Below are 71,313 nucleotides of genomic sequence, written 5' to 3'. Positions count from 1 at the left end.
GAGGCAGATAATTTTATGGTATAATTGGACGAGCAGCGTGGGCTGTGAGGCATTTGCTTTAGCCGGAGTTGCTTTCAATCGTTGCCAGTAGTCGATACGTTTGTCGACCCGGAGACTCTGCTAAACAGCACTAGAGAAGAGATAAGACTGAAATCGTAGGATACCTCCGTGTTTGCAATGGAATTGTGAAATTAATTACAAATGTCCATTAATTTTATCGCTTTCAGCAGTATGGCAATCTACGATTTTGATTGATTTTTTTCTGTCGTGCTTCTGATTTTCTTTGTCTATACATTAAGCGATATCTTTTTTTTTTTTCTCAGTATATTAGGGTTTGTATTCAGTTTGTGCACATGGTGGTGACTGTCTGTCAGCTATAAGAGTTCCGAAACCATAAACCCAAGGCTATAGTAGTCCAATCCAATTCTTAATTTTGATTTTAATTTCATTGTTTGATTTCCCATCGTTGCTATGTAGGTTTTGTTAGGATGGTTGACTATTGAGAAGAAGATAATAACGGGAAACAACACATATGGATTCCGGCAGCAATTCTTTACCATCTGCTCCTGATGGGGTTAAGAGGAAGGTTTGCTATTTCTATGATCCAGAGGTTGGGAATTACTATTACGGGCAAGGTCACCCTATGAAGCCACATCGTATACGGATGACACATGCTCTTCTTGCTCATTATGGATTGCTTCAGCACATGCAGGTCCATAAGCCATTTCCTGCTAGAGACCGGGACCTTTGTCGTTTTCATGCCGATGATTATGTTGCATTCCTTCGAAGCATAACTCCTGAAACACAACAAGATCATCTTAGGCAACTCAAACGCTTTAATGTTGGTGAAGATTGTCCTGTTTTTGATGGCCTCTACTCTTTCTGTCAAACTTATGCAGGGGGGTCGGTTGGGGGTGCAGTGAAGTTAAATCATGACCAATGTGATATCGCTGTCAATTGGGCTGGTGGGTTGCATCATGCCAAGAAGTGTGAGGCTTCTGGATTTTGCTATGTTAATGATATAGTCCTTGCAATCTTAGAACTTCTTAAACAGCATGAGGTTTGTGTAACCATGAATTTTCTCTTGGTTTCCTTTTATTGTCATGCTTTAGACTTATATTGATTTTGTGGACATGTCTGAATGTTTTATACTTGAGATATTCTTTAGGATTTTTGTAGGGAATTAGTACTACTGAATAATGAAGGGCATAGGTCAAATTTGTAGGCTATAGGAGCTTTTACATAGGATTCTTTTCTTTTGGATCCTTATAGAATTCTTCCAACAGTAAATTTAGTCAAACATGATCCTTTTAAACGTTCTATAATAAAAGGCTACTACTCATGTGAGAAGCTTTGGGTGTAAACACCCAACATCAGGTGTTGATGGGAAACATGACTTTGTTTGCTTGGAGGAGGATAAGTTTCTGAATCCAAGTCCAAGAAATCGAGCCATATAGAAGGTTTACTCTGGAAAGAACAAAATGACTTTAGGAACTGCCATTTGGATCTTGGGATTTCTGTTAGCACGAATCATTCATTGACAAGTGCACCGGTTGCACAATAGTAAGTAATAAATATTTATCATTCTCTCAAAGGACTTGAGCAATACACGACAAAATTTGCAATCAATAACTAGTTTAAACAAAGAATATTTCCATGGTTTGTACTGATGTTAGATGATTAAAACTTTGCCAACACAAACAAAACACTTTTGGAAGTTTGTCAAACACTTAGGATGTAGAAAATATTAGAAATGATATGGAAGGATTTTGTTAGGCTTAGACTTCACTGAACCCCAGTTTCATGCATATAATCACTCAACTTCTCTTCATTTTCATGTTAAAGTCAACCCACAAGTTTACTCAAATCCTAATTCCTTAGTAGAATGAGCCTATATTTCTTTATTAAGATTCAATTCCTTGAACTTATAACAAACAAACTTGCATTAACAACAAGGTTTAAGATAACTAATAACTCAAGCTCTATTCCTAAATACAAGCTTCATTAGGTATTTTGTACGATTTCTAAATCACAAAAGATATTATCTAATACCTAATGAATCAAATATTAATCTATGGATGATCAAACCACAACAAACATTAAGTTAAGAAACAAAATACTAATATTGAATGGAAATGTATACACACACACACACCCATATATATATATATATATATATATATATATATATATATATATATATATATATATATATATAATCAATATCAATTACACGAGAGTTCAGTTGGTTACATCGAACAACAAAATGGGTTTAGCTTCTCATTGTCATGGTAAAATATTACTATTTTGAAGTTACTCTAATATCTCATCACAAACTTGTGTCTCTTTCTGATTTCAAATGCCTATATCACATTTTTGGCAGCGTGTTCTATATGTGGACATTGATATCCACCATGGAGATGGTGTGGAGGAAGCATTCTATACTACTGATAGAGTCATGACTGTTTCTTTCCATAAATTCGGAGACTATTTTCCTGGTACTGGGGATGTACGCGATATTGGATATGGAAAGGGAAAATACTATTCTCTTAATGTTCCACTTGATGATGGCATTGATGATGAGAGTTATCATTTCTTGTTCAAACCAATAATTGGCAAAGTAATGGAAGTGTTCAGGCCTGGTGCAGTAGTTCTTCAGTGTGGTGCTGATTCTCTATCTGGAGACCGATTGGGATGTTTCAATCTTTCAATTAGGGGACATGCAGAGTGTGTTAGATACATGAGATCATTCAACGTGCCCCTCTTGCTACTAGGTGGTGGTGGCTACACCATTCGGAATGTTGCTCGCTGTTGGTGCTATGAGGTAGAATGTTGTTTAAATTAACAAAATTTATGGCATTTATTTATTGTATCTAAGCTGGGTGCCATAATCCAAAAGTGGCATTATTGTCATGAAATTCCAATATTTTCTCCATCTTTCATATTTAAATATTAAAAAATACTGGACTTGAAGTAACTTGTTCAGTAACCGTAAGTAATGATGTTGGAGGGATCAAAGTAGTTGAGTATTGTTTCATTTTGCTTGTCTTGAACTATAAAATATAAATTAAGATATCCTGTCTTAGTATTCAATAAGACACACCTTGTTGTTGTGTTTCTCACCTCTTTGTTTATCTTGATTTAGTAGTTATATGCTACTTGATTAATTCTTTTGTATAGAAATTCATCCAAATACATTAAATGATTCATGATATATGTTAAGGCAGACAGGAGTTGCTCTTGGAATAGAAGTTGATGACAAAATGCCACAACACGAGTATTATGAATATTTTGGTCCAGATTATACCCTACATGTTGCCCCAAGTAACATGGAAAACAAGAATTCCCGTCATTTACTTGAAGAAATTCAATCAAAGCTACTTGAGAATCTTTCCAGGCTGCAACATGCTCCTAGTGTCCAATTTCAGGAAAGGCCTCCGGATTCTGATCTTGGAGAGGTAAACTTCTCTCACTTATTTTACTGCATTTTCCCTAATTGGCTCTTTTTTAAGTATTTCTTTTAATTGTGTTACATAAATGTATGTATTTTATATTATTATGTGTCTTGTGGGTCCATCTATCTGTTTCTTTTTCTGCTGTAGCTGCTTGGGCAAGTGCAAACCTTTTTTGACTGTTATATGTGTGTATGTTTGATTTTCAGCTTAGTGAAGATGATAGGTTCTTTAATCAAGAACCTATAGAAAACACAGTTTACACACGCCGAACACACAACTCAGAATTGTATAACCTCTTTGTATTACCAAACAATCAAGAATACAGGATACAATTGGATACAGAGAGCTTAACCTCCCCCCTACAGGACAAAAGAGTTCTTGTCAACTAATAAGACTCCAAAACTAACTCTCCCCAAACACCCCAATCCCTTTTATACAGACTTCTAGCCACCTTTCCTAACTGCCTTGGCAGTTAGGCTGTGTAACGTTTCTCCTTCTTCTATATACAAGTAGTTTCCTATCATTACTCCCCTCCTCTCCAACAACCTTGTCCCCAAGGTTGAATTCAGGATACTGTTCCTGAATAGTCGCCACATCTTCCCAAGTCGCGCCCTCTTGTCCCCCCTTCTTGCCACTCGATCAAAACCTGAGGTATTCCTTCTGCCCCCAATTGTCTTTGCCTTCTGTCCATAATTCTTACATGCCAAAACATGGGTCCTTCTGCCTGCAACTCAACTGGAAGTTCCTTCTCAACCCTCTTCTCTCCCACCGCCTTCTTCAGTTGGGATACGTGAAAGATTGGGTGTATCTGGGCTGCCTCGGGTAACTGTAAACGAAAAGCTACTTTTCCCACCTGCTGTAACACCTGGAAAGGTCAGTAGTAGCGTGCTGAGAGTTTTGGATGTAATCAGACTGGCATGGACGACTGTCTGTGGGGTCTAATCTTTAAATAGACCCAATCCCCCACCTTAACATCCGCTTCCCTCCTTTTATTCGCCTGAGTAATCATTGCCTCTTGTGACTGCCTAAATGTAGCTTTAGTTGTTTTAGAGCCTCATCCCTTGTCATCAAATCTTGGGCCACGGTCTCCACCGACGTCTCTCTTGGAATAAATCGACTCAAGGCCGGTGGGGCTCGCCCATATACGATTTCGAAGGAGGAGCACCTTGCTACACTTTGGTAACTGGTATTATACCAGTATTCGGCCCACGATAGCATCTTCTTCCAACTCCTAGGCTGCTTTGAGCAAAAACATCTCAAATACCCTTCCAGGATTCTATTCAAAACTTCTGTTTGGCCATCTGTTTCTGGATGGTAGGTTGTGCTCATTTTGAGCTGGGTACCCTGCATTTTTAAAAGCTCCCTCCAAAACACACTTAGAAATAGGGGATCCCTATCACTGACAATCGACACAGGGATCCCGTGCAATCTCACTATTTCCTGGATGAACGCCTCTGCTACAGTGCGAGCTGAATACGGATGTTTCAGCGCTATGAAGTGGCCATATTTGCTCAGCCTGTCAACCACCACCAGTATTGCATCAAAACCGTGGGATTTGGGTAACTTTACAATAAAATCAAGGCTTACCTCCTCCCAAACGGCCTGAGGAATTGGCAGAGGTTGTAGGAGACCCTGGGAAAAGCAGCCAAGTACTTATGCTGCTGACAAATCACACACCCCGCCACAAACTTCGTAATCGTTTTCTTCATTCCCAACCAGTACAATGATTGAGCTATTCTTCATTCCCAACTCGCCACGTGAAACTTCGCTAACAACTTGGGAATCCAACATGATTTAGCCGACAAAACCAACCTTCCCTTGTAGTGTAGTCGGTCATTCTCCAACGTGTAGGCTGCATGGTTGTTTGGGTCCCCTTTGATATCCTCAATTATCTTTCTAAGTGTGTCATCCTCTTCCACTTTTATCAAACGGCGCGGGACAGCGGCAAACGGCGTGGGACAGCGGCAAACAATGGCTGGACAACGGCAAACAGTGCCTGTACAGCGGAAAACGGTGCCTGTACAGCGGAAAACGGTGCCTGGACAATCAACGGCGGAGACGAAGACAGACAAAGATGGCAGCAATGGCTGCTCTGGAAGGTCTGAACAGAGAGAGGGAGGTCCGGCGAGAGCTATGGAGGTGTCGCGGTGAAACTCCGACATCGGGAAGGCGGCGCGTGCAGAACACGCGCCCGAGATCTGACGAGAAGAAGGCGGCGTGTGGAGGCGCGTTGAGCGGAGTCTGTGCTTGTCTCTGTCGTTGATTGTCCAGGCACTGTTTTCCGCTGTACAGGCACTGTTTGCCGTTGTCAAGCCATAGGATCACAGATAAGAGGAATATCAACAGTAACAGGGAGAGGTACAGAACTAAAAGATAAATGTGTAAAGTAAAAAGAAGATTCATCAAAAGTGACATCAGCAGAGATAAAATGACGATTGAGGGAAGGGGAAAAACACTTATAGCCCTTTTGTGACCGTGGAAATCCTAAGAAGACACATTTGTGAGACCTAGGAGATAACTTATCAAGACCAGGACTAAAATCATGAACAAAACATGTAGACCCAAAAACTCTAAGAGGTAATGGATGTAGAGGGTCTTGAGGAAATAAGATAGAATGAGGGATTTTGTTCGCTAGGACGGAAGATGGCATGCGGTTGATAAGATAACATGCCGTGAGAACAGCATCACCCCAAAAACGTGAGGGTACTTGACCATGAATGAGAAGGGTACGAGTTGTTTCAATAAGGTGTCTATTCTTGCGCTCAGCCACCCCATTTTGTTGAGGGGTATAAGCACATCAAGTTTGGTGAAGAATGCCATGAGAAGCCATAAAATGTTTAAACCGTTGAGAAAGGTATTCACGGCCATTATCACTACGTAAAGTGCGAATAGAAACCCCAAACTGAGTTTTTATTTCATTGAAAAAAGTTTGAAAAATAGAAAACAACTCAGAACGATTCTTCATGAGAAACAACCAAGTACATCTGGAATAGTCATCAATAAAGGTAACAAAATACTGAAATCCTAAAGTTGACTTAACACGACTAGGTCCCCAAATATCAGAATGAACCAACGAAAAGGGGGATGACGCTCGTTGTGAAGCACTACGAGGAAAGGAACTACGAGTATGTTTACCTAACTGACAAGACTCACACGACAAACTTGATAATTTGGACAGACTCGGAACAAGTTGTTGCAGTTTGGCAAGACTGGGATGACCTAACTGAGCATGAAGAAGGGATGGTGACTCCATGATTACGCCAGCATGTGGAGAAGGGCTGAGATGATATAGGCCATGAGACTCACATCCTGTGCCAATCATGTGTTTCGAACTCCGGTCCTGCAACCAAACAAAATCTTTGGTAAATGAAATAACACAATTAAGGGAACGAGTTAGACGACTTACGGACAATAAGTTAAAAGGAGACCCAGGGACATAAAGTACATTATCAATGGATATGGACGGAAAAATATGAACAGTACCAATACCATGAGATGAGACTCTAGACCCATCAGCCATCGTTACCGAGGGTAAATTAACCGGACATGACAAGGAAGAAAACAAGGACTTGTTACCAGTGATATGATCGGTGGCACCTGAGTCAAGGACCCAAGATCCGAGAGAGTGAGTCAGACCAATAAAAGGAGTACCTGTGCGTATAACAGAAGCAGATGTAGTGGAACTAGAGTGCTGACGGTCCTCATACCATCTGAGAAATTCCTGAAAGAGTAAAGGGTTATTTATGGTATTTGATGAAGTAGGATGGTCTGCAGACGGTGATCGGGGAGGTGGATCAGAATTAGCCATTACTATAGGTCGAGGAGGACGTCCATGAAGTGCATAACATCTATCAATTTTGTGGCCTAGCTTGCCACAGTGGTCACATTTTGGACGTCCTTTACCTGGTTGGCAAGACCGACTCCGATCATCAAGTTGGGCAGCCATGGAGAGGGAGAAACCCTAAAAATTCAAAGTACTCCGATTGACGCAACGACCACAGATCAAGAAAGAGAGCGAGGAGGCGATCACGGCGGTGCTGATCGGCGGCGGAAAGCTCCGGCGACGCGCCGGCACGCGCGGCGGCAGCGATGACTCTTGCGGCGGCGCGTGGGTGGTCCGTTCGCCGCGATTTTCATACCACGGTGGTCGCCCGGTCGAGATGATTCCGATGGTGTGGTCGCCGGTCGATTCTGGAACTCCGGCGACGACGGCGACGACGGCGGCGACGACGACGACGGCGAAGACGACGACAACGGCGACGACGGCGGCGGCGGCGGCGACTACAACGACAGCGGCAGTGATGAGTGCCGGAGACCGTGGAGTTGACTGGAACTATTCCTGTGCTCTAGATACCATATTGAATATAGTGAAGAAGATTAAGAGAAATCTCCCTTATGTTAAATACACACATAGGGTTCTCTATTTATAATAGAAGAAATATGGACTAAGCCCAAAATACAAATGAGAAATAATAACAAACTAACTAAAAGATAAAAGATATAATATATCTAAGAGGTTCCAATCCCACTCTGCTATTTCAGTCACTCTTTGTCTCTGCTGCGGGTGACCACAACCATTTGCTGTTGGTCGCCACCCTTTGTTGTCAACTACCATCATCTACTATTGGCTACTACTGCATGTGTTTGTGACTAATAGTGACAAACAAATTTTAGCTCAGTCTTATTGTTAATTAGATTGACAAGAGATTCAGAATTGAGATCTTAAATAATCATAAATTGGTCTTGTTCAAAGATTGGATTGGATCACCAATGAAATTCAATGAAACAGCCAAAATAAATTCTCGATTGACCTGTCACCTTTCGTCGTAGTCCTAAGCTCAATTCGTAGTTAAATGGCCTGGCACTGGTTTGCAAATTGAAGTGTGTGAATCTTATCCCTTAGTTGAATCAAGTGCTTGCAAACAATTTCTCTAAGACTGAAGCAAGCCAGAATTGCAACATAGAAGGTAGTAGTTGAATTCAGGGTTTAGATTTTAATAGTTGATCTTGAAGTTCCTATTCGTGTTAAGTTAAATTCTTAATCCATCCATGTCTGAACGAGAGAGAAATTGCACAGGTATCCAAGACCAATCACAAATTAGTGGAGATAGTGTACTTTAATGATTTGACATCTTGTTTTCAGACAAGAAAGTTCTTGTTGGAAAGATTTTCTAATATCACATAGATGATTAGTAGTGCCAGCATGGGAATAGAGTTTTTCATTCACAGTGAATGAAATGGAGATGGAAATGATGGAGTTGGTCCTCTATTGGTTTTAGGTTGCAGAAATAGGGAAAAAAGATCTGGTCAGTGAAGTTGGAATTTCATATTTTCTAGCGTAGGTTGTTATATAGTATTGAGAGCCATAAAAGTAGCATATCAAGCTCTAGATATCATAATTGACTTTTGTTGGTGTAGCAGGCCCTAGAAAGAGGGTTGTATAGAGCCTCAAACTCTTTTCGCACAGTATAAACTAACACACTTTAAAGCAAACAGATCAAGCATTGAGAATATAGTATTGAGAGCCATAAAAATATCATCTCAAGCTCTAGGTAACATAATATAAACTAAAACACTTTAAAGCATAGGTTGTTATAAAGTATTGGGAGCCATAAAAATAGCATCTCAAGCTATAGATAACATAATAGAATTTTGTTGGTGCAACAGGTTCTAGAAGGGGGGTTGAATAGCTCAGACTCTTTTTGCTCAATATAAACTAAAACACTTTAAAGCAAACAGATCAATCATTGAAAGAATTTTACACCGGTTCACCAAAAATGATGGGCTATTACTAGTTTTCCCTTAAGCACACAAACTTCTTTAGGTTATCCTAAGTACACAAACCTCTACAGATTACATGCGTACATAATCCTCTCCTAGTTATACTTTCTTAATTTCCCTCTAAGGTTAAGAACTCTCAATAATGTAAAGAGAAACTCTTAAAATAAGAGAGCACAACTAAAGCTCACAAGGATAAATTTCACAAAGTGAAGAATATTACAATGGTTTTTCACAGACTCACTATTTTCACAGACTAAATGATTGTTGCAGATATTGTAAGCTCAGTCCTTTGTATCTGTTTCATTCTTTTGAAATCGTTGTATTTCTCTAGTATGTTGTACTGTTTTTGTCCTTTCATTGTATCTGTGTCTTCAACGTCAATCCCCTTTTGTAGTGTTAGAAATGATGCCCATTGAAGCCTTTCAAAATGAATCATTTGATTTTGCATCAATGTGTATCAACATCTTCACGCTCAACACTTCATGAGGAAAGTTTTGATGGAGTCTTCAACTTAATCTTCAAATAATCTTCCTTGAAATTCTTTTATCACGAGATATTCTTTTTTTAAGCTTTTTATCTATAACTTCCATCTTGAGATCAGAGAGAACTTGTTATAGAAAGATTTGATGTTATTCTCTCCAACTTTCAAAAAAATTCGCTGCTAAAAGAAACTTTTCAATAGATTATGTGAATATCACATTAGCAGCATAATCATATATAATTAGATATCACATATATATAAGATCAAGACAAATCAAATAATGTTAGTCTCATATCAGAGCAAATAGAATATTTTTATATATAGAGCAAAAGTGACCGTTGACACTTAAAGCATTTTCAATTTCAAGATATATGATTTTGTTTGTGAAATCCTTTGATTTAGATTTAATTATCTAGGAACATTTTGATTGTTGCAACTTGTTAGTTTCATTTAACTCATAAGCTAAGCAAATCATAAATAATTAGACCAATAAAACAATTAAGATGTTGACTGCAAAACTCGCCAGATGAAGCTAATAGTCGTCTAGTAAGATCTACTGATGAGAGGTCTGATTAGTTCAAATGTTGAGTCATCTGATCATTACATGTTGAATCATCTGATCAGTACAAATGCAAACTTGACAAAGACACTTTAACTGCATAAGCACACCCTAAATATTCAAAGAATATATACTCACTTAGAGTATTTGTTATCATCAAAACCATTGGGTGATTTTACACGTAATAGACTTTATGATACAGGTCATCTTATCCTTGACAGAGTTGTGTCGTCTAATTAGTACAAATTTGATCGTTTGATCTAACAATTTTAAGGGTGTGTTCTTTTGTGAAGATGAATTTGAGGGAGAATGAGTGAATGAATTTGAGAGTAAAGTTTTTGTTTCTTTTAAGGGATTTGGAGGTGAAAGTAACTGAATTTGAGAGTAAAGTTTGTAAATGATTTGATTAATATAAAATAAAGTTTTAATAAATAGAAAAGAAAGATTACAAAATTACCTTTAATGTGTTAAAAGTAATATGAAATGTTTTTTGAATGAGTTAAAAATATTTATTTAAAAAACTGTTATTCAATATTGAAAAATAAATAATACAATTAATTTGTATAAAAAATATTTACAATTAATTATTATTGTGGTTAAAAATATGTTGACATGTTGTATTTTAATAATAATTCAAAAAGTAAATATTTTTATTTTAAAATTTTTAATTATTATTAAACATAATTATTATTAGACATAATTAATGATTATTGTTGTCACTAATTGTAATAAAACCGTGAAAAATATTAAGCACAATTTTGTTAGAGAAACTACAATGCATCCCCTGAAATCAGGAGCATGCTATACATGATTCTCCCTATGGCACATACATAAGTGAAATGTTTCGTAAATATTTTCCTTAACAAATAACTGGTAAATATATACTGATAAAAGGAAAAGGGCCTTGAAATGTAAATAAAAATCCAACGAGAAAAAATTATTTCATACAAAAGCATCCAAGGAAACCTTGTAATTTATACTAGCTAAGACATACCTAAAGTTCTCAGCAAGGAGGCATGTATTAGGTACTACAAAGACTAGGAAACTACTGTACAACCAAATAATATGAATGAATTGTATACTCTAACACTCTTATTGACTAGGGATTAGTGACTGATAAGATAAAGCTTAGGCACCCTAAACTCATCCTAACTAAATTTTAATTTTTTTCCTACTATTTGTGCTCATTTTCTAATACACATGCTTACAATTTTACAGGCAGAAGAAGATCATGATGGAGATGAGACATGGGATCCAGATTCTGACATGGACGTTGATGGTGAATGGTATTTTACTTTGTATTCAATTTATTTCTTATGATTAAACATTACATGATCAGGTGCTCAATTTGTTTCCTCATTTATCAGTGAGCTTGTTCCAAGCAAAGTAAAGAAAGAAATAGTTGAACCACAGCTCAACGGTCTGGTATGTATCTCTGTTGGTTTTTGAAAATTTAAATAAATTAATAAATTTTTTATTTGTTTTGAGACTCTAATGGTTAAACATGCTGTATAGTGTCAGAAGTTTTATATAAATCTACTTGTATTAGCCATTTTTTCAGACACCATAAATGACATGAGCTGGGTAGGAACATCAACCTCTAACAATAGGGTACTTAGTTGCTCATGGTTTCACGCTGACACAGACTAAAAGAATAACTAAGGTTAAGAGCTTAGAGCACACAAATATTATGATGTGTCTCGGTACCTAGGATAATTTACAAGGTTGTCTAACCCTAAGTTTATAATATTTGGAGTTGGGTTTTTTCTTTACAAACCTACTCTCAAAGTATCCCCTTAGGTCAAGCAACAAAAGCGGTAACAACAGAGTGAATGTAGCCCTCATTGTTGAGAGGCGGAGAGTGCAAGCCAGGTGTCTTATGATGTGGCTAGGATTTAGACATATTATGATGTGTCTCGTGCATAGGTGCCCTCGTGGCTTGCTTAATCAAGAGTCCCTTGCTCGAGCTTGAGTAAGTACCACTTGCTCAGTCTATTTAAGCAAAGGATCTTAGGTTCTACTTTTGGACCAAAAACTTCTTTTTTTTCAAAAAAAAAAAAAAAACTTAAAAGCATAATTAATAAAATTTTAAGTTGTACTAAAAACTACTAAATATATATCATAAAATAACGATAAGTGTCTAAATACAAGTTAAAAATATGATTAAAATATACCAATATTTGACACTTATCAAATCTGCCTTTGAACAATGCATCACTTCATTTGAGATCTTCTTGGTACTAACTACTATGACCAATTCTTTCCTATTGGTTATTCACTCCCACAGTGGGACACAAGAAAATCTACTATGGGTTGGTTTATGTTCAAGGTGATTGCCCATTTGTTGGTGTATATTCTTGGCATTGAATTAGAGTACCGTGCCATGTGCCATGTGCCATGTGCCATGTGCCATGTTGCTTGCTTTGAGATAATTTGGTTGCCTTTTGTCTTAATAAAGCTTGGTTTTACACAACTCAACCAAGACTTTACACGTTGAGTTATAAAATGATATTGTAGATTTACAATGAGACATTACCAACCATTATAACAGTAATTATGACAATCAATATACCATAGGATCGTTAAGAGATTTTGTAATAATTATTCTAGGGTGGTAAATCTCTGTATATAGTCTGTAGTATTGGTTTACTATCAATTTGAATTGAATCAACTTTCTTCTCTTAAGTCTTCAAGTTATTTCAAGTTGGTAGCAGTGTTCTCAATCTTGGGGACTTTGCTTATATGTCTAAATCCTAGCCACATTAGTTGTGGCTCTTTCTCATTTGTATTTGGTTGCCTGAAGTGCACCCACCCTGATTTTTGGGTTGCCTTAAGTGCTCTCAATATGTACACGTGGCAATATTTCTCTTGTGCCATCTCTCACTCTTGGCGTCCTTCATGTCTTAAAACTTTCCAATAGCCTTGTTTTTGTTCACAAACTCACTCAACCTAAATTGTTCTATAACACTCTTTCCCTTTCATTGTGTTTTTTCAAGATATTGCTAGGGAAGGGTGGTTAGAACTTTTAAGGAACATGGAGGGTTATAATATCTCAAAAAGGCTCAAGAACCAAGTGTATAGTATCAATAAAGAAATTATTTCCACGAGTCTTCAGTTTTGTGCTACTTATTAGTCCTCTCAAATTTGGCTTCTTCATTGTTGTCTTGGACATATGTTGCTTTATATTCTTAAGTCCATATTTTCTTCTTTTTTTTCTCAAAAGAGTTTGTCAAGTCATTCAAGTGCCGTCGTGCCACCTTTTCTCCTGGTGATACAAAAAGTGTTAATCCTTTTTATTTGATCCACTCTAATGTATTGGTCCCACATTAAGTTATAGTATATCTAAAACAAAATGGTTGTCCCTTTTATTGATGATTGCTCTCGTATCTCGTGAATTTTCCTTATGAAAGAATAATCTAAAGTTTTTCTATTATATCAAAAAGTATTTATATGATCACACCAATGTTGTTAACCTCGAGGATCGTAGGAGGATAGAAAGGAAGAAAAAAAATAGTAACTTGAGGATTGTAACTTGAGGATTGTAACTTGAGGATTGTAACTCGAGGATCGTAACTCAACTAGTAAGAGTTATGAGTAAATAAAAATTTATATTATAAAAGGAAATATCATTAAAAATAATAAAAATAACTTATACCTAATTTTTAAAATAGGTTCATAATTAATAATATAATTAAAAAAGCTCATAACTCATAAAACGTTCATATATAGAACAACTAATAAATTTATAAATTCATAAAAACTGGTCATTCCATTATTTTCCTTCAAAATCTAAATAAACCCTAAACAAAATGAAGAGCAAAAGCCTTTTTCTTCAAATTCTCAACAAACCACAAAAAGCAAGAGAGTAAAAGCAACATAGGTGTGGACAGAAAAAGGAGTAGAAGAATAGAAGGGCACAATGAGGTGGGGAGAGCCAACGACAGTGAGGGCGGTGAGTGTCGGTGACAATGAGGATGACGATGATCACAAGGGCAGCAATAGCATGGGATTGCAAAGGTGGCAACCGCGGGTGAGTGCGTTTGTGGTGTGAACCATGGTCGTTGTGAAACTCGTGCTCCATGTGGGTCTTCTCCTTTGGTTCTGATATGTGAAAGACCGAAAAGATGCACAATCCTTCGATCTGGCGAGCATCCTTGCATAATCGCTTTGGTCTGCTCAACTTTTGATCCAGCCTGCATGAAGGTGCAAACTTGCAGGATCTTACAAGTTTGTGAGTGTACTCGTGATTTTAACAACACTGGATGGGACATACTAAAAAAAGTGTTTCTCTTTACGTGGTTTCCCTAACACGACAACCAATGTCATCAAATCTGAGAAGGTTGTTCCTAAGTATTTTAATAAAGATATCAAGAATATCTTAGGTTAAAATTCAATGGCCAAGCATAGTCTTCCGCCCAATCTGGTTTGTCAATAATTTCTCTTTTCTCAAACCATGGAAAGTCAAAGTTAATGGATTTTTTTATTCAAGTGCTTATGATTGTATATTTGGTAATACTTATGTGTTTTCTTCTCTCTCTTCTAAATTTCCAATCATGTTACATGAGCCAATGGGTTCAAAATTGCTTCTGAGGGAGTTAATCAATTCTCCCTCTCTTCCTTGAACCTAAATTTTGTTCGTCAAGTCCATGCTTCTCCTTTTAACCTCGTTTCTCTTTGTTAGTTCACTAGATGATTAAATTATTTAGTAAATTTTGATGTCAATTCTTTTGTTATAGACTAGCATTGTACGGATCAATTGATTGTTGATGGACATCAATTCTTTTGTTATAGACTAGCATTGTACGAATCAATTGATTGTTGATGGACATCAATCTCGAGGATTCAACTACCTCAGATCAGATATTTTATTTTGTTTTGCTTTCCCATCTCCAAAACTTTTGTATGATTGCTTGCATCATCCACACCTATCCAAATTAAAGAAAATAGTTCCTAACCTTATCAAGCTTCAAGTCCTAGAGTAGTCATGTCAACTAGAGAAACATGTTAGATCTTTCTTTCTAAAGAAATCTAAAACAAAATGTAACTCGGTCTTTTCTATAATTCATTCTAACATTTGAGGTCCTAGTTGAGTCTCAATTTTTTGGATTTCATATTTTGTTATGTTTATTGATTAATTTTTTTGTTGTACTGGATTTTATTTAATGAAAGATTGTTTGGAAAAGTTATCAAAGTTTTGAGGAGTGGTAATGCAAAAGAATAATTTTCTCTTAGCTTTTCTACCCTTAGTTCTCATGACATGCTACATCAGTCCACTTTCCCTTATACACTTTAGCAAAATGGTATGGCATTGCTTGATCTCAAGAGGATACTCAAGGAGATTCTCCTTGAAATCCCTCAAAACAACGGAGGAATGATAAGAGGAAAAGTCTTCTGCAAGTTTTGCCAGTAGAAGATGGAAAACAATGCAATGAGAAAGGAACAAACGGTAGGCTCCAATAATGCACATGAAAAAATAGTGTTCTCAAATCTGGTTTGAACCCCTTAAACTGATAGAGGAAGGACCAACTAACCTGATGGTGTGATTAAGCATGCGAGATCAGCAAAGTTGTTTCTTACAGTTTTGTATTTCCTTAACGAAATAAAAAATCTGTTGGGCAAAGTTATTTATATTGAGTGATAATGCAAAAGAATAATTTTCTTTTAGCTTTTCAACATTTAGTTCTCATGACATGCTACATCAGTCCACTTGCCCTTCTACAGTTTAGCAAAATGGTATGGCGTTGCTTGATTTTAAGATTGAGAAGTCTTACTTAGAGAGTCAAGGAGATTCTCAAGGGTTGCAATTTTGACATCCCTCTAAACAAAAGTGTTCTTCAAGTTTTGCCATCAGAAGATGCAAGAAAATGCAACAAGGAAGGAACAAACAGTAGGCTTCAAAACTGCCCATGAAAAAATAGTGTTCTCAGATCTTCAGTTATGTCTTTCCCTAATGAAATAAAAAATCTGTTTGGCAAAATTGAAGTTTTGATGAGTGATAATTCAAATGAGTAATTTTCTTTTAGCTTTTTCTACTTTTAGTTCTCATGACATGATGACATGCTATGTTGGTCCACTTGCCCTTATACACTTGAGCAAAATGGCACGACATTGCTTGATTATAAGATTGAGAAGTCTTACTTAGAGAAACAGGGAGACTCTGATGAGGTCCAATTTGACATCCCTCAAAACAACGGAGGAATGATAAAAGGAAAAGTCTTCTGCAAGTTTTGCCATCAGAAGATGCAAAAAAATGCAACGAGGAAGGAACAATTGGCAGTTTCCAAAAATGCCCATGAAAAAATAGTGTTCTCTGATCTGGTTTGAACCATTTAAATAGACCGAGGAAGGACCAGCTACTCTGAGGATGTGGTTAACAATGTGAGATCAGCAATGTTGTTGTCTACAGTTATGTCTTTCCTTAATGAAATCAGAAATCTGTTTGGCAAAGTTATCAAAGTTTTGAGGAGTGATAATGCAAATGAATAATTTTCTTTTACCTTTTCTACTTTTAGTTCTCATTGCATGCTACATCAATCCACTTGCTCTTGTACACTTAGCAAAATGGTACGGCATTGCTTGATTATAAGATTGAGAAATCTTTCATTAGAGAGTCAAGGAGATTCTCAAGGGTTCCAATTTGACTTCCCTCAAAACAACGGAGGAATGGTTAGAGGAAAAGTCTTCTGCAAGTTTTTCCATCAGAAGATGCATAAAAATGCAATGAGGGAGAAACAAATGGTAGGCTCCAAAAATGCCCATGAAAAAGTAGTGTTCTCCGATATGGTTTGAACCCCTTTAACAAACTGGGGAAGGACCAGCTAACCTGAGGGTGTGTTTAACAAAGTAGATCAGCAATGTTGTTATCTGTAGTAGTCTTTAGTGAAATAAAAAATCTGTTTGATAAAGTTATCAAAATTTTGACTGATAAGGGAAAAGAATAATTTTCTTTTAGCTTTTTTACTTAGTTCTCATGACATGCTACATCAGTCCACTTGCCCTTGCACACTTCAGCAAAATGGTGTGGCATTACTTGACTATAGAATTGAGAAGTTAGAGACTCAATGGATGGTGGTGACGGCATTAAGTAGTGGGAAATGATGGAGCTGTGTCATTTTTAACAGGAGGCTTGTCCGTAGATTATTCATTAATTATAGAGATTCATGTGGAGCTGTGGCATCAGTGCCAGAAGATTGAATATATGTTTGTATTAAAAATAAAATATCTAGTGCATGTATTCAAAATAAAAAAAACAAATGTTGTTCCACTGAATGGTATGACTACATAGTTCATTGATAGGAACCCGAAAATGTTAATGTCTGTACTTAGTAATGTATATGGCCGATGTTCATACAACTTAAAATGTTAATTTGTTTATTTTGACTGTCAAGCATCCTTAACAGTTGAAATACACTGATAAAATTGTGTGAAATCACGATGTGCACTGACTTCCTATCAAGTAATGATCATGTATCTCAACTATCTGCTGACACCAACAGTTCATTTGTTAATAATTGGCAAACTGCTGACATTTAAATTCTGGAGACAGTTTTATATTCTTTCTTTTTTTAATTATTTAACTCATCGTCATGTATTGTCTATTGCGTAACTCTTCAACTAATTGCTTTTTCTTGTACATTCCTCGGACTGCTTCTGTTGAAAACCATTATGTAAGTTCGTACATAAATTCGTATGCAACTTGGTACAATGTTTGATACCTGTTTAGTTTCAGGATGACCAGAGAAGAAGTGGGGAACATTTGAGAGTGTCTGATACTGCAGTTGCTGAAACTTGCATGAAGGTGAATTTCACATCATAAAGCACAAATGCATGAACACTAAGCGTGTATGCAGATTAGTATCAGTGCATTTTATTGGAAGTGTCATTTACAAACTTGTCTGACTGAGTTTGGTTCTTGCAGGCTCTAGATATTTCTTCTCAGAAAGCTGATGAAGATAATGTGAAAGTTGAACAGAATACTGTGAATGATTTGACCAAATAGACGGGCCTGAGGTGCTGAGGAACATAGGTTTTAACTGATTGGTGAACAGTGAAATTAATTTCCATTCATGCTGTCGCATTTCCGAATTAATTGAGATGTGGCTGTTGGTTGGTTTCATTATTGTCGTCATTGTAAACACGCAGTCCCATTTTCCTAATGTAAAGGGCAAATTTAATTTGATTTTATCACATCCAACTGGTTCTTTTACTGTTACATTACATATTGTAACAGAATGGTAATTAGGTAATTATGTTCTATTATTGAGCTTGATTTATTTTTCTTATACTGATCTTTGTTTATCAGTATAAATTTCTCGGATTCTTGTATAAGAAGAGATCCCAGAGAAAACTCTTGCTTACTCTCGCTTTTAAAAAGGCCAGTAGACACTTTTAAAACTAAAATTTACATGTTTGAATCATCAATTTTATATCTTCCTGAAGGTTTTCATAAATTTATAATTAGAATAATATCTTAAATTTTATTTTTGAGAAAAATAATTCATGAGTTGTATCGTAATACTCTCAAATTAAAAATAAATTATTTACAAAATTATGTTTTAGTGGGCAACAATCAGGAAGAATTGATTTTTTGAAAATTTGAACAATGATATATTTGAATGTGTACTTCAACATTAAAATCACATGTCCAGACCTACGATATCATTTGTTCTTGTGCAACATACACAATCATGTGAAAACAATAACCACAAATAAAAGGATAAACTAATTTAATAAAGATTACACATCATTTAGTAGTAATGGAGACCTTGACATCATTTGTTCTTGTGCAACATACACAATCAGGTGAAAACAATAACCACAAATAAAAGGATAAACTAATTTAATAAAGATTACACATCATTTAGTAGTAATGGAGGCCTTGAGAAACTACACGCTCAAATAATCTAAATATGTAAAACAAATACATATGAAAACATTCAGATTATGAAATGTGAAAGTAGAAAGACTAACCTTGTTGCTTAACTTATGGTTTCTGAACTCTTACTCTAAAAAAATACGATGGTGATGTATTATGAAGTGAAGAATAGTCTCAGTAACCAAAGTAGAGAAGAATATCAAATTTATAGAACTCCAAAACCAACATAGAGTTTGAAAGTTAGAGGAATTTGTTGCGGGAATCATTATACCTATCCACGCACATTTGAAATCGATTTGAATAATCTTGAAAAAATGGACTAAATTCAAAGAAGATGTTAACTACTGAAGAGAGAATTAAGGGAGAGGATATCACCATAAAAAATGGAGGGCATTACTTTGTAATAACCGCTCTGTCTTGCAAAAAATGCGTAAATGCCAACAGTCATTAGGACTTGCCCAACCCGTATTAATCACAGAGACATGCTCAAATCGTAATAATTATAAGAACATACCCAACTTGTGACAGTCCGTGGACTTTCCCAAACTGTAGCAGTTATAGGATTTGTCCAAACCGTACCAGTTATGGAGACATGCTCAAACGTCTAGAATACTTATAGAGACATACTTATACTTGTCTAATATCGACACAAAACATAATAACAATGAATATCGATACTCGTCATACAATCACATGAAATATTAACTTCTCTCACTTGGTTCAAGTAGTTAAGCTTTCAAAGTTTCTTCGTATATTTGAATTTTATATTTATAGGTTTTGACTCTTATCCTTCAAATTATAAATACTCTAAAGAAATTTTAGAAGATATTTCTATTAACCACAAAATATTAGAGTCGTCAAAATGAGTAACCCAGCTCGACCCGACCAGCCCGACCCACCACGGGTTGGTCACTTAGTGAGCCAACCCAACCCGACTCACTTATTAGCGAGCTGAAAAACTTTAAACCCGACCTAACCCACCACGGGTTGGTGGGTTAAACGGGTTGACTCATTGACTCACTTAATTATAAGTTTTTTTTAAAAGAAAAAAAACTATATATTTTTTTAATTCAAATCTAAATAAATTTCACTCTAACCCCAAAGACAATTCAAAATAAAAAAAATCATACAATCTAAGCCTAATCCAAAAACAATAACAAAAGGCGAACAAATAAGTTTTTAATATATTGATAATTTTTGTATCACTTGTCCATCTATAATATTAGAGTCTTAAATAGATAAATCTATAATATTTTTTTCTCTTGAAACATCTTTTCTTTTATCTCATCTACAATATAATAAAAAAATGTCAACTAATAATATTGAAAAAAAAAATAATAAATAATTAAATTAAATTAGGTGGGTTGGTGAGCCAACCTGGCTCGCCACGAAATCAACCCGGATAAGTTAGGTTCTAAGTGAGCTGGCTTAAAAGCTAAGCTGCATAAAAAAATTACATTTTTTTCAAATCCAACCCGGTTCAAACCCATTGTGAGCCGAGTTATCTCGCAGATTTCAACTCATCTTGACAGAATTACAAAATATCATATATTACTTAACCATTTTTTTATATATTTGAGAAAATATATTTAATATCTTAATAATTATTCACCAAATATTTATTTCTTAAAAAGTCCTTTAAATAAAATAAATATCTTAAATTAATAAATCATGTCTCTAATAATAACTTTTAAAATAATTAATTATTATTTAACAATATTTAAAAATATCTCACAATATCTAATAATATATAATATCTTTTTAATTAAATAATCATTAAACTCCTTTATCTTTACTTAAAAATATCCTTTTAACCCTATTTATTTATTTTATTTGTCTTTAATTTGTTATTGCTGATTTAATATTAACTCAGTTTTAATATTATTTAAAAGTGATGTTACGTTTGAAATCATTAATCCAATAGTCAAAATATTGTTATGTCACTTTATATATATATATATATATATATATATATATATATATATATATATATATATATATATATATATATATATATATATATAGGGGTTTGCACGCGTACGCCGGTTTTTCAGTTGGTACATTTTAGCAATGTGTACCGGATTTTAATAGACAAAAATACCCTTATATATCATGGATTCTAAGTTTTAAGGTTAAGGGTATTTTAATAATTTTCATAAAAAAGAAACCCCCAAACCCTTGCTCACCTCTCTCATTCCTCTCAATCCTTTCTCTTTCATCTCTCTCACTCCAACCTTTTCTCTGTCATCCCTACTGTAGTCCCAATTGAAAATATCAGAAACACTTGCCTTTAAACAATTTGCTTTTGTAAAGAGTTGAGTCATTGACATATTCACCTTCAGGCAAAGGTTCATTCAAGATCTCTTCAATTTCACCATCTTCACTAATTTCTCTAATTTCATCATCTGCATATGTTGAATCATCATCTCTAAAAAAAACCCTCCAGGCCAATTACCAATTCTTTCGGATGATGTCAATTATGCTTGTGAAAATTAGATAAAATTATATACGACAAAAATTATAAAATGAAAACTCATTATAAAGTCATTTTTTGTAAGAAATTGTTTAACAACGAGCGTTTCTGATTTTTTCCAGGCCAATTACCAATTCTAGATAAAATTAGATAAGACAAAAATTATAAAATAAAAACTCATTATAAAATCATTTTTTGTAAGAAATTGTTTAACAAGTATTTCTGATTTTTTCCAGGTCAATTACCAATTCCTTCATGCTTGTGAAAATTGGATAAAATTAGATGAGACAAAAATTATAAGATCAAAACTCATTATAAAATCATTTTTTTGTAAGATTGTTTAACGGCAAGTGTTTCTGATTTTTTCAATTGGGGCTACAGGAATGAGAGAGGTGAGCAAGGGTTTGGGGGTTTTTTTTTTTTTTTTTTTAAGTTTTGAGAATGAAAATTATTAAAATACCCTTAACCTTATAACTTAGAATCCATGGTATATAAGGATATTTTTGTCTACTAAAACCCGGTACACATTGCTAAAATGTACCAACTGAAAAACAGGCGTACGTACGCGCGTTAGCAAACCCCATATTTCAGTTGGTACATTTTAGCAATGTGTACCGGGTTTTAGTAGACAAAAATATTCTTATATATCATCGATTCTAAGTTATAAGGTTAAGGGTATTTTAATAATTTTTATTCTCAAAACTAAAAAAAAAAAAAAAGAAACCCCCAAACCCTTACTCACCTCTCTCATTCCTCTCAACCCTTTCTCTTTCATCTTTCTCACTCCAATCTTTTCTCTGTCATCCCTACTTAGCCCCAATTGAAAAAATCAGAAACACCCTATTGTAGCCCCAATTGAAAAAATCAGAAACACTTGTCATTAAACAATCTTACAAAAAAATGATTTTATAATGAATTTTGATCTTATAATTTTTGTCTTATCTAATTTTATCCAATTTTCACAAGCATAAAGGAATTGGTAATTGACCTGGAAAAAATCAGAAATACTTGTTGTTAAACAATTTCTTACAAAAAATGATTTTATAATGAGTTTTTATTTTATAATTTTTGTCTTATCTAATTTTATCTAATTTTCACAAGGATAATGACATCCGAAAGAATTGGTAATTGGCCTGGAGGGTTTTTTTAGAGATGATGATTCAACATATGCAGATGATGAAATTAGAGAAATTAGTGAAGATGGTGAAATTGAAGAGATCTTGAATGAACCTTTGCCTCAAGAAGGTGAATATGTCAATGACTCAACTCTTTAGAAAGACAAATTGTTTAAAGGCAATTTCAATTGGGCTACAGTAGGGATGACAGAGAAAAGGTTGGAGTGAGAGAGATGAAAGAGAAAGGATTGAGAGGAATGAGAGATGTGAGTAAGGGTTTGGGGGGTTTCTTTTTGTTTTTTTTTTAAGTTTTGAGAATGAAAATTATTAAAATACCCTTAACCTTAAAACTTAGAATCCATGATATATAAGGGTATTTTTGTCTACTAAAATCCGGTACACATTGCTAAAATATACCAACTGAAATACAGGCGTGCACGTTAGCAAACCCCTATATATATATATATATATGGAAATATTATATTTTATTAATAATTAAATTTATCTTGATTAATATTAACATATAATACTAACAAGATGTTTTAGAATATACTGCATAAGTTTCTTTTAATATGTAAATTCTTAATGTTTGAAAAAGAAAACGGAAATCAAAGGATTATAAATCAAGCTCTCTTATTATCATTCCTTATTTCTTATAAAGACCAATTAAGAGATACTGATAAAAGCTAGTCAAATTCAAATTCTTCAAATGCTATTATTTCAACGATTATAAAAGGAATGGCACTTTGATCGTAAAAGACAACAAGTGTTACATAAATATCCTGGAAATAGGAAACTTGTATAAGTCTAGTCCAAATAAGTTTTTACTAGACATCAATACTATGATAGGAGGATTTTATTTAAAAATTTAAAAAAATAAAAAACATGAAAAATCATATAAAATTATATCATACATATAAACACCTTGTCTCTTTTCATGTGTAACACAATCTAAAATAAAACTATTAACAATCAAGCATTAAAAAAAAATATATTGGTTCAATCTTAACTTTTGGTATGCATCTAATTTTCTGTTAAAGATACAGTTTAAAATATTTCACTAATCAAAATAGTTTATTACAATAAATGTCGTCTTCTTTTAAGATTAAAAAAGTATCATCCTCTGCAAATCATGTTAATATCGATCTCCCCTTAAATTGATATTGTTGTTATTTTGTGCCATAATTAATCGATGATGTAAAAAATTATGATTGAATTCTAAAATTTTGTGCTTGGTTTCCCCTCCTAACATTTTATATTATTATTTAGGCATTGATATGTATATGGTGTGCAGGCCTGTAGGTTATAATTATTGCTACGTCCTATGAGAGAAAAAAAAGTTATAATTTCGTTTATTATTTTTATGAAAAGGACGTTGAAGTGTAAACTGTATTTTCTAAATGATGATGATTGTTTGAAGCATAACTGATTCCGATCGGGGAGGGCCATGACGTGGAGAGTAGTGAGAGAGGTAGAAGGCCAGGTGTCCGCTGCCGAGCCTCTGTTGCAAAAAAAACAGGGGACTCACGAATAGGATCGCTACTTGTGCTGTTTTCTACACGCCCCTTTCCTTTTTCCTAGTACAGCACTCTAGTATTGGTTTTGTATGTTTTAAGAACAAAAAACAAAAAATAAAGGTAAGAAATCCGATTCATGTTGCAGTGAGTGAGTGACCCATGTCCTTTTCTGCATCTCAGATACTCCAAACGCCCACCCTTCAAGCCAAGCTTATATAGGTATGAAATGTAAAATTGGGTTTGCGTTCTGGATCTGTCATTCACCGGCTTCCTTATTTGCCTTTTCAGGCTGATTGATTACGAAACGAATTGAAACTATGAGTGGGGCTGTTCTTGTTGCTGTTGCTGCTGCCATCGGTAACTTACTGCAAGGATGGGATAATGCGACAATTGCTGGTCTGTTTCTGTTATTTTCAACTTTTTTCTTTAAATTTTTCGTTTATTGATTTTGTTCTTTTTCCTTTGTGATGAATTAAAATTGGCTGATCTACCCATCATATGATTATTCAACTGGGTTTATTTGTGTTCGTATGCAGGATCTATCTTGTATATAAAAAGGGAATTTCTATTAGAAAGTCAACCCACGGTTGAAGGTCTAATTGTGGCCATGTCACTTATTGGTGCCACCGTGGTTACTACATGCTCTGGAGCCCTTTCAGACTTGTTAGGCCGCCGTCCTATGTTGATTATTTCCTCCCTCCTTTATTTTGTTAGTTCTCTTGTGATGTTATGGTCTCCAAATGTTTATATCCTCCTCTTTGCAAGGCTTTTAGATGGTTTGGGAATTGGTTTGGCAGTTACCTTGGTACCTCTTTACATATCTGAGACAGCTCCTCCTGAGATTAGGGGATTACTCAATACACTTCCACAGTTTACTGGTTCAGCGGGAATGTTTTTATCCTATTGTATGGTGTTTGGGATGTCACTGACCAAGGCGCCAAGCTGGAGACTCATGTTGGGAGTTCTTTCAATCCCTTCTCTTGTTTACTTCGCACTCACACTGTTCTTCTTGCCTGAATCTCCGAGATGGCTTGTTAGTAAAGGCCGAATGCTTGAGGCCAAGAAGGTTTTGCAGCGCCTTCGTGGAAGGGAAGATGTTTCCGGTTAGTTTCTTGTTTAGTCTTCATGACTAACTTGCTTTTGCTTAATTTTTCATGTTCTACTACTTTGATGTTCAAATCAGATCTTAGCTGGTTGTGTGCTGGACATTCAGCTGTTCACTTTTGTGTGATTAGATATGTATATTCTATGAGCCTGATCTGTTCCAGTTGCCATAATCTTTTCACTGTTCATTTGTGATGGTAACAGGACAATGAACGATGGTTAGTTATGTCAGTGATTATTTTTCGTGTAAATATGATTATAAATATTTAGTGCATTCATAAAATAGGCGAGTTGGGGGCGGGGGTTTGTATAGACATTCAATGTGTGTAGGAGTTCAATTTATGCTCTATTAGTATAAAACATTTTTTCACAAACATACAACATAAATTCACCCCATCACTATGTCATGTCAATGAATATGATGGTGTTTGAAAGTGAATTCCTATTAGAGGTATGTCTAATAATTTTTACGTTAATTATTGTCATCGGGCATGGACAGGTGAAATGGCTTTACTGGTTGAGGGGCTTGGAGTTGGAGGTGATACAGCCATAGAAGAGTATATAATTGCGCCAGTCAATGAACTTGGTGATGAAGAGGACCCATACAGAGAAAAAGATCAGATTAAGTTGTATGGACCGGAACAAGGTCAGTCCTGGGTTGCTAGACCTGCACCTGGACAAAGTTCAATCGGCCTTGGATCTCGGAAGGGAAGCGTGGCAAATCAAAGTGGTCTAGTGGACCCTCTAGTGACCCTCTTTGGTAGTGTTCATGAGAAGCACACGGAAACAGGAAGCACTCTTTTTCCACACTTTGGGAGTATGTTTAGTGTTGGGGGAAATCAACCTAGGAATGAAGATTGGGATGAAGAAAGCCTTGCTAGAGAGGGTGATGATTATGTCTCTGATGCTGCTGTCGGTGATTCTGATGACAATTTGCAGAGTCCATTGATCTCACGTCAAACAACGAGTCTGGATAAGGACATACCTCCAACTGCTCATAGCAACCTTTCAAGCACGAGGCAAGGTAGTCTTTTGCATGGAAATGCAGGAGAACCCACTGGTAGTACCAGGATTGGAAGTGGTTGGCAGCTAGCATGGAAATGGACTGAAAGAGAGGACCCAAATGGAAACAAGGAGGGTGGTTTCAAGAGAATATATTTACACCAAGAAGGTGGTCCTGGATTACGTGGTTCTGTGGTTTCTCTCACTGGTGGTGATTTACCGAATGACGAGACTGTACAGGCTGCTGCTTTAGTGAGTCAGCCAGCCCTTTATAACAAGGACGTTATGCGTCAGCAACCAGTTGGACCAGCCATGATTCATCCATCTGAAACAACTGCAACAGGGCCAAACTGGAGTGACCTTTCTGAACCTGGAGTGAAGCATGCCTTGTTTGTGGGGGTGGGACTTCAAATTCTTCAGCAGGTAATGGCATATTTTCAATATCAGCTTTTTGACTGTAACCATCTATTGTAATGTTTCACTTTAGTACTTTGTTTTCGTTGCCTTTTGATGAAACATTCATTGTGTTCTATCCAAGTGGTGGTCACTGTTGGCTTTTTTTCATCTTGTTTACCTTCTTAAAAAATGCTGAACATGCAAGGACAGGTTAATTGCCAACCTATAACTCTGTTCCACCTGTGCAATTTTTCACACAGCTTAAGAATATATTTTGTAAGATGCTCTCTAGATTGTGTTTGTTAGGATATAAGGACTGTTAAGGTTTTAGGAGTTTTCTGAGGTTAATAGTCTTGTACTAGTCGTGCTACTTTGTACTTTACCTAGATTATTAGTATAAATAGTTGTTAGTCATTTGTGTTGGTTTTTAGAATCAAAACAGTAGCAGCTTGAAGCTAAATGCTTTTGTATTATTGATTGTAAAATAATGAGAAACGTTACAATATTTAAAACCTGAAAAAGTAACTACCTTCTAACATTTTTATCCTAATTTTAATCCACTACTTCAACCCATAATTAAAAATTAACTAAATCCTAAAAATAAGGAACAGACTTTGACTCGATTAAAATTAAAAATAAAATATTCCTAAAGCATTTTCTTAACACTCCTCTTTGTTTTAGGAACTGTAAAATCTATGAAAGGTCAATCTGGCTTTAGTAAAATGTTTCTGAATCTTGAACTCTGAATTCCAATATAACCCTTCTTCACAACATCAGTGTTGACTTTATTAGCACCTTTAGGCTCCTTCTCTTATTCGTCTTCATAGTTAAGAAGGTCCTCCTCGTACGTCTCGTTCCAATAACGTACTAAATTGTTTCCTGATTTGTCCATGGTCACCCATGATACGATCATGGCCCTTCCCACACAGTCACCTATTATTATATGAACCTGTTGAGGAACATTATAGCTAGAAGGGGCAGCAAAGACATCACTGTGAAGGGGCACATCCTCAGCCCTATCAACCTTCCAGATGAAAGAAATTAATTTGCCTCCATGGCAAACCACAGTCACATTGAGAAGGATCAAAACCAATGTTGCAGCCATTGTTGCAAAATAAGAGAAACTCTTTGCACCCAACATATGATGAGGATGTCTTAGCTTCTTGTGCCAGATTTTTGTCACATTTTTCCTTGAGTGAGAAAACAATTTGCTCCTCCTCCAATGGTTTTAGAGCAAAGCTTTTCCCTTTCATTTTCACCTTGAACATATCTTGACCAGCTGCATCTTTTAATCAAGCAATTTTTGTCTTCAAAAATAACTCTAAATCCTCCTTCAATCAGTTGACCAACACTTAACAAATTTTGGTCAATTTCAGGAACGAAAAGAACGTCTGGAATAAATTTTGTGCCTGCACAGCTCGTAATTGCAACTGTCCCCTTTCCTTTGACTGAGATATAATCACCAGTGCCTATTCTGACTTTGGTGATTTCAGTTGGCCTCATATCTCTAAAGAGTGTCTTGTCAAAGGTCATGTGGTTAGTACAATCACTATCAATCAGCCAACTTTCATTTTCTTCACTGCTTGCAAAACAGGTGGCCACAAATAATTGATCTTCCTCCTCCTCCTGTTCAACAACTTTAGCTTCTTCCTCTTGCGGTTGATTTTTGCTCATGCATATGACTACTTCATGTCCCAATTGATTGCACTTTATGCATTTAGCATCTGGTCTCCTCCAACATCTGAATGGAGGGTGACCCATTTTGCCACAGTGTTGACAAGGAGGGTAATTTTTCTTTTCATCCTTTCCTTTGTTGCAATTATTTGCACTGCTTTGATTGCTGGCTGGATGATTTTTCTTGTAGTTTTTTGCTTGTTGGCTCTCGGCTAGAAGAACACCTTCAATAGCATAATCTTCCCTCAATCTTCCCTCATCAATCTTCGTTGCTCTTGGGCCTGGAAGGCATGTATCACTTCAACAAGAGTGATTTTAGAAATATCATTTGTATTTTCCAAAGAAGCAATAGATGCTTCATACCTTTCTGGTATGGTCACCAAAATTTTCTCAACAATTCTGGAATCTGCAAAATTACTTCCCAATAATTTTATCTTGTTGGCAATACCCAACAATTTGTCTGAATACTCCTTGATTGTGTCAGACTCTTTCATCCTTTGAAGTTCAAATTCTCTCATCAAGTTAAGCACTTGCATCTTTCAAATTTTTTCATCTACAATATATTCTCTCTTCAGATAATCCCAAATTGCTTTTGCTGATTTGAGAGTCATGATCCTAGTAAAGATGGTTGCAGAGATGCCAGCATAAAGACATGACTTTGCTTTTGCTTTTCGGGTTTTCTTCTCCTTATGATTTTTGATCTGGGCCACAATGGGATTGTTAGGCAGCAGAAGGATTTCATAATCTTCTTCTATGGCTTCCCAAAGATCTAAAGCTTTTAGGTAAGCCTCCATTTTAACAGCCCAAAGATCATAGTTTTCCCCATTGAAATTTGGAAGAGTTGCTTGGGAAAAGCTTGTTTCATAATCCATTCTAAGGTCCCGTAAGAAAAAAGCTCTAGATACCAATTGTTGGTTTTTAGAATCAAAGCAGTAGCAGCTTGAAGCTAAATGCTTCAGTATTATTGATTGTAAAATAATGAGAAACGTTACAATATTTAAAACTTGAAAAAGTAACTACCCACTCACATTTTATCCTAATTTTAATCCACTACTTCAACCCATAATTAAAAATTAACTAAATCCTAAAAATAAGGAACATACTTTGACTCAATTAAAATTAAAAATAAAATATTCCTAAAGCATTTTTTTAACAGTTTGTATCTAACTCATGCAATTATCTTTTCCATTTTCAACAGTGTCCATACAGTTTATCCGCTTGTCAGCTAAAGAGTTTGATTGGGCTTTTGCAATGACAGAGATCTTTAATTTTTTTTAAGCATAATTACTTTTGCAACTATCGATTTATAGAACAGTGCCTTATTTAAAAGAAAAGTTTAAATTTGAGATGTTATTTGATTTCTGTGGATGAAATTGTTTTAGTAGGTGTTAAATATAAAATCCGTCTTTTTCAAACGTAAAGTTAGGAAATAGTATCAAAATGATTTGAGCAAAATTTTTCTGGATCTGAAAAATACTTTTTCAGTTCTGTTTTGATAGAAAAACAAACAAACAAATTTATTTGATAAATGAAATTGGACACTTTTTTTGTTCACTACAACTAGATTATTCACATTATTTTTAGTTGATAACATACATTTTCGGAATTTGAGGCTAAAAAGAGTATGTTTTAGTAATGTAAAAAAAAATACATCATATGAGTTAATGGTATAATGATATTATATCCAACTTGGAGGAAATTGTGTCGAAACTTATTTGGCCATGCTAGATTATTATTGAAATCTTGATTGAATTCCTATCTTCAATGGCCTAGAAAAGAAAATTCCAAAGGGATTGAAGTTCTTTCTACATTATGCAAAAAACTTCTTATTATTCTATGTAATCCAGTAGAATTTTACTTTCTAAAAACTTTACAAGAATCATTTGCTTCAATGTCCTTGAATAACTTTTACTTTATGGGTTGAAATGTTACTGATTTTACCGAAGTGGAGAAAAGACTCTATTGACTCCAAAGCTAAGGTAATCTGTTAAATCAAGCTAAAACTTTTCCTAAAATATGTGTGTTTTGGTTTGGAAGTTGTCTGATACCCTACATATGCTTGTGGTGTTCTGTTTTGATAACAGGGAAAATTACAAAATTATAATTATTGATAAACATATTTTCAGTATGGGAACAACAAATTCACTCTCAATTGTGTAATTTACTTTATAAACTAGCATTCATTAACTGATCTTTAACATCTTAATGTCAACCAATTAGGCTTGGCTCTGCTACTGGTGAAAAATTATGCTTGACTTTTTTAAATCCTCTTTTAATGCAGTTCTCTGGTATAAATGGGGTTCTCTACTATACACCTCAAATTCTCGAGCAGGCAGGTGTTGGTTATCTTCTTTCAAACCTAGGCCTTGGTTCTACTTCTTCATCCTTTCTTATTAGTGCAGTGACAACCTTGTTGATGCTTCCTTGTATAGCCGTTGCCATGAGACTCATGGATATATCTGGCAGAAGGTATTCATCTTGCCATTATCATTTTCTGTTGGTTTCTTTATCAAATAATATGAAATAGGCTTAAAGGGGTGGATGTCGTTGTTCGGATGTTTTTCATATGAAAATATTGTTTCTATTGCATGTCCCCCTTCATGGGTTTTTCTAAAATCATTCAGTGTAGAGTAGATGTATATAATAGGTGGCTTTGACTTCTTCACTCTTTGTTGTATCTAGCTTGAATATGTTCATGAGATTTTTGCGGGTCCCAATAGCTCTTTTAGTTTTTTGTTTTTCATCCTGTATAAGGTGCAATTTTCACTTATTCTATTTCCATGTTCCTATAAGAAACATCTTTTAGTTATTTTACTTAGACTTTTCTCTAGAAGTTGTTTGATGAAATACTGTTATTGCTATCTCTATCAATAAATGTTTCATTGCTGAAGTTACGCTGGTGTTGGGTACTTTAAATTTAGTAATTATTGCAGTTGCCAAGGATAATTTGGGGATTTTAACAGACCATCAGAGATAAAAAAAAAAGTTTGTTGTTTTCTTCATAATTTCAGAGGTGTCTGAAGATACAGACATAGGTAACTGCTTTGTAAGCTGTAAGGACTTATTATCTACTTGAATATCTGCCCTTTGTGCATTTAGAACCCTGGCAATGTAATTACTTATATCTTTCCCAGTACTTCTTTGTATTCTTTCAGTTGCAATGCATCTTGGTGATACCCTCTGCTTTTTCCTTTCTGCAGGACTTTACTGCTTAGTACAATTCCCGTCCTAATAGCATCTCTTATCATATTAGTCCTGGGGAGTTTTGTGGATTTGGGCAGCACTGCAAATGCATCAATCTCAACCATCAGTGTTATTGTATATTTCTGTTTCTTTGTCATGGGATTTGGGCCAATTCCTAATATACTTTGTGCAGAGATCTTCCCCACTCGAGTTCGTGGTCTCTGCATTGCCATTTGTGCTCTTACCTTTTGGATCTGTGATATCATTGTCACCTACACACTCCCAGTTATGCTCAATTCCGTAGGCCTTTCTGGTGTATTTGGTATTTATGCTTTCGTGTGCTTCATAGCATGGGTATTTGTCTTTTTGAAAGTTCCAGAAACCAAGGGCATGCCACTGGAAGTCATCATTGAGTTCTTCTCTGTAGGAGCAAAACAAGTTGAGGATGCCAAAGTACAACTGACCTAAGGCTAAAGATAAATTGAAAGTTTTGACGGTACCCGCTAATTATTTTAATCTACGGCTTTGTTTGAAAATTTTCCCTGTTTAAAAGTTTTTGTTTTCTATTATTTTCTCTTTTCCGTGGGTTGAGATTGAGAAACAAGAAACTTTGTTTCTGTAAAGAAAAAGAAAAGCATTCGTTTCCGGTTCATTTATGGAAGTTTGTATTTCATAGTTGTCCTACTATCCCGGTTCATTTATGGAAGATTGTACTTCATAGTTGTCCTACTATCCGTAGTTTGTACTTCATAGTTGTCCTACTATCCGTAGTTTGTACTTCATAGTTGTCCTACTATCCGTAGTGGAAATTGATCACTTGATTTCTCTAATATATGACAAAGATGGCTGGTGTATAATGACCGGAATATTTTTGGATGGATTCAACAATTGTAACGTCACAAATGTAAATTAATTGGTAAATGTTCTTTTATTTAAGTAACTTAAACTTGTTTATAAATTATTTGTAATTGACAGAAATTTATATTAATTTCACAAAATTATGAAGCAATTTGTTTTCACATCTTATGGATGATTATAGTTGTAACAATTTCCTTGGGATGGGTAAGGGTAAGGAAATTTATCCTATTAGCTATTTGGTTTTTATGTGAAAAATATCTGTGAAATATATTTTATATTTATTGATATTCAAGGATATTTTGTAGACTTTTTCAAAATTTTAGATGAAATTATTTAAAATTTACTTTTGGGTTAAATACTTTTAGATGATATAAAATTAAATTCCGCCGTGTTTTCAAACTATACCAAATTTTGGAGTAAGAATTAATAAAAATTAATTTTAATCTTAAATTTATTTTAAATTTAAATTTAAATTCAAGGACTGAAAATATATTTAATTATTAATTTTTTAAATTTTAATTTAAATAAAAATTAATATTAAAATATAATACAAAACGTTAATATAAATCTTTATAAAATTCAAATATAAATAAAATTACAAAATCAAAAAAGTTAAAATTTTAAAAACTACAAAATTTAAAAAATTACAAAACAGTCAAAAGTTATAAAAAGAGACCGATAAAATTATAAAATTGTAATATTATAATATTATAAAGTTATATACAGTTATAAATTATAAAATTATAAAGTTATAAAAGTACAAAATTCAAAAATTATAAAATAATAAAATTCCATAATTAAAAAATTATTAAATTCTAACATTATAAAATATAAAATTATAAAAATGTGAAATTAAAAATGTTAATTTAATTCTTATTCTGAAAAACATAAAACTATTTAATTTATGTTTCGAAAAAGTTAAAGTGAATTCCTTTTCTAAAATTTATTTTAAAACTTCTGCTAGAAAACTTCTAATTTTTTTTAAGTAATCCGTCCCTTACAAAAAATAAAATAATCCTTTCAAAAATTACAAAGGTTTAGTTAGAAATTATGGATGCAAAAAAATTATACTGCCTCAATTAATTGTAACTCGTACACTTCGAATGGTAAATTTTAAAGTTTAAACCAATGACATTTTTATTATTATCTGAATTAATTTTATTTAAATATTTTTTATTATTTAATTTATAGTTTGCATATAATAACTTTATTTCTACTATACAAAACTTAAACATATTTAAAAAATTAAAATTTAACTTAAATATTGCTTAATTTTAAATATTTAATATTTATATGAAATATTATTAAATAATTTGTAAATATAAATTTACATTTTTTTTAAAAGAGAAAAAGTAAAAGCATCATAAATGCAAGAAAAAATAGAGTATAAAGAAATTCTAATTCATAAAACTTTAAATTTTATAAAATAGTTAAAACCTGTTGATAACTTCTTTTGATCTCTTAATTTATTGTCTAACTATTAATTCGAAATAATCACACCATTTGCAATAGTTTTAAAACCTCACCTTCATACTTTTAAATATAAATTTTTTAAATAAAAAAAATCTCTTTTAATTTCTCTCAAATTCAATCTCCTCCGAATTACTCTCTTGCCCTCTTGCTCCCCGCTCCGCATTACTCTCTTGTCCTCTTGCTCGTCGCTCCCTGTGAATTGCATTCCATTAGCCGATGCTGCGTTTTTGTCTCACACCAGTGTTCCACCACATTCTTTTGACTTCTTCTACAAATAAAGCAAACTACGTATATGAAAAATAAAAAAAAATAAAAATTGATCCACTCTGACATAAAAATTCACCATCCCGTTTTGCTGTCACATGAATGGAGAGTAGGATACATGAGGTTAGCATGGCCAGGCTAGGACCTCAAGCCATCATAAGACAAAATCTGTCTCTACAAGATACCCGCTATGGCCACTAATTTTGTTCCAGTATGCATCAGCAAATAGACCATAACTTTCCTATGCCACAATAACTCCCGCAACACTTCCGTTCATATCTGAAGACAACTACTCTCTTACATTGTCAGTATTTTTCTTCTTCATCCAGCATTAAGACTCTTCGATCTGAAGTAGCTTCAAAGACTCTGGACCAATAAGGAATATACGTCGTGAGGTTTGATGTCTGAAAACGACTACTCCTTTATAGGCGGTCCTCGGTATTCCATCCTGGCAATGGACGAATGCCCCCCAAAAATGTAGGACAAAATTAGATCTATCCACAAGAAGAATAATAAGGCATGAAAAACCAGGGAAACATAGATATGTTGTGTTACGCACGGATACACTACATATTATCCACATGAATGATCGTATGAAACCAATAATATATTCAACTATAAAAGTATACCCAAATGTAAGTTTAACCTTTGATTCAAATCACTACATTTACTATTCACTTTCCTACCCAACCAACAAACATACCAAACGAATGGAAACTTCCAGGGAATCCTTATACCTTATTTGATCCAATTGGGAAAATAACTACCATAAACATTCCTGACTTCTGACGTAGAACTCAGCCTTCTAAAATTTATGGACACAATTTTAACCTGGATTTTTGTTTCAAATTTCATCCAGGACTCAGACTAGAGAGATCTCATTTTATAGTTAGTCCAGTGTATAATCTGCCAAGGCAGATTGAAATCAGACATAAAAAATTCAGGGCTCCAATTGCATATTATGATGCATTGCCTTTGTGAATTTAGAAACAAACAGTTGAATTACCTTCCACTCTTGAAATATACCAAATTGGCGAGCAATGTTTTCAAAATCTGACTGATCTCTATACTTGATACGCACATCACCATCTATATTATATGCCTTTAGAACCACGCCAGCTCCATAGACAGGTGTAGCTTTCTTAACAGTATTGGCAAAATGCATAGAATACTTATCCTGGAAATAGCAAAACAATTTTCACATACCATTACAGCATCCCTTTACGTATATTCTCAGACAAAAACACAATGCTGCATCTCACCTCCAGTAAATAGCTCAGATCCATTGATCTCCAGTTAACCTTCGAATAACCCAAAGGAAAATAGCATCATTCTAATAATAAGAAACATATTTCAGACTGTTCATAAAGCGTGAGTACCTTGACATCATTCAGCTTGATTGGCTCCAGATATTGCTTAAAAAACTGTCCCAAACTAGAACCCTGTAATAATTACAGGACTTATAAATTTCAATGAACAAAACACAATCACAAGGATTTCAGAGTAAATGGGAAATAAAAACAGAAAAATAGAGAACTATGATATCCGTTTTGACCTTTTATAGCTCTCTAAATCATTTTAGTGAATGGAAGGATGAGCTACATTAAGGACAATGCAATTCTCCTAGACAAATAACAAAAACTAAGGAGAATGAACAGACAAAGCCACCCTATCCAAGAAATCACTGGCTGAATACAATAAAGAAGCTAAAAGGGAGTAGAGATGTCTGTAAGTTGTCATCAAAAGTTCTAGAAATACACCTTATAGAAGCACATATCCGACATAAGAAAATTATAATTAAGAATCATCATGAACTTTAGTCAATGGATATGCAACAGATAAACAACGTTATAATTAAAAATTCATCCTACTCTAGATTATTACTGAATGCATACCATCTGTAAAGAAAAAAAATTTAAGACAAGATTCCTATTAACAAAGAATAGGCACCTTTCAAGTAAAATCAAAGTGTATCCCATGGCACAAATTTATTTTAGTTTTCACCAGACCAATAAATATTTTTTAAACTGAGGTTCATATAAGATGAACACCTGCAAAGGTTCTACAGAAAATAACTAACAGGTATAAAAGGTCAATCTTCTATGTACAATTAGCAAACTTACATGCTCACCAAAATTATATGTTCTGCACACTTCAGGTCGGATAAACTGTCGCCCTTTGTGATTTTCTTTTAGTCTCAACCAGTCATCCCAGTAAGTGAAATTTTGTCAAAGAAAAATTTATGTACAATTACAGATTTACTGAAATTAAACAAGTGTGATTTCGAAATAAGGAAATCTAATACAAAGCTTGGGCTTGGGAGAGCCACACTACAAAAGCTAGCGTTTGGAAATCCGAAAGCCTTATAAATTATAAATAGGAAACAAGTAATTGGATCCTGTAGATATGTAATTTAATTCAATGTAAACACATAAAATATAGAAAGATGTGCAGCTAGAGATTTCGGAATTTATTCACTATTGTATCCTTATTTACAGCATAATTTCAATAAAAATAAAGAACAATGTGTCATGTTAGACACACATTTCAATAAAACTTCGTGATCATAATATCCCACCATGCTTCGTATACCTAACACTCACAAAGGATGGTTGTGCGCTAGCCCTTTGATTAGTCCCAAGAAAGCACTGGTGTCACCACCCTGTTGCTCAATTAGAATGGAGAGATATGATGGTAATTGAATGCCGTTTACAGGAGACGTGTTAGAAGTAACACAACCAGATATTCATGGCCCTTACCCTAGCTGGACTCTGATTTAACCTTGAAGTGGTGCACAATCAAATAATGTTTGGTCCATTTCCTCCTATGGTATGGTTAGCAAACAATCACTGGAAACGAGAAAATTACTTCTACAAGATAAGAACTCCTTTAATGTTTATTTTTTCAAGTTGCTTAATCACTTAGTATAGCTAGGTTCAATGCATCATAAGAAGCAATGGTATCATAATTGTTCTCTTGATTGTTTTGACTAGTTATCTTTGCAATTCTCTGTATATAAATAAACTCGTTCAGCTGGGTGGAATAATAACTTGAGCAACTTCAGAAATAATTATTTCTCTTCCAGCATGGTATCAAAGCTTCCAATGACTTTTTTCAGCAATCATAATCCCTAGATACCTTTTGGCTACCGCCACACTGTCTGGTAACCTTGCCGGTGACTATCATTTTCAGGCAACCATTCCAGTGACCAATAACTTTTCAGGTGACTTCAGAATTTTTCAGGCACTGTTTCTTGTCACTGTCAGAACTTTTCTGGCAGTTTTCTAGCCACTGTTATATTTTTTCCTGTAACTATCAACCTGTCCCAAAATTCATTTTGCTTCAACTTTTTGGTGCTGATCACTGTTCTGCATGAACAACACCAATCTTTTCCAAGCACCCAATTGTTCCTCTTTTCTTTGTCTTTGTTCACTACAGGAGGTGATGTGCCTCCTTCCTACAAATCTCCATTGAGGAAAGCATTTTGGACATCTGGTTGAGAAAAAGAGAGCGTTGTGGAAAAGCATTCATGGCTATAAATAAACGGACAAAAACCATCTTTTCCACCGGAAAAAAAGTGTCACCATAATTGAATCCAAAAATATATGTGTAACCTTTGGCCACAAGACGAACTTTGAAATAATCAATAGTACCATCTGGACTAACTTTGATAGCAAAAACTCACCTGCAACCAATAACAGATTTCCTAAACATGGTAATGGGACGTTTCATTATTTTGAAGAGGACTTAGTTCATCTAGCATGGCCTAACGTTAACCAGGATAGGCTAAGGCATCACTGGCAGATTTAGGAATGGACACAGAAGAAATAGACGAAAGGTAGGCATAAAAAGGTGAAGATAATTTATAGTAACTCAAAGTAATATAATGTGGAGAAGGGTTATGGGTAGAACATATACGGAGAGCAATTGGACAGTCAATCTCAGTTGCCAAAGCATGAAGAGACAAAAGAGTTGACACTTGATTTGATCCACTTGGTGATTATTGGGAACGATTATAAACCTGAAGTGGTGGTGAAGGAGTAGAATCTAACAGTACACACTAGGCATAACTAGAGGAGCACAAACAACATGAATATTGATTGTAGTAGATGGAGACACATAAGAAGAAGAAGGACCCTTAATGTAAAAAGAAGAGTAATAGAAGGTGACAGCGAAGAGGAGGTGCCAAAGAGGAGGTTTGATGCACTGCCATACGCAGCAACAAATATCTCAGATCCGTGTCTTTGAACGGTGTGTGAGGCCGTGTGGTAGTCGCTTGAAGGCAATCCGATTGGTGGGGTCACTGACCGCAATAGTGGCTCTGGTGACAGCGACTCTGATGGCCATTCTGGCAACAACTCTAGCCGTTGTTGCAGTTACAACAACAAAAAAATACACCTGGAGAACCTAGCTCTAGATACCAAGTTAAGAAATAAACTTTAAGCCTAAGTCAAACTCATAAAATCAGTTTATAAGGTGAGGTTTTCACCCACTTATATATTATAAATTAGCCTAATCTTTAGTCAATGTGGGACTTCCGACAACCCCACTCAAACCGAGGCATATATATCTCAAGCGTGGGACTAGAAATTAATGGGTGATCCGATTGCAGCCCGATAGCAGGTGAAACAATATACCCAACAAACAAAAAATTTCGCTAGGATAGACTCCAACAAACTCCGATACCATATTGAATATAATGAAAAACTAGGTATAGGATTAATCTACTTTGTGTAGAAAATAAGCATAAGGTACTTTATTTATAATCAAGAAAATATGGGCTAAGCCCAAAATACAAATAATGATAGGAAAAAAAATGATAACAGACAACCAGAAGATAAAAGATAAAAGATAAGATATCTAAGACATCCATGTAGGATGTTCGTGCCTAGCCCATAGACTTGTCTCATGCAAACCTACAATGCTACTATCACCACCCTCATTGCTCATTTACAATCGAGATACATGATGGAAGACTCTAATACCAATTAATAAGCACTCAAATGCTTAAGAAACCCCATCTTAAATGCTAGCTATTAAGAGGAGAAAACTAAATCACTTAAGTACTCCATAATACCCAAATGTATCAAACACTATGACGAAACAATTAGAACTTGACATGACTGTTGTACAATTTATCAGGGAAATAGGCTATGTAGTCCATACTAGCCTAACAAGTCTCACCTGTTAAAGCGGTTTTTGTGAAATTGAATTAGATTTTAAAGCCAAATTCTAGGATAAAATCAAAGCCTATCTTAGACATGCTATTAGACCACTCACATTATCTGCCCTCCAAAAGTCTGTCTAGGTGTAAAAGGATGTTATTATTGGGTCATTCTAGTTCGCTCATGCTCTAAATGTCCAGTCCTCGGAAAGGTGTGCATTGAGATCTCATTTCAACTAAAAATAAGACCAACGTAATCCTCTCAAAGTTTTAGGTAGTCTTCATTTTACAAGTCAATTTTGTAGAGTAATGTTGTAAGCCCAAATTTTAAGAAAGTGTATAAAATTATTATGGTGAATATTTCCAATCTAAGATTTTATTCCTAGGCCTAACGGGGTGCTGTTATTAGTTGCTTTTGTCTATGCTCCAAATGTCAAGTTTTAGGTATGAGGGAGCGTGTAAAATCCCACATTGATTAGATACACAATAGATGTAATCCTTATAAGGCTTGAATAGTCCTCACAATACAAGCTGGATTTGAGGGATTAAATTAGTCTTTAAATCCAAATTCTAAGAATTATAATTCCTATGTGATAAATACTTTTACCAAGATTTCTTCGTTTGAAATCCGCCAAAAAAGACAAATATGGCAGACACCAACAAGAACAACTACTGAAATATCAAGGATATGCCCTAGGCCATTTTGGTGATAACTCATCCCATATAGATCTGGCCAGCATCCATCCTAACCCAGGAAAGAAATCTGATCGGTACAGTTCATCTGCAAATTAGAACAAACAAATTTCATCAGAATGGCAGCAGTAATCTTCTGAGATATCTTCTGTAAAAATATGATTTGATCTTGTTAATCAGGGAAATGTGTATCATTGATAAAAGTTAACAGTGTATGTAGATGATCTCGTTTTTACAAACTCGTTTCTATCCATGCAAAATTATTAATGTGCTGAAAAAACCAAATAAATATGAATTGAATTCCAGTACTTGTTTAGTGTTCAAGTGAATTTAAAAGAAAATTGTGACCATAGAAGGCAAAGGCATGGAAGCTATAGGCAAAAAGTAGACAAGGAGGTCCCAGAAATACCATTGCCTTTAAAAAAAGCTTGATCCCTTCAACTAAAAGATCATGTCATCCTCAGCATTATTTATTATTGTATGAAAAAACGAAATTAAAAATTTTCGTACACAAAGCATTAATCATTTGCTTCTATACTAGATTTCCCCTGGGTTTCCATCTGTGTCAAAACCTCTTGTTAAAGGGTCCACACATTCATTCACTAGAGATGGAGTTACAGTTTCAGGTGCGGGTGTCAAAGAAAATGGATTGACACCTGTCATTGAAATTTTCACCTTTGGAGACAGCAAGGCCCAAAGCCAGAACTCTAATACCATTTATAAGAACAAAAAATAAAATATTCTATTTCTCTTGTTCCTTTTGAATAATATGGCCACTGATTTATAGACAGAATCCGTTTTAAAAAGGAAATTAAATCTGCTGCAATCAAGGAGAAATATCAGAAAGTAAAAAATAGCCTATGATCATAATTCAGAATTTATTCAAATCTAATTCTGAACACATTTATTACCATATCAAATCAAGACATGAATTAGAAAATAATTGATAGAAAATTAATGAAACCTACAGATGAATAAACTTACATGGATCATGTACAAATTGCTTTTGTCCATTATCATTCCACGAGGAAACAGCCATAATAGACCTAGAATAGATTAATTATGAACAGAGATCCCAAAGTCTTATAAAACTAGCATAACAAATCAGAAAAAATTAAATTAATCATTCTGCCCTTATTGAGCACATACTTATCCTTGTCAAGGAGAGTTGCTGCAGCTTCAAAATAATCAAAGAAATCAGGTGCTATATCCATGTCATCTGAAGATTGGATGAAGTTGTTGCATTAGCTTCCACGTTTTTACTAATGATAAAAAGAATTAAAAAAATACATAATGTAGAAAAGATATAGCCCATTTCACCTTCAAGGATGATTACTCGGCTGAAGTTATGCTTGTAGAACAGCTGATCTAAAGCCCACTTGTAATGACCTGATAAATGTATCAATTGAATATTCCTTTCAAATAGAGAACAAATAACACGAAAACAGAAAAATACTCTTACGTGCAATGTTGTAGTAAGCAATTAACTCTCCTGGTCGTTCAGTTTGAACTTGTTCAAAATCCAAGTGCTGCATCAAACTAATATTATTAGTACAGAGAACCTGTTTTTTTCATTAGCAAACTATTAGCTCCGTCAATAACCACATATATAAAATTATTGAGATCAAAATAACTTTAGTGATTGTTCTATATCTCTACAACATCACTATGCTAAGAAATGAAACCCATCTGTATTTCTATTATCCAATTTAGGCTAAAGAAACAGACTGCTTAGGAAATAAGGTATCTTGGCTTGCACACAAATATCTTATTATTGATACTGAAGAAACGTGTTATTAGCTCCAGGATTTTAATAACCATGCTAATTTAATTTAGTATCATTATAAAAATTAAGTTAATCATTGATCATTAACAGATTTACAGAAATAAACACAACTATAGCTAACTGTCTGTTTACACACATTAGTATGCACAACACAACATGTAATTGGCCTTTGGAATACTGATCTGATTTTCAAAGTTCAGCTCATTTATATAAATGCATATACCTGCATATAAGATAACTGATCATAGTTCAAAGCCGTACTTTTAACATCTGGATTTGATCCATCCTGAATATATAATAAAGGACTACAATCAGCTATTTATGTTGTATTAATATTTTTTGGTTCACAATCAGCTGTTAATGTTGTTTTTGCATTTGCATAACATTGACAACTTTTGAATAATTTCATGGAGATAAAAGAAACTCCTTCAAAGCGGAAACCATAATGCTAAACAAATAAAATACCTGAGATACAAATAAAGGAAATCTTGAAGAAATGGGCCTTTGGTGTCTGTTAAAATAAGTAGATTGTGGCTCAGACAGACAAAACAAAAAAGTTGTTGTTATAATAAAATAAAGATCATATGTTTATAATTCCATATATCAAGATCATATTTGTATTATCAGTAATGTTTATAATTTATTCTAGTATCATACACTTAGTAACACAAAAAAGCAAATCTCCTATTTCTGTTGTACTGATTTTGTTTTCTCGCTATTTATAAATGACTCGTGTTGTCATAAAACAAACAGTTTCAGCTCAATACTACCCTTTTCCTTATAGTTTAACGTCACACATAGAATCTCTGGAAAACTGTGTTTTCCCATGGACCCTGTCTTTGGGTGGAAATTCTTTCTTGGTTAATCCTTTTTGTTTCTCTCCAGGTTCACTCACTATTCCTAATAGCTGTTTTTAATGTCTCCGACGACTTTACCAATGACATTTGTTTTCTTTGGTGACCACATTGTTGGGATCATGTTGTACCTATCTATGCAACCATACAAATACCTGCACAAAAAACATGCCTATGTGCCCTCACTCAAGCATCTTCTCCATGTAGTTGTGTCTCCCTTACCAGCACATGCAGCAAGGACTGAGGATCAACAACCTCTTACCCAAGTTGCCTTATCCTTGTTCCTATACCCTTGTAGTTCTAGCTACGTTGAAGCTAATTTGGTTGCTCAATCTTCTTTTTCATTCGCATACATTTTATTTTTGTATTTTTTTCAGTTTTTGAAAAATGGATTCAAGTACCAACCCTACGTCTGAAACATGTTTTGTCATCTTCTCTAACCATCCTCTTACTATTGAGAAGATAGACGAGTCGAACTATTCCATTTGAACTTCTGAAATCCGGAAATGGATCAGCGGGTTAGACCATAAGTCCAATCTCACCACCGCAGCTGAATTTGTAATTGTATGAACGTTTCCATTTATTGTAGTTTGAGCTTATATAATAGTCATGCACTACTAAACTTAGTTATTTTAGAATTATGGAAGTATTGTTTCCTATTTTAATTAATTATGGTGTTAGAATGTTGAATAGGTATGGTATTGTATTTATTTTCTCATATGACGCAGACTCTTACAAGTCAGGTCCACAAGTCAAGTCTAGAGATCTTCAATGAGTCTGATAACCTTAGATATCACCACTAGATTCATCAACTCTAGTGAATAACTGACAGACATATTCACCAAGTTTCTATAAGAACCAGAGATCCAATCACACTTATAGCAAGCTCAACACATATGAATCACGTTCCAGCTTAAGAGGTAATGTATAATTATACAATAAAGATCGTATCTTTATAACTATACATGTCAAGATCATATTTGTATCATTAGCAATGTTTATTATTTATTCTAGTATCATACATTTGTTATTGGAGGAAATCAAATCTACTTTTTATTGTATTGACTTCATCTTCTTAATATAAATAAATCACTCTTGTTGTCACAGAAACACAAGGTTTCAGCTCAATACTTCTCTTTTTCGAATAGTTTAACAATTGTATTATCAAGTATAAAAGATTAATAGATCAAATATGTTATACTATGATGCATACTTTAACACAGAATTAATAGTCCTCTCCAGGTAATCAGCACGATTACATGCAATGATCACAACAGCAGCCACCGGAACCTAAAACGTTCAGCACAAAGAATCATGGAATAAACTCTAGAAAGAATAGAAGAAGAAGCAAATTGTCAAACATTCAGCTCAACCTGCATTTTATCAGTCAGCCTCTGTAGGTCTTTTCCTGAAATATTTATCCATAAATGGTAAGTATCTTGGATATCTAATATAGAAAAACACCTCATTAGATTGTTTACAAAATTCCAGACATGGTGAACAACAGATATGTTTGTATTTATATAAAACATCAAATACTTGGGTAAATCCTAACAACAATACTCAGCATAGTGCAATACTAATCAAGTCTAATTCTAAAGGAAATGTCAATACATCTTTGGTATCATACTCTGGTGCAAGCTTTCATGTTAGTAACAGCTTCAACATTTTGATGGTCCATATCATGTTTTCATCGATAATGGTGCAGGTTTAAGTATTTGTGCTGCTGATTATGATTTCACATATTACTCTTCAACTAACCAATTTGTTACGTGTCCCTTCCATTATTAAAAACCTTTCAAGTATTAGCCAATTCGCCAAAGATAATTCAGTTTTTTTTTTAATTTCATTTTGATAAGTGTCTTGTCAAATCCCAAGGAGCGAATAAAGTTATTCAATGAGTTGTTGGTGTTGATGGACTTTATTCATTCAATAATCTCCAGATTCACAATCGCTTCTCTCAACTGAAGTTGTCCTGTCAATCTCTTACCAATAAAGTATGAAACTTTACTATGGAGACAAGGGACAGGTATAATCAAACCAGCACCTTCCCTATTGTCATCCCTACTCTATAAGCTTATTCAAATAAGCTACAAGAGTTTAAAGAAAGATAATAAGACATCTTCATAAGCACAACCATATAAGCTCAAACACCCCCTCAATCACATGTTAAGTACAAGCGATTGAGAAAGATATCCACTACCACCACCACCATTCAAAAAGAGAATGATCTTATTATTTATTATAACATACTTTCCAGATCTTGTACAAGAGACTTCATTTGTCCACATTCTTGGTCTCTACGTTTCCTCTCTTCTGAAAGAATCCAATACAAAAAAACCAATTTAATTTGATAAAAATATTATATGCAAAGGAGACAAAAGATCAAATAAACATGTAATCCAAAATAACTACTAATAAGTATAGGCTCATATATTCAACTATTAAACTTTGTTACTTAAGGAGAACCATTCTTTTGTCACAGAAAGGGCCCAAAGGCCTAAAATAAGAAACAAAAATATTAATGAAAAGCCACAACAATAGTAACACCCATAACATCCCCCAAAAATATCTCATGTATGTTTCCAAGGATTGACTCCCAAATATTAAGACGGTTAAGAAGTAGACTTTAAGCCTAACTCAACTCCACAAAACCGACTTGTAAGGTGAAGTTTGCACCCACTTATATACTCTAAATTGGCCTTATCTCTAGTCAATGTGGAACTTCCAACACACCCCCCTCACGCTGAGGTATATACATCTCGAGCGTGAGACTAGGCATTAATAGATAATTTTTATTATTCTTGAGAATAAGAGAAAAGATACAACAAACAATTTATACTCAAAGATACACAATAATCACAGAGACAGTTAGCATCCATCTGGCAATAGTTGGCAAATCTAACTAACTTCAACAAATTGCTAACTAGCTCCAGACGAGGCAGTGGAATAAATGCTCCTATATACAGTATTCACACACCTCCCACAAACTCAAGGTGGTTGGTTGTTTGTTGAGAAGAAACTCAAGCACTTTGAGTTTGTCACTCAAGAACAGAAAGCCAGTTGGGGAAAGTGGCTTGGTCAAAGCATCTTCCATTGATCCTAAGCTGGAATATGTTGAATAGATAGTTGCTTGGGCAATACTTTTTCTCTGACAAATTACTAGTCAATCTCCATATATTTGGTTCTAGCATGTACAACAGGATTATAAGCAAGACCTACAGCACTTTGATTATCACATAATACCTTGGGAGTAAGAAAAGTGATCCCAAGTTCACTCAGAAGAATTTGAATCCATAATATTTCAGAGGTAACTTGATCTATGCCCAGAAACTAGTCTAACGAACCAAGATGTTATAGAGAAAATATGTTACTTAGTTGATTATTAAGAGACTGAACAAGTTCAGAAGAGCTCGCTATAACAATAATATCATCAACATTGGAAAGCAAGTAGACAGTACATTCTTTGGTTTTGTAGATAAAATTTGAAGGATCTTAATTGCTTGACTTGAAACCAAAACAGAGCAATGCTGATTGTAGTCTTTTGAACCAGTGTCTAGGACCCTGTTAGAGGCCATAAAGAACTTTCTTGAGTTTACACACCAAAGATTTATCAACACATTCAAAACCTGGTTGTTGTTGCATGTATATAGACTTGTTATTTTCATCATCATATTAGAAGGAAAAGTAATTTTGGTAGTAATGTAACCGTGGCCAGCCATTTATGAGCATACAACTTCTGATAAAATAAAATCCCTTATTTGTACGTAGAGCAGTCTGGTCATCCTTAGTCCACATCCTCATTCTTCATCCATAAAATTTGATAGAACACCAATCAGTGGCTTTTGCAACTGAATCATAGAATTCACACAATACAGAAAAAGGATCATTTTACCAAAGTCCCGTGACTCCTACAATTATTCTCAGTCAAAAGTCCAAACCTACAGAACTACACCACTCACTACTCCTTATTTCACATACTACACATTTATTTGATAATACATAACTGCTCCTAACTTTTACCGAATACTGAAAACATTACAGTCTCTATTACACTCATATCTAATAATTCATATGTGCTCTTGACAAATATTACTGGTTCCCATCCTATATTCACTAAGATTCTGGAACCGTATGAATTCATCTAGCTTTGAAACCTGTTCAACCTCCCCACAGAAGGACTATCATGCACACAATGCTCCTATCAAGTGAAAGCTTCCACCAAATCTCCATCCTGCTGTAAAAAATTTGATACTTCTCCATCTCTTGGCAGTGGCCTATCTTGTCAACCTTTTGAACTAGTGTCCAGATTTTCTGCAAGGAAGACAATAGATTGAGTCATGATGCCATTGGACTCCATCCTGAACCTCCTCCCTCTGACTTTGAAAGACTAGCAGAGGTTTAAATGGATTAACATCAACTCAAAGCCCAGTAAATCAACCTATGATTTGGTCCACTGTATTGTTGACTATTTTCAATCCTCATCGTCCTCCCCACCCTATTCCCCGTACAGCAGAGTAATAGTTGGGTAATACTGCGTTACCAACGAGTGCAGGAATTGCAACCAAACTACTAGCTAGAAAATGTCACCAGAGATTGGGTGTACATTCCAGAACAGTCAGATAATGTTCATAGATGAGCCATAGGCCACAAATCAACTCATGAGCTTGAATATTCTGGATTGCAAACGTCACCAGGGAAAATTCATGTCCCCCAACCAATTAACAGGGTTTCCATATCCTAATCACTGCAATATTTCCCTCCAGCATTAACGAGTAGACCGAAGGAGACAATTTTAGTAATAATCACGCAACCATTCAGGACGATATTCCACAATTAACAAAAAACAAACCTTCTAAGGCCACAATTCGTCCTTGTTGCAAGCTAATCTGGTCAATCAGTGATCGCATTTGACTTGTACAATGGTTTTCAGCTTCAATCTGTTAAACAAGGATCAGCCACGATAATAATGACTCACCAAATATTAGATGTGGAAATATCGAATATAGATTTATATGAGAAACGGAGGAGTTCAGTTACAGCTGCAGCTAGGCGATCAGCATATCCTGATTGTGTTGCGAAAAGCCTCATCTGAACAAGCATAAACAACATGTTAAATTAACAGAACCGTCGAAAATACAAAGTTAGGGTTAGAGACACAGACAACACCTGGATATAGATGAAGATCCCGGCTGCAACCAAGAGGAGGAACCGAAAATCACAGAAAACTTTCGCCATTTGCTATAGCACAAACACTGAATTACTACGCAACAATATAGCAGGTTTTTCAGATACATTTCGTAAGAACAATTTCTATGCATAGCGCTCAGGTACCTGTAACTCCTTCAGTCAACTCAATTCCCAGACGATGAACGATGATCCAATTGCCTAACTTGTCGTCTCGGGTAGTTTTTAGTTTTAGGTTTTAAAACTTTTAAAAATAAAATTAGGTGATATGAATAACTTCTTATTCTTGGAAGAAATGGATATTTTATATTACTTTACCCTTTTTTATTATAATTTTAGTCTCTTTAATTTTTAATAATCTTTCATATTTTTCTAGAATTTTGGTGTTAATACTTTAGAAATCTACTATGTTGATTCAGTTCTATATTTTCTGTGTTTTATTCATTTTATTCTTATCCAATTGAAAATAGCTCTATTATTTATGGTGTAAAATTTCTTTTTAAAGTTATATTAATAATAAAAAATTTAAGCATTTATATAATTTTTTTTTAATTTTTAAAATAAAATTTCTCTTTTTAGAGAAAATCAATATATATATATATATATATATATATATATATATATATATATATATATATATATATAATGCGCGTACATTTTAGTAATGTGTACCGGGTTTTAGTAGACAAAAATATCTTTATATATGATGCTTATATATCATGGATTCTAAGTTTTAAGGTTAAGGGTATTTTAATAATTTTCATTCTCAAAACTAAAAAAAAAAAGAAACCCCCAAAACCCTTACTCACCTCTCTCACCTCTCTCATTCCTCTCAACCCTTTCTCTTTCATCTTTCTCATTCCAATCTTTTTTCTATCCTACTGTAGTCCCAAATGAAAAAAATCAAAAATAATTGTTGTTAAACAATCTTACAAAAAAAATGATTTTATAATGAATTTTCATCTTATAAATTTTGTCTTATTTAATTTTATCCAATTTTCACAAGCAGGAATTGGTAATTGATCTGGAAAAAATCAGAAATACTCGCTATTAAACAATTTCTTATAAAAAATGATTTTATAATGAGTTTTTATTTTATAATTTTTGTCTTATCTAATTTTATCTAATTTTCACAAGCATGACATATTGGTAATTGATCTGGAAAAAATCAGAAACACTCGTTGTTAAACAATTTCTTACAAAAAAAAATGACTTTATAATGAGTTTTCATTTTATAATTTTTGTCATATATATTTAGAGATGATAATTCAACATATGCAGATGAAATTAGAAAGGTCAGTAAAGATGCTGAAATTGAAGGGATGTTGTACAAAAGCAAATTATTTAAAGGCAAGTGTATCTAAAACACGTTCTACCAATTCTAGAAGCTGATTGGTGTATTAGTTTTGGAAAATGACACTTGAACAACCATTTTTGACAACATTTAGACACGCGCACACGTGTCAAAATCTGAGTGGTCCATTTTCATTTAATTTTTCCAACTGGACCACTCAGATTTTGACACGTGTGCGCGTGTCTAAATGTTGTCAAAAATGGTTGTTCAAGTATCATTTTCCATTAGTTTTTTTTCTTTCTTTCTTCTTCTGTCTTGCACTACTCTTGGTTTCTAAACCTAAGTTGTTGGACTCTGGTAGTAACCGGAGTCACAACGATTGGAAAGGGACTTCGCATGTGGGGATCTCTCGAAGGGGTTGTGACGTGTGGAGGATCTCTACCCCGCATTATAGCAAACCCTAGATGGATTTTTTGAAGCAAGAGTTTTCAATCTCTAGCGCAAGACACCGACGACAAAAGTAAGAGTCTTCAAGCGCTCTAGAGATCCAATAAAAGGAAATCCAAACGCTTCGGCCTAAACGAGGGTGCACGAGGAATGGATCTAGCCAAACACTTCTTCATCAAAATGAAACACGTCATCTTCTTTCCCAAATCTCTTATCAGTGGTGGAGCTATACGGCATTGCAGCAGGCCGAGAGAGATTATTACTCTCGCAACCTCTAGAATCACTTCAATTGCGGAGTCACTACTCTCCTTGTTCACTTGTCATGACGGAGCATGGAACGGATGGAAAGCAAAAAATGTACATGAGAGGATTTAAGAACTGAGTCTTCTTGTTTTTAAGAGATTATGAGACTGTTGAAAATGAATTTGGAGATAAAGTTTAGAAAAACAATACTTTGACACGCTGAAAGTAATTTACACTCATTTGACACGCGGTGGCCCATTTAGTGTCAATGTGATTAAGGGTAAATTTATCATTGATGGTGGGCTGCTACTGCACTGGTTTGGAAAGAAAATAAATGGAACGATGCGTTTCAGTGAAGGAAGCTGCTGCATTAGCGTCTCTCTCTGATTTCAATTTTTCAAAAGTCTACCATTTCATTTTGGAAGAAGAACTCTTCGTGCAGGTTAGGGTTGAGAGAGAACGCGAGAAAGAAAAAAAAAAGGAGAACTCTATGGCTCCCACTTAACCGGAGGCTGGACATGATCGGAAGAGTTCCAATCGGCAAAGTTATGATTAGTGTGGAGCTCGAGAAAAGAAGGTCGACCTCTCTATCAGAAGTGCGAAGTATGATAGGTTTGTCCCCTTTGTATTTTCTCCCCTTTCTACTGTTTGAAGAATATAAAATATAAGCACTTGATAATTGAATCAAGTTGTATGCTTCTTCTTCCTTTCTTTTTTTCACATCATTTGTCTATGTTTCCTTTTCTTTTTGTTTCATTTTCGAAAACCCTAAAGTAAAGGGGGCAAGGGTGTGAGACAGAGAGTTGCGCTAGGGAGAACGAGATACATGAAATTTGAACCAAGGGGTTGCAGTAAAGAGGAAATCGAACAAGTATGAGGAGTTAAACTTTTCCGTTTTGTGATTGCTATGATGTGAGAAGCTTTTATGGTAATTCTATGTCTTTTTGTTCGGATTCAGAATGAATTTTTGTGTCTTACGTTAAATGGTATGCTTGGTACATTGGTCCTGTCTTATATTTTTTATTTGAGGATAACATAATGTTTTTGGTTGAGTTTTTCTTGGCCATGCGTTATTGTCGCAAACTTTTTTTTTCTTTCCATAGAACCAATTCTTTTCTCCATTTCTGGTTCTATGATAAATTGCAGGATATCGAAATTTTAGTGCATTTAAGAATAGTTTTTCTTACAGTAGAAAACATAGGTGTTTATTTTTTATGACTGTTATGCAATTTTGATCCTGTACTACTTTGTTGTGGTTGTTTCATATATATATATATATATATACTTAATTACTTTGTGTAAGAAAAGAAGTGTTTCAATTCTATAATTGATGACTGCGCTAGTATAGATTGAATCAGTGAAATTTTGGTGTGGTTGATCATTAAGGGTTTACTATAATGGATGACTGCGCTAGTAATGTTTTATTATCTTTTGTTTTTTACTAAAATTAAATATTTTTTTATTACTTTATGTTTTGACAAAAAAATATATGTTTTTGATTAAACATCAATTATTAAATAATAGTTGATGGCTAATATATGTTGATTTAATTTACTGAATTATAATAAAGGGGAAAAAATACTTATCCTCACATAATACTTTTTTATAGATTTCAAAATTTATATGAGAAAATAAATGTTAAAGTGTTTAATTTCTAGTATTTAGTTAATTATAATCTATAATAAAATTTAATAAAAATGTTCATTTTAACTATATTTTTAATTTCAATTATTTTATTTTTTAAAATTAAAAAATACATCTTAAAATATCTTTTAACAAATTTAAAATAACTAAAAATTATATTTGCTAAGTCTCTGTTCAGAAAAGGGAAAATAGATAGAAAAATGAAAAAAGAAAAATATGTGAAAAATAAAATAAAAATTGTTTAGTTAAAGAAATTAAAAATTGAAAAAAATATATTAATGCAATTGCTATATAAAAAAAACTAAAATAATGACAACTTCATCTATTATTAATTTAAAACATAACATAATATGGAATCGATTCCAAACTTTTTGGAAGAAATCAGTTACACATTAAAGTCGATTTTTTTCTCCTTCATCTACAACATCATGGTTTTTTAGACCATCATCAAAGTTGTATTAACAATTTGACACCACTTTTTGGAAGCTAAAAAAAAAAAGCTCAACAATTTGAAAGCTTGATTAACATATGGGGAAGTCCTTCTTTGCAATGTCTGGAATCAGTAACAACAACATAAAAAATAATGTAGACATTCTTGTACACATATTGAGAGCAGAACTTTCTGAGACTAAGAAATGAACATTCTGCATTTGAGAGAAAAATGCTAGTGAGAAATAAAAAGGTGCTGCTGAGAGAAACAAAACGTGATTGAATGTAAGTGAGATTGGTTAACGAGAGAAAAGGAAAACCATATATTGTGAAGATAAACATATGCTAACATGATAGACATCCTCGGAGCCCATTTTCCTTCCTGTAATGGCAATTTTCTTATTTTGTATTTTTTTTTTTTGCAAAAATCTTGGTAGCAACAGTGGCAATACTTTCATTTGTCTTCATATAGATTATAGATAGATTATAAATATATTATGGATTATAAATTATAGATATAGATTATACATAGATTATAAATATATATAGATTATCTAAACATTACTTGATTCTATACTAAGAGAAATTCAATTTTCTTTTAAAATGATCACATGCACAACTTTTAATCCTATATATATATATATATATATATATATATATATATATATATATATATATATATATATATATCCAAAACTTTTCAAAATCAAAGAGTAAACAAAAGTTTTTCTAAAAAAATTATGATGGGATATATTTTTTTTGTTCTATACAAGGATTCTTAAGATGAATTATGATATACCAAAGGATAAGTGGATTCTTAATAAAAATATATTAAGTGTTCTTTGAAAAATAATGAATTTTGTAAAATGAAATTTGATAGTTAATTTTTTTTCTATGTTTATATTTAAATAATAAAATATTTATATTTCATCACAATTATAATGTCACTATACTTAACTGCATGTCATTTTAAATGCTTAAAAAATTTTAAAAAAATCCAAAATTGACTAATGGTATATAATTATAGACTTTTGTTTAACTTTAACTAAAATTGAAAAATATACGTAAAGGTAGAGTAAAATTGTAATTTAGCATTTTTCATTTCAATATAAAATTGTTTAACTTTGGTCCAACAATTAGACTTGTCTTACAATTTTTACGGGAAAATAGAGAAAAAAAATATAAAAGTAAAACTGAAGGATTAAGATTAAGGAGATTTAAACAACAGCAAACTTTTTTAACTGCAACTTTTTTTTATATTTATATGTTGTGTTAGTTTCTAAACCATTTAGGGACAAGGTTTTAACAAGTGTCATGTTTTAAATAATTAGTTCTCTTGTAACCTTTCAATTTAATTTTATACACAGTTTTTTAAGCAAATAATTGTAATTTAAAAGGATATGAAATTAGATATGGACCATCAAATAGATTAAAAAAATTAAAATTAAACTTTATTTTTTCTTTCTCTCTTCATCGATTAAAATTAGATTCACGTTATATATTGTTCGAAGCTCTTCAAAGTTATTCTTTAATAAGGGCATTATTAAATAATAACTTTAAAAGAAGACCACTATAATAAGAAATTTTATTCACTTTATTTTTCTACTTTTCGATCCAATATAAGTAAAATGAAATTATTTTAAGATCATATAATCTGAAAACGTATGACCCACTTCCCAGTGCTTTGTTCAAATAAAAAGATCGTCGAGGAAAGTCATGTAAGCATGGACGAAATTCCATACATGTCAACGAGTTACAATTTTAATTAAAAAAGATAGCAGTTTTAATTAAAAAAAAAATCATCGTGTTCACCAATTTTGTTCCATTAAACGGTGGGAATCGATTTTAGAGGGCTGAAAATCGATTCCCCTATGTATTTAAGCTGAACGAATCGATTCTGTGGGAGGAACTATGTGAAGAGAATCAATTCTCTCCTACCATGGAATCGATTTTCTATCATTTTTTGAGCTACCAAATCAATTCTGCTATACAAGATGTGTTTTTGAGGTTGAGAAAATGAATACAGTCCAGTAATAAATACTAGGGTGGACCCTGTAATTACTGCTATCTTATATGAGTCATGCATATATGATATAACTCTCGTGGACAGTAAAAAGAATGGATTATTATTCATTTATGAGAATGCCATTTCTAATCACAAAGTTTGAACCTCAAAATTTTGTTTAACATAACTGAGTTCAGTGACACTAAGATCAACCACTTGTGAGTAAATAATATAAGTGGTTACGAAATGTTTCAAATCTAATTGAAAATAATTGTAATAATAATATAAAAATTATTATTCAAGAAAATATAATTGAAATTTCTTTCCTACAAAGTCATATTAATTTAAATATGTTTTTTCAATTTAATTCTTTTTCTAATTTAAAATAACAACTTCAACCTCATTTTAAAATAATTTACACTATTTAAATTGATATACACTTTATTTAAAAAAAATAACAATCATCTAATTTTATTTATTAAAATATTTTTTTAATCTATTTTATCCAATAAATAATACGTCATTTTTACCTTAATCTAAATAACCTCATCAAAATTCATTCAAATCTATTTCAAAAATTCATCTCCCAATACAACCAAAGCATTAATCTTCCATGATGTTTTTATTAGACGTGAGGGCAAAAAGGGAAAACACACGAGGTATTAAGTGCTTATTGGAATGCACGTGCTGGCAAGAGAGAGAAAGATCCCTGCTACTGAGCGTTAGAGAGAAGGTAGAGAAAAGAAGCTTCTCTTCTAGGGTTCAAAGACGAACGAAGAACCCACACCCTCACACGCAGATTAAAGAAGGAGATGATGAAAGCAAAGAGAGAGCACAAAACAAGGTACTGAATAACTTCTCTGTATTTCTGTGTCTCTTTCAAAAAAATATGATTTACAGCTTTTATATGAAAACTGTTCTGTTTTGTTTATTCTAACAGTTTTTATATAAATAAATCGCGTATAGGATAGGTTGCACACCTCCACCTTTCTATGGTTTCATAATAAATGATCTTTTATCTTTTCTGTTTTGTTTAGTAAAATAAATATTAATATTTTATTTTTATTAATTTTATTTGAATTTAGTTAAAATAATTAAAAACCTGTTTAATATGTTATTATGAGTACATATTAAAAAGATTAATGTTAATGCGTAATTAATTTTAAAAAAAGATTATATTAATTATTAATGAAATTAATAAAGAATTAAAACCAGTTAAGATTGTTGTGCTACAGATGTAGTTTCTGTTTGATTATACTTAAAAAAAGGTTTTCATATCATATTTTTTGTGTGTTTGGGGGCAAGGAAGATGAATAAGTGGTGAAGCGAGGAGCGGAGAAGAGGTTTGGATCGAATGTGAATGGAAGGAGGGCGGGAAGAGGATGTGATTGCTATGTCGTCTGATCTGATCGTAGACTCCTAACTGATTGCAATTTGGCAGCAGATGCAATGAACTGAGTAACACACAGACTTCTTATTCAAGATTGAATCCCAATTTGCATCGGAATGTCTCCACGTCCGCTGCTACTTTTCTTCGTCTTTATGGTATGGATCTTTATCCCTCTCTCCAATTTCCAACCCCTCCTACCTAATTCTTTCGATTAATCTTCTCCGTAGCTTCTCTTTCACGCTCCACATTCTTCAGACGTTTCAACAACCAAGTAAGTAACAACTCCACTCTCCCCTTTTCTTTTTTTGTCTTTGCTTTTCTCCTCCCAATCCTCATTTCTTCTTTTCTACAGAGCTTCTACGTCCCTCTATGATTGCGACCAATGTCATCGCGCTAAGGTCTTTTCATATAAGATATTCGTCTTATCAATATATACTTTATCTATATTTACTCCATTTTTATGTCTTCCTCAATATCTACATCTATTGCTGGGTTCGCAGGAACGCGACATTTCCACGACTACAAACCGCCTCAATCCCAATGAAAAGGTTTTTTACCCCAACCCATTATTTAAACCTACCGGAGTGGATCCATACATAAGCTTATATTGTCAGTAATGATTTTATGCAGGACATTGATATAATTGCAACATACAGCGATGCTTCTGGCCATGTTAGACTTGCTAGGTTGAAAATGAGGGATTTATCTGATTCCTGGATCTGGGAAAACCCTACTAATGGGAACAACGAGTATCAAAAGAGCTCCCAGGTGCTTTAGTTTGATTTTATCCTCTCTTTTTTTTATCGGTTCAAGCCGATCTGTAATTTGGAAGGACTTAATATGTAGCCAGATTACATAAACTATGTGGCGAATGTCAGTTATGAAATTTCTAAACATTAATTCACCTTAGAAGACTGGAAAAGCCATTCATCACACTATTGTCAAAGGAGGCTACTGTGAAATGAAAAGAAAACACCCCAAGTTAATGGGAGATCGTATTGTGTGAAGGGAGAAAAATCCCAGATGGAAGAGATGTGAGCCAAAGAGATGTGAGAGGGTCTCTTGTCAGTGAAAGTATTGTCATTTCTTGTAAATCTTGAGTGCTAGACATAGGATTGTATGGTAAATGTATTTTCAAGTATGTCTTAACAACTTGCAATCTTTATTTAAGATAGTAAACCTCCATCAAAGTGTTTCCATGGACATAGGCAAGAGGTTTTAACGATGTTAAATTTGTGTATATTGTTTTTCTCTATGGTTTGGTGTTCCCATTTTTCATCCTTGTTGAAAATGGTTTTTTCCCAACAAACTACAACCTTTGACACATTGGCAATTTTCATTATCCAGGAATCGACGGAATCGTATCAAACCGATTCAAGTTTTGAAGACAATCCCAAGCACTCCATAGATGAACGTAGTCCTGAAGAAAACAAAGTTGAAATTCCCCATCCCTCGTTAATGACACCGATGAAGATCAAACGTCGAGTAATTGTCTAGTTTTCTCTTTCACTACTCAAGCAAACAAAAGTAATAGGGACAAGCATGGCACTTCTCATACAAATGTTGTGTATAAATTTTTATAACTTTTGGTCCAATGGTATAATTTTAGGTGTTGTCTCTTAAATTTTAATCATTTTTCTTTGTTTTGTTCCCTCAAGTATTTTGTTTTTGTGATTAGTCCCCTCTGATAATGGCTAATCTTTCCCTGAATAGAGACAAGTGGAAGAATGCTTGTTCAGTTTTTTTTTCCTGTTGTTTTTTAATATTTTTCTATCCCTTAGGTAATGCGGCAAGAAAGAAGGAAAGCCCGTACCGCTGAACTTACACAGGAAAACCGAGAAACTAACAATCACATGGTATCAGCAGCAATTAAACACACTGAAGAATTTGATACCACTGTCAAGGGAAAGTATAGTATATGGAGGAGAGAATATGAAAACCCAAATTCTGATTCAACTCTGAAACTCATGCGTGATCAAATAATAATGGCCAAAGCCTATGCTAATATTGCGAAGTCTAAGAACAATACTGTTCTATACGAAGCTCTTCTCAAGCACTCCAGTGATAGTCAACGGGCTATAGGAGAAGCCAGTTCTGATACAGAGCTTCACCTTGGGTATATATGTATTTCCTTGGTCTTGTTTCTCTAGCTTATTAGGTTTTTCCAATTTTCATGCAAGGTTACAATTTATTGCATTTGCTAGAGCACTTGATCGGGCAAAAGCTATGGGTCATGTTCTTTCCATAGCAAAGGATCAACTTTACGACTGCCTTTTGGTGGAAAGGAAATTAAGGGTGATGCTTCAATCAACCGAAGATAGAGTCAATGTACAGAAGAAAAGGAGTGCATTCTTGATTCAGCTGGCTGCAAAAACTGTGCCTAGACCATTACATTGTCTTCCTCTGCAACTTGCAGCGGATTATTACCTGCAGGGCTATCATAAGAAAGGAAATCTTGACAAAGAAAAGATTGAAGATCCATCTCTCTACCATTATGCTATATTTTCTGATAATGTGCTGGCTGCATCTGTGGTTGTTAATTCTACTGTGCAAAACGCACAGGAACCTGAGAAGCATGTGTTCCATATAGTGACGGATAAATTGAATTTTGCAGCAATGAGAATGTGGTTTCTCACCAACCCTCCTTCTAGAGCAACTATCGAAGTTCAGAATATTGATGATTTCAAGTGGTTGAATTCCTCGTATTGTTCTGTTCTACGTCAACTTGAATCAGCAAGAATCAAGGAATATTACTTTAAAGCTAATAATCCTTCCTCCCTATCTGTTGGTTCTGACAATCTAAAATATAGAAATCCTAAATACTTGTCGATGTTAAATCACTTAAGGTTCTACCTTCCTGAAGTTTATCCAAAATTAAACAGAATTCTATTCTTGGATGATGACATTGTAGTGCAGAGGGATTTGACACCACTTTGGTCAGTTGATTTGAAAGGTATGGTGAATGGTGCTGTGGAAACGTGCAAGGAGAGCTTCCATAGGTTTGATAAATACCTAAACTTTAGTAATCCACTGATTTCCAATAACTTCAGTCCTGAGGCGTGTGGCTGGGCATTTGGCATGAATATTTTTGACTTGAAGGAGTGGAAGAAACGAAACATTACTGGTATCTATCATCGATGGCAAGATATGGTAAATTTCACTAATCTTGTTCCTTCTTTTAAGGTTATTTACATATATTAATCAGAAAATCGTTTTATGAAATTAGTTGCCTGAAGGTTCATGTGTGCATTATGCCAATGTCTATTTTCTTGTTCAGGTTTCAATTTCAAATACCAGAAAGCCATGATGTTTACTGTTTTTGTAAATGTAGATAGATAGTCGTTTCTTGTTTTCTGATGTAGAATTAATCGTTTGCAGAATGAGGATAGAACCCTCTGGAAGCTTGGAACCTTACCTCCCGGACTAATCACCTTTTATAATCTGACCTATCCGTTAGATCGAGGATGGCATGTTTTGGGACTTGGCTATGACCCAGCTCTGAACCTGACAGAGATAGAGAATGCCGCTGTCATTCACTACAATGGAAATTACAAGCCATGGTTAAATCTTGCTGTTTCCAAATATAAATCTTACTGGGCCAGATATGTTAAGTTGGATAATCCATACCTTCGAGTTTGCAACCTTGGTGAATAGTGATTTTTTTGTCCTGCGCTAGCAGATTGTTTCTTGAGAATGGTACCTAACTAGAACGTAATATAGCTGTTTCTTTTAAAAAACCTCGTGCGGTAAACATTTTAATCGTCCTGAAATTGGCTTTTTTTCTTAATTTAATCCAGGGCGGTGTAAAAAATCAAATTTAGTTCTTGATCCTGCTAATTAGTAATAAATTCGATTAGAGAAATTTGCAGTAAACAGATTAATTTCCAATACTACGAATCAGTTTATTTAGTAACTAAACTTTACTATAAGGCAAAAATTTAATTAAAACGAAATCTAAAAGAATTCTTTGAAAGTTAATAGGTTAGTTTCAAGTAAAATGATCCTTTTACTATGTTAATTAATATAATGGTTAAAAAAACGCTTTGTACAAAAGAATAGATTCAATATTTTGAAGTCAATTTTAAGGTAATCAAATAAGTATCCCAATGGAACCGTGGTTTAAACTAAAAGATTTAGTATAAAAAAATACTTATTATCAATATTTTTACCAATAGAAAAAATCTTCGTTTTATATAATCTATACCTATATATATATAAAGAAATTCATCAATTCTATTGTTTCTTTCAAATTAATTATTTTTTTTCTAATTTGACCATTTTTTCGAACTTCATTTTTTATATAATATTTATGCAAATTTTGAAAGTGGATATTTGTTTTTGAAAATCTCAAAATTAGCCTTTTAATCCGTCGTAGTTCTAAATTGTAATGAATGGTTTTCTTGAGCCTCAACATATCTAGCGATGTGGTAAATGAGCACTGCAATGAATATAGTATTTAATTACTATCGTGCTTGTTTATACGCAGAAGTCATAATAGGCAACCCCATTGGAACATTTTTATCAAGAAAGACATCAATCTAATATAGATTTTTTAAAATTAAAAGTTTTTCTTATATGATAGTTTATAAATAATGTAAATTAAAATAGTACTTTTTTTATATATAAGAAATAAGGGAGGAAAGTTGTGAAAAATGGTAAAAGTTGAAAGCAGAAAATAAGGTGTTAAGTGGGGCTGGTGCTGCCAAATGCATTAGTTGAATGATTTAGTGGCGAAGCATGAAAGAGGAATAGTCTAACTGTGCGGCTCTGAGATGATCTATTTATGTCTTTACACTCCTCAAGATCTGCATCGCATGTCAAAAGAACCCACTCTTGAGCATCGTCCAAATACTTCACCTGAATTTTGCTCATCTCCTTCAGATTGAAACGTCTTGCAATTTCCATCTGCAAATCTCTGAATCCGCAATTTGGTTGCAAGCTAAAACGAATTTTTTCATCTCCAAAAGTAGCTTTCACCCTGAAAGTACCACCGCCTGTGTTCCAGACACTGCTGGTTTGGGGCAGGGGAGGTAGAGCATCCAGGCTTTGAATGGGAATGGGAATGGAAATGGGAATAGGAGGATGGTGGACTTGCATTGATGCGCCAACTACTGATTGCTTATCTGACATCAGAATAATCTCAGGGTTGTTATTATTGTTGCTGCTGATCAGAGTGGTTGATTGGTTCAAACTGGGGTTACAACTCTGACTGCAAGACGAAGTGGAAGTAACTCCTTGGTTACTAAACAACCCATTTTCGGAATAAAACTTGGAATTATCACTGTTTATCTTGGGTGATTCAGAAACACCATTGGCAGAGCTCAACTCTGGAAAACTGGTGTAGAAGGAGCCAATTTGAATGGCACCTTCGGCACCCTGGACGGAGTCGATCACAAGTTGAAGTTTCCTTAAGGAGTGCCCCACCTTCTTAATTTTCCTTGAAGGCCACCTCGTGATCCCATGTTGTCTGCATATTCTTTTTAAAGTGGTAGGACATACTGCAATCAGAAGAAGAGAATTATGAATAGCAACACTATAATAGTAACGAGGAAATTGATAGAATATGAATGAGCATGTATGTGTCTCCCACGTACCCCCAATGCTCTTGGCAGCGTCTTTTAGGCTTCCTGCAAAGTATTGTCTTAGAACCGGCAAGCTGATAGTCTTCTCTGCCTTGGTTCGCCTCTTGTCGCCTGATTTCCTGCCACCCCGGCGGCCACCGACACCAGCACCGCTTGTTCCTTCCAAGTCCGAGAATACCTGTTCATTGCAGTTGGTTGTCACCTTGAACTCTTGTTTTGGCTCTTGGAGGTATTCCAGAGACACGGACACACCTTTCCCCTTCTGTTGGGCCTCCATCATATGTGCAATCCATGATGATGATTCCATTTCTTTGCTATGATGATGATGGTGTGATACCAATTCCTCCTCCTCCTCCTTGTCCAGTACAACGTGCAAACTCCGGCAAGCTTGCTGCACCAGCATAGACAAGGAGTTGAGTATCTGCTTCTGGTCTTGGGTGTCATGGCAATCCTTTGGGAGGAAAAATTCGAGGACAAAATCAGAGGAAACACTCCGGAGAGGAATGGCCACAGCGGCATGCAAGCCGAACATGTTTGCATGGTGTGCGAGAGGATATTCAGCCTTGGTGAAGGCAGTGATGTCATTTGCAAAGCAGGGCTTGGAGGTTGTGAAGGCTGTTCCAACCACTCCTTGACCCCCCAAAAGGTGGTACTCAGAGCACGCTTCCAGGAATCCCAATACATCTACATCTGCCACAAAGCATGCTGGATCCACAGTCGACACATAATTCTCATCGTTCGAATGCCCGCATCCACTCTTTCCTTGTTGGATGCAGGGAGCCCATGTCAGAGCCAAAGGCAACTCATGCGCCTTGCACACACATGTCAACACTTGTACTATCTCATTCAATGCACCTTGGTATAACTCGTCAAAACCCTGATATATACATATGATATTCAGCCATATATATATATATATATATATTTATTAATCCAATTTACTCATCAGTCACTTACGTACGTACCTTCACAGTCATGGCTGGTGGAATGAAGTTCTGAAGAGAAGGGGTCCTAAAATCAACACCCTATTCATTAATCGCAATCGTTAAATGCGGTGTCATAACATAAACCCAACATAAAATAATAATAATAATAATAATAACCTGAAGGTTGTGAAGGTCCGGGTTGACGTTGTTGGGCATGAGAATGTCGACAACACCGAGACAAATTCCAGTGCCTCTCTGAAAGACGGGAAGGGCGAGAGATCCAGGACGTAGATCGTAGTGGTGAAGGCGGGTGTAGTCGTGAGTTCTGAGGAAGCGAATGTTGGGAGGCCAGTGATCAGAAAGCCGGTCCTCGTGAAACTGAAAGGATCTTGTTGCATCCCCATTGTTAGTATAGTCGAGGGTGTATGGGAAATCCTGATGGTGATGAATCCCTACTTCACATCCTCTCCGGGCGGGGACCCATACCTGAATCACCATATTGGAGTTCTTGGCGTATTCTTTCAAGTACCCAACTGCAACCACTAATCTCTCTTTCACAGACGAAGATGGCCCCGGATTCCCCCTTGGTCCAATCCACCATCTCTTCCCGACCATCAAACTTTCCGCCTCTGATTCTTCCTCAAATATTATGTGCGCCCCATTCGACTCCATGCTCCTGTTCCACTTTGAAGCCTCCGTGCCACACCCAACCCTTGTTTCCACCCAGCATCCTTCTACAAATAGCTCATCCATAAACTCCGTTTCTGGGGCAAAAATATCTGAGAACCCTCCATATTCCATCTTCCTTCCACTAACTCAAAACACTGCATATATTAAAAAAGCATACAATAATATATCAAACACACACACAGAAACAAGGCAGAATGGGATGATGAGGTACGATCATGACGAGAAAAAGTGAGTGAGTGAGATGAAGAAGAAGAGAGACAAGGAATGTTGTTGTGTATGTATCTGAACGGAGAACTCGGCTTATACAGTAGTCACCTGCTCATCAAAGTCCTGTATTTAATGACCCGGAGAGAACTGCAAATTTTCTAGAAGGTCAGTGGGACCCACGGCTTAGAAAAACGTAGGAGAGGCTTCGCTCCCGTTAATATAGCAACTGACCAAACAGTAATGTTTATTCCCTACTGCTAGGCCATCTCCTGTTACTCCAAATTTCGAAATGTTAAATCAATTTTTAAATTTAATTATTTATTGTTAATTTTATTTTTAATATTATTATTTTCATTAACTTTAGATTAACCCAACTATAGATTTATATTTTGAGAGTTTTTAATTGGAAAATTGATGTGCTGATGTGTCCAACAAAATTATTTAACTTTAGAAATCCTCGGAGTCTGCAGTCCGATCTCTGAGAGGTGTCGCCTAACGAACCTTTTTATTAAAAATGTATAGCTTGTTTTTAAAAAAATGTTTAAATAAAAAGTATAAATTATTTCCAACAATAATATAAAAATATAAATCTTATCAGTCTATTTAAGCTCATTGGTTCATTGACTTAATTAATAGTTTTCATACAAAAAAGGTTATGAGGAAACTTTTTAGGCTTTTAAAAATATAAGGGAAAATCTTAAAAATTGACATATAATAATATATGTTAAAAAATGTGGTTTGGCTTCACTTAATTTTACTTAAACGTAAAAAATGTTATATGAGAAAAATAAAGAAATACCCAGAGTAAAATATATGAGATACGAAGAAGATAGTAGAGAAATGCAATGTATGTGTATGAGTTAAATTGTAAAGTGGTGATGATATGTGAAATGTGAAATGTACATAAATTGAGAGTAATAGAGAGAAAACAGGGGTAAAAATATAAATGTGATGAATAATTACTAAACGTAAGAGATATGAAAAGATGTATAAAATAAATAAATAAAAATAAAAGAGTGTGAATGGTTATTGATAACAGTGTGATGTGAGATCCTTAGGAAGAAGGTAGGGTTGAAGAAAAGGCACAGCTCTTACTTGAAGTTGCAGGCTTCCTCAGGATGTTCTTCCACTTGGCAGTCGTAGAAATTTTGTGCAAAAAGTGTAAAAGAATTGGAATGGTAAGTATTTAGAATTTTGAGATTTAAACCCAAAAAAAAAAGGGTTTTAATGATACTGCACCGCGTCATCCGAATTCCAAGTTGATACCGTGAAAAGAAAATCGATCCCATCTGATTGGTGGATGAATTGACCGAAAACTTAAACAAAATAAGAACTGTTGTTAAACCTTGGGCATGGTTATTCAAGCTAGACAGATCGGTGGTTTTTGGTTTCTTTGAAAATGAAAGGGAATAATTCTTATTGCTCAGATTTGTTGAAATAAGATTCTCAGACAACTCATACAGATCACTTTCACTTAAGTTAATCCTTTCTCTCTCTGTCTCTCTCTATCTCTCTCTCTATATATAAACTCCTATAAGGATCAACATCAAACAACTTGTTACCAGAGATTCTATTACGTTAATGATTTTCTTTTTCGTAGTAAAATATTACATTAAAGATTAATTGAGCTTATTTTAGTCAAGGGATGGTTCGGCTTTAATAGAAGTTGGAAAACATGGCAAAAGATATATATCACAAGATTTCAAGGATAGATACAAATTTTGGGACTCATTTTTTAGTTTTTATTTAAATAAGATATTTATACATATTATATATATTTTTTATTACGTGTTTCAATTACACGTATATAAATAATTGGTAATTAAAAGGAAAAGTTTATTGTAAATCTAGAATACTATCAATTTCAGATTTTAAACGTATTTTTAATACACGAAAGATAAATATGTTTAAATGGTAGATGTGTTAGTCTTTTATATGATTTGCTTAATTAATATGTGGTTTATATTTTTGTGTGTAAATGTTTAGTGAATTATTAAGACACTGATTTTAGGTATAACTCAATCCTTTAAAAATGATTTAATAATATAAAATTTGTTTTTATTTATATATTATACTTTGATTTTATTTTTAATTTTTGAAAATCTTCAGTATATCTTTTTATGTTGAAAATACTGAATGCCTTAAGGATATCAAATATGAAAATTGAGAAAATAACTATTATAAATTTAAATATCAATTAAAATTGATTTTTATAACTTTGATGTCATAAGGTAATACGTTTAATTCTAACTCGATCTTAAAATCAGTTTAATAAAATAAATTTTATTTTTTCGTATAATATATAATTTAATTTTATATCTAATTAATGTATAATCTTCAACATGAATTAATTGAATACATGAGAAATTAATGGATTATTTGAATTATTAGAATATGTGTATACGACTTTTGTATATGCATGTGAAATTTTTATTCTCTTTTCTTTTGTACTTTGTAGTGAGTGTAGCTTCATAGTGTAATTTGACTGTAATGATTATGTTGTGTTCTTGCATAACAATACATATGAAGACACGTGAGATGCCTCTCTAGGAATGAATAATTTGTATTAAGTCACTAGTACAAAATTTCACGCATTATCACTGAATAATCAACATTAAAAATGAGCGGTATTTTTTTTATAAATAAATATAATTATTAAACATTGTTTAGAATTATAATTCGATGTAAAAGGATATAAAACATCAAATGACTTTTAAATTCGATGTCAAAAGTTGGTGAATTCAATAAAAATTTGAGTGGGAGATTGAAACTTCATTAACTTTATCTTAGCGCGCGATATCTTCTTCTCTTCTTAAATTTTTCTCGAACGAAGTTTGACGAGCATCACATGTAATCTTTCTTTCATTTGATACAAATGCATGTTAATCAATTACTTTATGTATGATTTTTGTTTATTTTAACCGATTATTTTCGTCTTCTTGTCCTTTATAGGCGCATTTTGCTTTCTCTCTCGTTGTGACGAAACTTTATTCCGACGAACCCATCTTTTAAAGGTTAGTTTTCGTTTTCGTTTTCGTTTTCGTTTTGAATAACTTGTTTGTTGAACTTGTTTCTTGTTTTTTTGTTGAACTTGTTTGTTGTGATTGTTTAGTTGAACTTGTTTATTGTTGTTGTTTGATTGAACTTGTTTGTTGTTGGTTATTATTATTTATTGTTGACACTACACTACACGTTCATGGTTCATGTTTTATAAAATACCAAACATTAAAATTTGTTATTTGTTTGCTTTTCAGGTCTTGTAGAGTTGTAAAAAAAATGAGAATTAATTAAAAAAAACAAAAAAAAATTATTAACGTCGAATATTGACAAAAATCGATGTTAAGTTAACGTCGTATATTAACAAAATTCGACGTTAATTTAACGTCGAATTTTTTAAATTCGACATAAATGTCTCCTGATATGTCGTCGTTCGCGAATTCGTCGTTAAAAACCCAAAATCTTCGACATTGTACACGATTTTTGTACTACTGAGTGTTTTGATTTAAATTTTAAATTATATATGTAAATCCTAAGAGAATAAAATTAATTTGTTTAAAATTTTAAACACATATAAATAAATATTAAGCAAATATAGTAGCTTTTGGCATTCCAAGTCTCACTCTATACCATATCAAAAGATCATCTGAACTATTTAAAAAAAGTAAAATAAAAACTGTAATCTAATTGATACGTAAGCTGATAAATATAATAAATTTCTATTAGTCTGTATTCTAGTTTATATGAAATTATAGATAGGATTTTATATAAAGTTAATGGACAATTTTGATATGCTTCAAAAAATTAAATTTAAATCAACAAATTTCTTTTTTAATTTTTGATATAAACATTTGATATATGGAATTTAATACAGTTATATAATTTAATAAATAATATTTTTTTAAAATATAAGAATCATTTTATGAAATTAATTACTAACCAATTAATTTATAGAAAACTTAACATAAAGAATCAAAATTAAAAAGTGAACGAAAATGAGAAACATATTAAGCACTAGTGTTAATTATATCAGTAATATATTCCATAAGTTTTATTTAGCTTTTCTTATTACATAATAATAAATTTTAACTACTTTTAAACTAACTTTCGCTATGTCTTAAATAGATGTAGAAAAACACTTAAAGGTAGATAAATTAAATAAATAGATATGCATTAAAAAAATTAAATTAAATATCCTTATTATTATTAAATTTGGAGTCAACGAGGTAAATTATTATTTTTAGTGGAAGAGATAAACCAATAACCTCTTTCATTTTCTCTTTTACTATTACCATTAAACCAACAACCTTATAGCTCTTCCACCAATTTTTATATGACTTGATTAATTAATCCACCACAAATTAAAAAATTAATTATTTTAATTTGTAACATTGATTTTGTCAGCCAAAATTATCTCTAATATTAATGAGAGAAAACTTTACTTATTTTTTAAAATAAGTATCATATTAAATTATTTATTATTTTAATTGTTATTTATAAAACAAAAATCTAGAGGATACAATATTAAACATTAACCAGTGATGAGGACATAATAAAAAATAAGAAAACATGATCTTTATTATGAACTTTCTTTCTCTTCCGTAGTAAAATATAAACAATATAAAAGATTATAATATCATATTCAAATTAAAACCTTAAAGTTATATAGTGTTTTTCAATATATTATTTGGATTATAATTTGGTTTGTGGAGTAAAGGTTAACCGTTATTCAATATTGGTTCATTCAATTCTTTGTTTAGGATATAGTTAGTCCATCATTTTATTTCAACCTTAGGTTTAAGAAATTATCGTACTTTGATTTTAATGTCAGTATAAATTTTATCGTTTAACGGTAAATATGTATCAAAAGTAATTTTATCGTACTATGATTTTCAAATAAACTTTACCAATCTAATTAAGATCTAAATGAGATAATTGTCATGCTTTCGTTTAAATAATTACCCTTAATTCTAATGCTTATTTAAACTAATCATTTGATTCATATAACTTGAGCAACTGACTCGCTAAATATTTTTAATTAATAAGATTATCTGTTCTTAAACTGGCTGAATGAGTATATAATATAGATTTTAAGACTATAAATTTATTACAATTTGGAGAAGGCTTTTCATAAATACATCATAATGGTTAAAAGCTAAAAAAATGTACCACTTTATTAAGTTGTTTTAAAGACGAGACTTGGTGTGGAATCTAAAGTGACCAACTCATGATTCACAAGGATTCCAAATGTGGGGCACTTTACCCTAAGAAATTAAGAAAAATAATAAGTGAGGGAATTAGAATAATATAATATAATACATATTTCGTAGGCAAAGCTTTCGTCGTGGTGGCTTCCCGGACTGCTGAAAGACACACACACACACACATATATATATATATAGACACATACATCCACAACACTAAACTTCAAAGGCGACATTAATTCTTCACCGCAATCACTAAAGTGACCCTTCAATTATTTTATTTTAAGGATATTCGCCATTACCACCAAATGTATTTTATATTTCAAAATATAACCTATTCCACTTCTCAACTTTCCTCTCAAAAACTACTTTCTCTCACTTTTCTTTTTCTTTTTCTTCCATCATCTCTATAATTACTTTTTTTACATTATATTTCCTCTCACATCTCCACTAATATGCATTATATATTAGATACGGATTATCAGCAAACTCGTAAACCTGATATCTTGAAATGTTCAACTAATAACCAACTAATTATTATTTCCAGTACCACTAGACTAAATTTTCACAAGTGATTAACTTAACTAAGTGATAAAATAACTATTAAAAAAAATACTAAATACGATAAAACTACAAACTAATAATATCTCACTAACGTAGATGAATCTTTTACACCGATTTAACAGAACTTTTTATGCCCCTATAACAAACAACGTAAATAAAGTGCTTAGAAGATATATAGTTCAAAAAATATAATAGGACTTCGGTAAAAATGTTGTATTGAAATGACTAAAAGATGATGAAATGTTACAATATCTTTCAAGCCAAACTAACTAATTCTATGATTAATAAATTTCAAGCCTCGATAACTTTCCTCGTTAAAGTGTATAATTTGAGGATATTTTTTTCTAATAAATATAGCAAATCACGTATTCTAAATTTGGTGATCAAGAATAATGTGTACTCGTGAGAGGTAAATTGTAATAATTAAATATTATTCTAATATTACAAAAAAAAAATGATTCTGAAACCATGACAACAATTCTATATCTTATAATCACGGTGCAATTTTCTTTTTTAATATGTGCAATGCTGGGTCTTGGCCATAAATATAAGTTATAACTTTTGTTTTCTATAGAAGTTGGAACCATTAAGTGCCCAAAATTAAATTAATTAATTACAGTTACATTTGTAAGATTTAAAAGATAATTAAGAGTAATAGATATTTTATTTCTAAATGTCGAGTCCATAAATAAAAAATTGATTATTGAAGTTTTATTTTATAAAGATTATTAAATTTTTTTCTTTTTAAGTTTTAAAAAATTCTTTTATTCTTTTAAAAATTAGATATTGTCTAATCTCGATGTAAGATAGATCAAAATAGTCCAATCAAATTTTTTTATTTGAGTAAATTTATTTTTATCTTGAGTTAGTTTTTAAAAGTTTTATATATATGAATATACAATTGTTTATATAATTCAGTATTGTTCAAGATAAATTTTTATCCGTATCATATTGATAGAAAACCTTCAAATAATTTATTATATCATGTGGAAAGCACTTCAAGCATTTTAATTATTTGACTTTCAAAGATATTTGTCCTTTTTCTCTATTTGCCCTTGTAGGTATTCATCATTTTTTAGCTGGTTAGAGTTATGTTTGTACAAAACACTTGAAGTCGGTTAAATGACCCAACAAACAATAAATCTAATTATTAATGAACATACAATAAATCTAATTATTAACGAACATAGTTAACATACATTTTAGAGTGTGTTATTTATGTTATGATTCATTGATCTTTACCTTAATGAATTTGGACCATAACCCAATTAATTACTAATCTCAAACTATAGTAACTAATTGAGAATAATATAGTTGATACGATGTCATCCTAATTGAACATATAGATACATGTCAGTTTAATAAATCAACGTATACTCGACAAAAACAAGTTTTGACAATTCCAAAAATAATTTAGTTATATACATTTTACCAGTCCACTAAACGTTAACATGGTATATGTTGAAGATTTTACCATTAACAAAACTCTAATTGTTTATTAAACATCACTAAAGAAAAATATAAATTATAAGCGGTAATCTGAAAACCTAATTATATCCTTAAAAAAATAATAAATTATAAATAAATGAAAAACTTCAAAGCTAACAGCATTGAACATGTAGTAAATATTTAAACTTAATGATTTTTATCTTTCTCTCTTGAACATATACTTTGTGACTGTGCATAATATTTTCATCAATTTCCAAAAATAATATTATAGTATTTTCTTACTCCGCCCCCATTTAAAAACTATTTATCTGATTATTAAAATATCTTTATTTGGCCGGCAGGCTTAAGTACATCATGGAACCAAGATATAATTACGGCGTTGCAATAATATCAATAACAGGTTGAGATGATTCTTTAGCGAAAATAATCCAAGCAAATAATGCACACCTAAATGATAATTAAATATAAACATTGAATTTCAATAAAATGGGAAATGTATTATAAGATTAGAGTAAAAGTCAAAACTATTAATTTAAAATAGTATATTTTAATTAAGCTTTTGCTTTATTGTATAAAACGATCTTGTTAAAAAAATAAATAAAACCGTAAATAACGTACTAAAATTGGAGAGTTGAATGACTTAGCTTATGTGGTGATTAAAAGCAGTGGTAAATAAGTATGAGTTGTGTCGCAGTCTAGGATTGATCTAGGATGAATTTGTAAAGAAGAAAGCACGTTAATGGTATTTTAAAGAAAAAGTAAAGCATGTTATGTTAGTAGACAGAAAGCGATTTAATAGTATTGTATTTGGGGTTAGTCATTGAAAATGAAATGAAATATTAAGTATTAGGAAGCTAGAAGCAACTTTAAAAGATAGATTCAACAGACCGGTGACGTTTTTATATATGAGTGTCTCATTTGACGTAGAAACTGTAAGCGGCGAATTGCTTATTTAACAGGGTTGAAATAAAGTACATAGAATGCCACAAAGTTTTCGTAATAAAAGCACTAATCATAGTATGTTACTGTACACTTTTAATGATGATATCCTTTTATATGTCAGCCCCTCAACTTGCGTCTTTCCAACGGAAAGTTCACGTTTTATGCAATGCTTCCTATCATCGTTCACTCTTTATGTTGTGCCATTCGGATTTTCACTAAGCCTAATGCTTAATTTCGTTAGTATATGGAATCCACATATATCCATTTATAAAATATAATAATTTTCAAAAAAAATTATTTTATTTGTATAGATAGATCAGTTTTTTATTGAGTGAATAATCAACTTTCTAGAATAATATTGAAAGAAGATAGTTCCCAATCTAAAGTTTATTTAAATTAGAATAAG

The 71,313-nt window shown here is 33.4% G+C and overlaps 5 protein-coding genes and 1 long non-coding RNA gene across 11 annotated transcripts; 4 read left to right on the top strand and 2 right to left on the bottom strand.

The window, feature by feature from the left end:
• Positions 1 to 9: 9 nt before the first annotated feature.
• Positions 10 to 18,558, top strand: LOC124832270 (histone deacetylase 19-like). The gene is made up of 8 exons (XM_088107514.1): positions 10 to 155; positions 478 to 1,060; positions 2,384 to 2,824; positions 3,228 to 3,458; positions 11,495 to 11,562; positions 11,644 to 11,701; positions 18,000 to 18,074; positions 18,195 to 18,558. The coding sequence occupies exons 2-8, from the start codon at positions 533 to 535 to the stop codon at positions 18,273 to 18,275; spliced, it is 1,482 nt and encodes a 493-aa protein (XP_087963640.1). The 5' UTR covers positions 10 to 155; positions 478 to 532; the 3' UTR covers positions 18,276 to 18,558.
• A 5,604-nt stretch (positions 18,559 to 24,162) lies between these two features.
• TMT2 (tonoplast monosaccharide transporter2) lies at positions 24,163 to 32,347 on the top strand. Of its 2 annotated transcripts, none has more exons than XM_047306440.2 (6): positions 24,163 to 24,376; positions 24,545 to 24,652; positions 24,793 to 25,359; positions 25,860 to 26,785; positions 30,714 to 30,901; positions 31,633 to 32,347. In XM_047306440.2, the coding sequence occupies exons 2-6, from the start codon at positions 24,574 to 24,576 to the stop codon at positions 32,081 to 32,083; spliced, it is 2,211 nt and encodes a 736-aa protein (XP_047162396.1). In that variant the 5' UTR covers positions 24,163 to 24,376; positions 24,545 to 24,573; the 3' UTR covers positions 32,084 to 32,347. The 2 variants fall into 2 exon arrangements, with proteins under 2 accessions (XP_047162396.1, XP_047162394.1); XM_047306438.2 differs by having other exon boundaries at positions 24,163 to 24,475.
• Positions 32,348 to 34,239: 1,892 nt separating this feature from the next.
• CGL1 (alpha-1,3-mannosyl-glycoprotein beta-1,2-N-acetylglucosaminyltransferase) lies at positions 34,240 to 48,167 on the bottom strand. Of its 4 annotated transcripts, none has more exons than XM_088107510.1 (19): positions 48,042 to 48,167; positions 47,877 to 47,948; positions 47,748 to 47,798; positions 47,560 to 47,647; positions 44,961 to 45,023; positions 44,081 to 44,115; positions 43,921 to 43,997; positions 42,319 to 42,364; positions 42,077 to 42,139; positions 41,530 to 41,596; positions 41,388 to 41,456; positions 41,217 to 41,286; positions 41,052 to 41,113; positions 40,066 to 40,155; positions 36,334 to 36,428; positions 35,590 to 35,652; positions 35,473 to 35,511; positions 35,217 to 35,387; positions 34,240 to 34,658 (listed from the first exon to the last, which is right to left on the bottom strand). In XM_088107510.1, exons 2-19 carry the CDS (start codon positions 47,943 to 47,945, stop codon positions 34,542 to 34,544), a joined length of 1,335 nt encoding a protein of 444 aa, XP_087963636.1. In that variant the 5' UTR covers positions 47,946 to 47,948; positions 48,042 to 48,167; the 3' UTR covers positions 34,240 to 34,541. The 4 variants fall into 4 exon arrangements, with proteins under 4 accessions (XP_087963636.1, XP_087963637.1, XP_087963638.1 ...); XM_088107511.1 differs by having other exon boundaries at positions 47,877 to 47,970; positions 48,042 to 48,111; XM_088107512.1 differs by having other exon boundaries at positions 47,877 to 47,962; positions 48,042 to 48,084.
• A 1,245-nt stretch (positions 48,168 to 49,412) lies between these two features.
• Positions 49,413 to 50,930, top strand: LOC148204319 (uncharacterized). Its single transcript, XR_015784557.1, has 2 exons — positions 49,413 to 50,490; positions 50,653 to 50,930. It is a non-coding gene; the product is annotated as an uncharacterized LOC148204319 (long non-coding RNA).
• Positions 50,931 to 54,637: 3,707 nt separating this feature from the next.
• On the top strand, positions 54,638 to 59,021 carry GAUT3 (galacturonosyltransferase 3). Of its 2 annotated transcripts, none has more exons than XM_047306433.2 (10): positions 54,638 to 54,800; positions 55,266 to 55,501; positions 55,574 to 55,617; positions 55,699 to 55,744; positions 55,847 to 55,894; positions 55,977 to 56,114; positions 56,694 to 56,831; positions 57,128 to 57,462; positions 57,551 to 58,496; positions 58,725 to 59,021. In XM_047306433.2, the coding sequence occupies exons 2-10, from the start codon at positions 55,463 to 55,465 to the stop codon at positions 58,998 to 59,000; spliced, it is 2,010 nt and encodes a 669-aa protein (XP_047162389.2). In that variant the 5' UTR covers positions 54,638 to 54,800; positions 55,266 to 55,462; the 3' UTR covers positions 59,001 to 59,021. The 2 variants fall into 2 exon arrangements, with proteins under 2 accessions (XP_047162389.2, XP_047162388.2); XM_047306432.2 differs by having other exon boundaries at positions 55,262 to 55,501.
• A 968-nt stretch (positions 59,022 to 59,989) lies between these two features.
• On the bottom strand, positions 59,990 to 62,831 carry LOC124832229 (protein NLP2-like). Its single transcript, XM_088108081.1, has 4 exons — positions 62,032 to 62,831; positions 61,894 to 61,953; positions 60,941 to 61,805; positions 59,990 to 60,844 (listed from the first exon to the last, which is right to left on the bottom strand). Exons 1-4 carry the CDS (start codon positions 62,653 to 62,655, stop codon positions 60,030 to 60,032), a joined length of 2,364 nt encoding a protein of 787 aa, XP_087964207.1. The 5' UTR covers positions 62,656 to 62,831; the 3' UTR covers positions 59,990 to 60,029.
• Positions 62,832 to 71,313: the final 8,482 nt, after the last annotated feature.

This window comes from Vigna umbellata, chromosome 2 (genome assembly GCF_029865625.1).
Source record: "Vigna umbellata cultivar VRB3 chromosome 2, Vumbellata_1.0, whole genome shotgun sequence".
In the NCBI taxonomy this organism is placed as follows: Eukaryota; Viridiplantae; Streptophyta; class Magnoliopsida; order Fabales; family Fabaceae; genus Vigna; species Vigna umbellata.
Note: the sequence above shows the minus strand (reverse complement) of the source record. Positions and strands in the feature narration are given on the sequence as shown.

Bases quoted from the DNA above. Each gene is read 5' to 3' on its own strand.
- LOC124832270 (XM_088107514.1), top strand. From the start codon at position 533: ATGGATTCCGGCAGCAATTCTTTACCATCTGCTCCTGATGGGGTTAAG. The intron at 2,825-3,227 runs GTAGAATGTTGT...ATGTTAAGGCAG, and splicing joins CTCGCTGTTGGTGCTATGAG to ACAGGAGTTGCTCTTGGAAT. The intron at 11,563-11,643 runs GTATTTTACTTT...CTCATTTATCAG, and splicing joins ATGGACGTTGATGGTGAATG to TGAGCTTGTTCCAAGCAAAG.
- TMT2 (XM_047306440.2), top strand. From the start codon at position 24,574: ATGAGTGGGGCTGTTCTTGTTGCTGTTGCTGCTGCCATCGGTAACTTA. The intron at 25,360-25,859 runs GTTAGTTTCTTG...GGGCATGGACAG, and splicing joins TGGAAGGGAAGATGTTTCCG to GTGAAATGGCTTTACTGGTT. The intron at 26,786-30,713 runs GTAATGGCATAT...CTTTTAATGCAG, and splicing joins GACTTCAAATTCTTCAGCAG to TTCTCTGGTATAAATGGGGT.
- CGL1 (XM_088107510.1), bottom strand. From the start codon at position 47,945: ATGGCGAAAGTTTTCTGTGATTTTCGGTTCCTCCTCTTGGTTGCAGCC. The intron at 43,998-44,080 runs GTTGAGCTGAAT...TGAACGTTTTAG, and splicing joins GGCTGACTGATAAAATGCAG to GTTCCGGTGGCTGCTGTTGT. The intron at 34,659-35,216 runs GTAATTCAACTG...GTCCATTGCCAG, and splicing joins GTATATTTCAAGAGTGGAAG to GATGGAATACCGAGGACCGC.
- GAUT3 (XM_047306433.2), top strand. From the start codon at position 55,463: ATGTCTCCACGTCCGCTGCTACTTTTCTTCGTCTTTATG. The intron at 55,895-55,976 runs GTTTTTTACCCC...GATTTTATGCAG, and splicing joins GCCTCAATCCCAATGAAAAG to GACATTGATATAATTGCAAC. The intron at 58,497-58,724 runs GTAAATTTCACT...AATCGTTTGCAG, and splicing joins ATCATCGATGGCAAGATATG to AATGAGGATAGAACCCTCTG.
- LOC124832229 (XM_088108081.1), bottom strand. From the start codon at position 62,655: ATGGAATATGGAGGGTTCTCAGATATTTTTGCCCCAGAAACGGAGTTT. The intron at 61,954-62,031 runs GTTATTATTATT...ATTAATGAATAG, and splicing joins CGGACCTTCACAACCTTCAG to GGTGTTGATTTTAGGACCCC. The intron at 61,806-61,893 runs GTACGTACGTAA...TGTATATATCAG, and splicing joins CACCAGCCATGACTGTGAAG to GGTTTTGACGAGTTATACCA.